Source organism: Bidens hawaiensis, unplaced genomic scaffold (genome assembly GCF_021521415.1).
Source record: "Bidens hawaiensis isolate Kalapana, Puna unplaced genomic scaffold, B.hawaiensis_p1.1 tig00060324_1, whole genome shotgun sequence".
In the NCBI taxonomy this organism is placed as follows: domain Eukaryota; kingdom Viridiplantae; phylum Streptophyta; class Magnoliopsida; order Asterales; family Asteraceae; genus Bidens; species Bidens hawaiensis.
Genome location: NW_027500886.1, coordinates 22,756 through 94,844, shown reverse-complemented (window position 1 = coordinate 94,844; position 72,089 = coordinate 22,756). Strand labels below are relative to the sequence as shown.

Here is a 72,089-nt window from a genome sequence, read left to right as displayed (position 1 = left end):
AATATTTACACAAAATTATCCGAGCCATCGGATTCTTGAGCTTCTTCGTCTTGCAAGCTCTAACCTTGGTTACCTGCAAAATGTTAATAAAATACGTCAGCAACGAATGCTGGTGAATATGTTGACGCTAAAAATATTTTCTTTACTTAATTACCCCTCGAGACCACGTAAGTCTCGACTCATCTTGGCTTAGGAATAATCAAGTTAAAACAATCATTATAAACTTGAGTCTCTGCACTAGGTCACCTCAGCGAAACACCGCAGCGTTTATGACATAACTTAGGTACCATAAATATACACATGGCCATTCCCCACTGTAACTTAGGTCCGACCCATCGTGGCTGGAGGTCATGACCAAGCGTGGTGCGATGTGCCCACCGCATTCCACATATGTAAGGATCCAGACAAACGTATATCATAGCCTGAGGGCTGGCTTATACTCTTATTTATAATGTTTTTAGAGACACGTAGCCTCATGTAAAGTTTTACACGTAACACATTTGTTTGTTTGAAAACAAGTTTGTAAAAGTGGGATCGCCTTCCAACACCGTCCGTTAGTCTTTCTTCGCTATCTCGCACCTATAGTACGAGTATAACATTCATTAGTTGGATACACGATCCGGCTTAAGACCTTTAGTCTTATCATCTAGATGAACCTTTAGTTCATTATTTCTTTTATTTTAAAACCTTTAGTTAAAAAGTAATGTTTATAAACCTTTAGTTTATATTTAAAAACCCGACGTTTCTTCTTCTTTAAGAAACGTATTTTCTTTATTATTTAAATATACTCATTACACTTAAATAATATATTTTATAACAAAGAATAATCATATACATATATATATTCACATATATATTTTCATCTTTCTTTTCTTTATTTTCTTTGTTATATATTTTCTCTCTTTTTATATTCATCGAGTATAATTCCGACTTAGGGCATTAAGCCGTTATAATATTTTATTATTATTTTGGGTTGGGCATTATGCCTACCTTGCTTGGCTTAATAATAATTTTTAAATAGGCATACTTGGTTATAATTTGGGTTGTGTAAAAAAGTTTTATATAAAAAAGACTTAAACATGTTCCAAATGAGACTAGAACCCATAATCTTTTGGTTGAGAATAATACATCTTTGCCACTAAGCCAAACTTGTTGTTATGTAATTGAGTTTAAACATTAAATATACATCTTGGCTTTCATAAAAATATATATAATTTTTTTTTAATAAATTTTTTTTTGGCCTAACGGGGTGTCGGGCCGGGGGCCGTCGACCACCCCGTCCTCTCTAAAGGCCGGCCCTGCTTGTAGCGTAGGTTCGCCAATGCATAAGTATAGTTGTTTTAACAGCGAACACAAATCCCCTAAATTCTACTTCTAAAATCCATCTATTGTCTACTTTGTAGGATCCAAACTCATCTCAATTTAATGAGGATAGACATCAGATGCCACTAAGTTAAGTGGCCATTGGCTTGTGTATAAGTATAAATGAGATTTCAATGTGGATGTTTTAGGTTGCTCGTGATGGGCGTGAGGCCAACATGGAGGAGAGATCAGGGCACACTACTTTAGTGGAACGATGACTAAAAGTGATTGTTATCAATGTTGAACTAATGGTCGCTTGTGTATCCGATTTATTGTTTTTAACACTGTTGTCGAAATGGATTTGGTGGATAGTTGACTCGACAATAAATTGGGGAATCAATTTTATGGTTAGGCGACGTGCGACTAGCAACAAATTAAGAAATTGGTTTTGTGTAAACAAGGGGATAAGATTAAGTAGATCAAACCAAGAGAGTAAATTAAGAGGCTAAATGGGTGATTGGGCTTCAAAAATAAGGGTATGATTATAAATAAAATAAGACGATTAAAAATTAATAAAAACCAATTAGAAAATGAAAACTATAATCAAATGGGTCTTTTCTGTTTACAAATATTGAATCCGTACCCCTCTCTTACTACAAGTTAAAAAAAGTTTATTCTATATCTTTTAAACGAACTCAAATTAAATGTTTAATGCGTTGTTTTGAATTAAAGGTTCAACACAATGCATATCATATCATATGTTTTTGAGAGGCTACCGTCTTTCGATGAGCTAGACAGATAATATAAGTGAAATCTCTCTTTAAAGTTATTTATAATATTTTTTTAATTCCTAAGTTACATATAGCAAAATATAATAACATACATATTTTGAACTTTATAAACATTCGTGTGCTATTGGGCTAAACTAGAACAACGTGATAATATATGAATAAAATTATATAACCAATTACATGAAAAGTGACAATGCTATTTAATTAGGCTCGCCTTTTTGTAACACCAAAAGATAGATCGATCTTCTGGCTAGGGTCTTAAGAATGTGCTATTGGTCTTATATAAAAATAATATACAAGATACCTTTGATACAACAAAAACAAAATGTAAACATCATTAACATTTTATATGTAATAATAAATATACTAAATAATAATATGTCGCAGGTCATCTTTCTAAACTGTTTTCGGTTGTTTCCTTTCTTTTTTCCAGTTAAATCACAAATATACTTTCATCTTTTCTTCAATTAAGTATTAAATAATCCAGACTGGTAAATTAAATTTAAAAAAAAAAAACATTGCTGTAAAGGTTTTTAATTCATAAATCTTTCATTGAACTAGATAATTATTACTACCTAAATATTGTTTTAATAACTCATAAATACTTGACATTTATTAGATTTGTGTAATATACATGTATTTAACACATAATAAATTAATTTAACACATACAACAATAACCTAGTAATTTACAGTACGTTTAATTCAAAAAACAGATTTTCAAATGCACCTAAAATATTATGCTATTACTAAACATTTAATAAAAATATCAACTATATGGTCAAGTTACCTACACAGTATTTTAAATCTAGAATGATACAAAAACACAATGAATTATAAAATATAACACACGGCTGAGTAGTACAAACGAAAAACACAATGAGAAATTAAAAAAAAACACAATAACCTAAACAAAAAATCTAAAATATGCAAGCTAGAAATCGAAACACGAAAACCTAAATATCGTAGAACTAGATAAGACAGTTCCAATGCCACTAGTTTGAGTTTAATCGGAGTTCATTCGATACCCATTCTACGACTTCATAATTTTAAAAAACTATGTATTTGAACCTAAACCCAACCAATCAACTAACGTAATGATGGTCAATTGACAAAGACAAAACCTTTAAACACCTTAAATAAAATAGTTTGAAAGATATTTGATTGAAGTCTCACAAACAACTAAAATTAATAAACAATCGGTTAAAAGAAAAATAAATCAATCAACCATGTTATAAATTCAAACAAAAAAATAATATATTTCAAAGTCATCTAATAATTGAGAAAAGCAAGCATAGTATAGGATAATAGGAGTCGATAAATGAAAATAAGATAAAAGAAATAAAAAAATAAAAGCATAATAAAGCCCCATCCTCATAAAAGCTCGTCTCAATCCTGTGGTTTTCAATTCTTGGTGCCGTACTCTTATTATTATTATTATTATTATTATTATTATTATTCACTTCCTTCAATCTCCACACACAAATCCATCCGTTTGCTTCATCATTCCGTTCAATCAATCAATGTAAGTTCGTTCACCTATTCCGTTCCGTCAAACAGTTTCAATTCGTTCTCACATATCATTCGCATTCATTTTATTATTTACTATAAATGGCAATATATGTATATGTCACTGAAAGCGTGTGTTTTATTATTGAATGCGGTGTGGGTATACGCTAGATCTAGTGCTAGTTTTGGTGAATGTGATGTGGATTAGTGGATTTGATGTGTACCTAGAGGTTTTAGGTTTATGAATTGAGGACCTAGGGTTTTAGTAGAGAATGTGTGTTGTTTTTGTATTAGTCTATTAGGTTTATGATAATTTGTTTTCTGGTGATGTGGTTTTAGAGCAAGTATGAGTGAAGAGGAGAAGAGGTGTCCGTTGTGTGCCGAAGAGATGGATTGGACTGATCAACAGTTGAAGCCTTGCAAATGTGGTTATGAGGTTTGCTTTTAACTAACTCTTTTTAAAAAAATAATAATAATTGGTGTCTTGTGTTGCTATGTGTGTGATGTTGAATAAGTTTGTTACATAGTTATCAAAGGCGCATAGCCTGGAGCCTAGGGGCAAAAAAAGTGAGGGTCTGAGGAAAAAAAGGTTAAATATATTATGTATTAGAAAAATAGTACTATTCTTTAAATAAAATAAACAAAAGCTATTATGTAACTATATAACATTTAATATCATCTTATTAGTACCAAAAGTTTAGTAAAATATTGGTGTATTAGCTTAGAAATTTGGTTTTCCTTAAATAAAAGTAGAAATCTGGCTGGAATTTAGAGAATTTGTCCCAAACTCTCCGGAATCTGTGAATCTTGCCGGAATTTAGAGAATTTGGTCCAAACTCTCCAGAAACTTTGCCGGAATTTAGAGAATTTGGTCCAAACTCCCCGGAATCCGTGAATCTTGCCGGAATTCAGAGAATTTGGTCCAAACTCTCCAGAAACTGTGAATTTTGCGGGAATTTAAAGAATTTGGTCCAAACTCCCCGGAATATGTGAATCTCACTGGAATCTGCGCGATCACACCTGAACCATCACCTGGAGAATTAAAACGCAATTGCCTTGCTTCGCCTGCAAATTGTGCTTAGGTGCAAGGGGTGATTGCTTTTAACAACTATGGGCTTAATTAATGTGAAGTATTGTATGCAAGAAAATTAGGTTTATAGTGGACTACTAGTGGTAAGGTTTGTTTTACTGTATGCAATCAAATTGAATTACCTTATCATTGCAGGTGTGTGTTTGGTGTTGGCATCATATTATGGACATGGCAGAGAAGGATGCAACGGAGGGACGGTGTCCTGCTTGTCGCACGGCTTATGATAAAGATAGAAGTGTCGGGTTGGAATCTAATTTTCAGAGGTTAATTTACTTTTCGAATCTTGTTAATTTTTTTATAGTATTGGTACATTTTACCTTAAGATTAATAAAGCTTGTCACTTATGTAGGGTTGCTGGCAATAATACTAATAGAAAACAAAAGCAGCCAAAAGCCAAGCAAAAACCAACTGAGGTGAAGAAAGACCTTAGCAATTTTAGAGTAATTCAGAGAAAATTGGCCTATATTATCGGGCTGCCTCTCAGTCTAGCTGATGAAGATGTATGTTTCTGTTTATGAAACCTTTAAAAATTTTATATAAAATTGTTATTGAATTATTTTTGTTGTGTGTAGTTGTTGCAGCGGAAAGATTATTTTGGGCAATATGGGAAGGTTACCAAGGTTTCTCTTTCTCGGACGGCTGGTGGGACTGTTCAGCAGTTTGTCAATGATACTTGTAGTGTGTATGTTTTACAGCCTATAAACTTAAATTAGTCTATTATTAATCATACTCATTAAATCTGTCATACGTTTTATATTCCCAGATATATTACATTTGCAAAGGAGGAAGATGCGGTGCGGTGCATTCAATCTGTGCATGGCTATGTGCTGGATGGTAGGTATTTAAGGTAAGTACATGACCTTATATACCTCTTAAACTTATATTTTCTGGGCTGTTTTTTGGCATTGTATATGTTTAACTACTAACGAAAATTCGACTTCTGCAGAGCATCATTTGGAACAGCAAAGTACTGTCATGCATGGTTAAGGAATATGGTATATATGAGATGCTACATGTTAACTGTATCAAATGACTATCAATCCATTTTTTACCCTAAATATTACGGAAGCTGATTTTTGTTTCTTTTGGTTGGTCAGCCCTGCAACAATGTTGCTTGTTTATATTTGCATAATATTGGTGCTGAAGAAGATAGTTTTGGCAAAGATGAAACAGCTGCAGTTCATACTAGGTATTACTTGCTAAAGTTTCATCAGTGTTATTTTTGCTTAGATAATCAGTAGTTATTCTTACTACTGTATTTGCTAAAGTCACTTTTGTCAAAACATTTATATTTCAGGAATAGAGTTCAGGAAATTGTTGGTGCCACCCAATATTTGCATAACCGTTCAGGAAGTATGTTGCCACCGCCTGTAGATGAACATTTGCACAATCGCAGTGCTCCTGCTCAAGAGCCTGTTTTTAGCAGTACACTTAGAGTAAGAAAATTTTTGGTAATTATTTCAAGACTGACTAAAATTTGCCCAAATTTTCAAAACTGTTACTTCTTTGCCTTTATTCAGGATGTAGCATATGCTGCAGTAGCTTCTGGTGATCACTTGCATTGCTCTAAGGACAAAGATGGAGTAATTAAATCATCCAAACACATGACAAGTTTTGTAGATATTGTTGGGAGGTCACATAATTCAGGTTTAGATAAAGATATTAGCTCGGTATCACAAGTGCAGATACCGAGCTTATGTTCTGATTTGTCTTCTGTATGCATCAATGATAAGACTGGAGATTCAGATATAGTGTCATCAAAATCATCAACTTATAGTGAGCCTTTTAGGGAAGCTTCTCAACCAGCCGATCCAACACTTAAGGACACTAACATTATAAAAGAACCATCTGGTTCGACACTAGATAAACAAAAATCTTTAGATTCTTCTTATCCTGTTGAGGTATTTAAGAGTTATAGTGATCAAGCTTGGTGGCAAACGGAGTCTAGTAGTCAAAACGGTTTTGGTGTAAATAGTTATGCAGATGAAGCCTTAAAACAGTCCACATGTACAAAACCTGTATTGAATGATGGATATGATGGGAATAGTTTTGGAAGTTTGACCAAGTCAGATAGGATATATAGAGGGTCTAGATCTTTTTCTAATGAAGAAATAGTAGAGCATTTGAGAAGGCTTGATGATGATAGCCGTGTGGATAATGATGAAAATTCTGCTGCTGTAGAAAGCAGTATAATCTCTAATATACTGTCTATGGATTTTGACGGGTGTGATGATTCGGTTTTGCCTCATAGTGTAGCCGGATTGTTTGAACGGAAAGATGTAGGACATAGTTCTTCTTGGAGTTTTCAAAACAGTGATCAATCAAGATTTTCTTTTGCAAACGAAAAAGGACATAGCAATCAAGAGTTAGGAAGATTTTCTGTTTTTCAAGATTCTTGGGAGATTCAAGACGGTGTCTATAAGCCACAGTATCAAGGTATGCCTATCAGTTCATGTACATGATGCATGCATACAAACATGTATATATAATGTGTTTATGTTTATTGTTTCTGAATTACTATTATTTTGTAATGAAAGGGTCTAGGGCTCAGAACGTAATACCACCAGGATTCTCCAAACCGCCTCCTGGGTTTCCCTCAAGCATGAGAACCGAGCAGGTTGTTTCTGCGAATTCTGGTATGTGATATTATCCATCGTCTCCATACATATGTATTTGTTATTCTTGTGATTATGATCTATTTGTGTCAAAAGTGTTTTGACTTGGTCAAATGTCTGTATTACTAAAACAGACAATTTTATGATGTCATGAGATTAATACTACTCTCTTAACTGTAATTCTTTCAGGTAGTTATGTGAAGAATTCTTTGCCAAATAGTCGTTATCATTTGCCATCAACAGGGGATCTAAGCAAAACGAGTGATGGTTTCACCGGTCCTTCCATGATGGTTGTTGGAAGAGGCCAATCATCATCTTTTGACACGAGGTCAAGCTCATTCGATTGGCTCTTGACACAACAACAATCTGCATCTGCCCCGCACCATCATCACGAGCCTCAGTTTTCCCAAACATCCTTCATGCAACAACACCACACACCGCAGTTTTCTCCACGAGATAACTATTATGGCGATATCACTTCCAGGCTTGTAGATCAGCACCACCAGAGCTACACGCAGCAACAGCAGTACTCACAGCCAAAGTTTACAAATGGTCATATCACAAATGGGTATCAGCAGCAGCTGCACTTGGACGAGTCTCAACAAGTAAACAGTAGAAATGAAGCAGGGGGCTTGCACGAACAGATTCAGAGGAATGAGAGAATACGGATGGAGAAATTGTTACCTGGGTATGGTGAATTTATGCACCAGATGCCCAGTTCTGGCGATGTATACACCCGGGTATTTGGAATGTAAATTATTCACCTTTCTAACTTCTCTGGTTTGATTAAATTAAATTCAATTAAATGAAATGAACACTTCATTCGCATATCCATTTGTTTGTGTTTTCAAAAGAGATGAATTTCTCTTATGTTTACATATTTAAACCTAATCTCCCACTCAGAAGCCCCGAGAAGAATGTTGCTCATTTTCAATCGTCTTCAATTCAGGTATATTTTATGTTTATGATCGTATGCTCTAGTGAAACTTGAAAATTATGCATATTATGTTGTCAAAAATAAGAATCAAACTTTAGGTCTCACGCTACAACACACTTATGTGAACCAGAAAGTTTTATAACGTCAAAACAAACGGTGACATCAGCGTTTGTACAGTTAGCAGATCGTCAATAAAAGCCAAGTCTAGTTGTACTGGTATTGAGAAGTCTTGTTCTGCATGTTTGTGTTTGATAAAAAATGGGGGTCTTTGAACCTGGTAACTGAAGAAACGAATCCTGATGATGCTGCAGCAGAGGTAATGGGCATACTGGAATACATGATAGGCCGTACAAGAGTGTGTTGACCTGTGGCTGTTGGATCGTAATGGGATTGCCCACCCACAGCAAGGCCCCCAATCTGAAAATCAAAAGAGGATGATTTTGCTTTGTGACGTTTCACAGAACCGACATCCAGGTTCTGAACATGATTTCGCTTTGTGGGAGAAACCCATAGGTTGAGATCAAGATTGCTGTAACAACCTGCATAGAAAGAACACATGAGTAAATACTAAATAGGTGTATACTCTCATCAATAAGTTGAGAAAGAGAACCAAACTACAAAGATCATAAGCAATCAATTCAATAATACCTTCATCTCTTCCTAAAGAATCTATGTCTGCCCCATATGTGCTTGGATCAAAGTTGGTGATAGCTTCTTTTCCGTTACATTTAATAGCAGCTTTGTCGTAAGCCCTGGATTTAGTTAAGAAATTAAAGATTAGGATACATATTTCAGATGTTAAATAAAAATCAGTAGTGTAATTCCATGAACCTTGCAGCTTCTACTTCACTGTCATATAATCCAAGGTAAACGTACCTGCAAACAAGCATGTTAATCTTATTGACTAAAACACCTCCCTGAACCATTTATCTAATAGTTAAAGCAATGAATTCTTACTTTTTCCCAAGAAGTTGACCCATGCGAGCCTCCCATCTACCACATCTGTGACGGGTCACACCTCGGTATTTCGAACTTCCTCGTGAGAATCCATTACTCTGTCGGCGCAGCACATGAATAAAATCTTCTTTTGATAAGCTCTCCATCTGTCATTTAAGGAAAATTAAACCTTGTAATGATCATGGAGTATTAATACTAACCAGTAACCACCACAAACCTGAGTCATGTCTTCCTCATAGTCACTTAAATCAAAATTTATATCAGCATCAGTTCCCCGAAACTTGATTGCCGCCCGATCATAGGCTCTAAAAGTTAATTTACGTAAAGTCAGAACCGAGATTGCAAATGTATAATGATTACCAGATTAAATTTGTCACTGGAAATTAACATTCACCTAGCAGCAGCATGGGCAGTGTCAAATCCACCTATAATCATACAAAGTTACAGTTAACATAATTCATAAACTAGTGCATAAACATCTTGCAAGTTTTAAACTATTAGGATATCAAGCATGCTTACCTAAATACAGTTGTTTCCCGCAATCCCTGAACAGATAAACGCGAAGAATTAGATTCTAATATCATCAAACAAGACAAGAAAAAGCACTCGGATAATTGCCAATCAAATTAGAAGTTTCGAACAAGGAGTTCTTATAATTGAGATCAGGCTAGATGTGCATTTACATATTGTACCGCTCTACTAGTGATGCACATGGAGAAAACAGTAGTCAACCGGTAAGATGTTGGCAGTAAACGAGTTGAACTGCTTGATAGCTACTTAGAATTGAATCAATAAAAAGCTCGAAACGAGCCGAGCTTTTTCAATCTCAAGCCTCAAATAAAACCCGTTTGATTATAAATCATAGGGTTGTTCAAAAAGCTCGGCTCGCTCAATAAATGCTCAAATAAAACTAGCTAAGAAAATTTGATTTGAAATAACCTGAGCTAAGTTAGCTCATTTTTGTAACCGAGCCAAAATCGACCAACTCGACTCTGGATATGGCTTGGCTCGATCTTAGGCTTGTTTATAACTTAAAAATCGAGTTCAAGTCCGGCAGAGCTGCCTTGTTTAATTTCAAGCTTGAGCCTGAAACCACTCTGGCTCGACTCGTGTATAATTTCGAGTTCAAGCTTGTTTAGGCTTGTCGAGCCTTAACGTACCTTGTCTATTTCAACTTATACCTCTTTTGGAGTTCTCTATATTAATTTCACACCGCACAGCCAAGCACTTGCTCGTTTAAGATTTTTCTCAAAATATATAAAACTAATTAAAAACATATTTAAGTTAACTAATAAATAATAAACGAATCAAACTTAAACTTGAGAAAACGATTCACGAGCCAATCTCAAGGTATAGAAAAAAGCTAATGAGTCAACTGGAGCTCGGCTCACACCCGTAGACGTTTGTACTTTTTTCAACTTTTAGAAAAAAAGCAAAACATTCCTAAATGAGAAAGAAAATAATATATAAAGATCAACCAATAATAGTAGCACACACCATATATGCGATTCCCAACGCCCGGTCCGACGATAAAACGTCACTCCACGGTACGGCGAGCTTTTAGACGGCGGTCCACGCCGGCTCTTCTTCACCTTCTGCTGCTGAACCTGAACCGGTTTCACGTTCCCAATCACCGGTCCGGATTCCACAACCTTCAAATTCAACCAGTCCGCCCTAAGCATAGAGTAATTAGCCGACGGCAACGGCGGCGTTGTTAATCGAGAATTTAACTCCTCCGGTTTCAAATAACCGGAAAGCGGAAAAAACTGCCGCGTAATTAAACCTAGAGATGATCGATCAGTTTCAATAAGGAATAAGTGCTTATTATTATTAGCATTACACGATGCAGCGTCTTCTTCGTCATCTACTACTGCTACGTTGAATACGTCAGAGGAAAGTGAAGTAGCAGAATGAATCTCCGATTGACGATCACAGATATCAGCATTAAGATCCAACATGATCTTCGAACGCGTTAGAAGCGATATTCAAACAAGCTAGCTATACGATTATATATTCAATCAGAATCAGAACAAATGACGTCATATATATATATATATATATTGTGTATCCGGTTTCAATCAAGTGAAACAGTACAGTGAAAGGTGTAAGTAAGTGTATAATTATATATATCGTAACTGAAATCTAACAAACTCTGTGTGTGTGTATGATTTGTTACACACACAACAACACACCTAACTTAACTGTGTGTGTAACGGACTTGAGAGAGAGAGAGAGAGATGAATAATAAAGATTAAAGAATATATATATATATATATATATATATATATATATATATAGAGAGAGAGAGAGAGAGAGAAACGAGGGTAGCAGGGGTGGGCTTTTGGATATCAGGAAGAGGTGGTGTGATGATATATTCATGGATGAAAAAACACGTGAGCTTTTTCCTTTTTTTTCATTAAATTGTCCGTTTTAATAAAAATATTATTTGTATATATACACATAAAATTAACATTTTTAGTGCGATAGCTAGGGTTGTATAGTTATATTACAAGAACACGCGTAGTGAATCTAGTGATAAGAGTTTTAAAAGGAAAACCACCTTAAAACGAGGGGAATAGTAACGCCACCACTCCTAGACTCTTAGTTATGAGTTTAGTTTTGGGTTGGAATGTTGTAGATACAACAGAAATTTTGCCTAATCACATGCTTAGATACCATAACGACACCACATAGTTTTGAGTTTAGTACGAATCATTTTACAACTACGTTACTTTTGCAAAACTACCTATTGTCATGTGTCAGAAAACGACTGGTTGTGCTTAGTTATCACTACGCGTGGTCTTAAGGTTAGACACATGGAGTGTGTCTTTGAGAGTCTCACTAAACACTTGCCAAGGGTTATACGCTTGTTGAACAAGTCTCATAGGATGAACACTTCTTAAGGTTACCAATTATTTTTATCATCTCAAATGGTCCAATGTAACTAGAACTTAACATCCATTTCTTCTAGAATTTCACTAAACCTTTCATAAGGGACACTTTCAATTGTACCTTGTCTTCTACTTGGAATTCCGGGTCTTGACAATCGACTTTCTCCAATATCTACTAAGTATACACTATGTACATTTGCGTCCGTACAATACTTCAAACGGTGTGCATTGAAACTGGAGTGTTAGTTGTTGTATGGTAATCCAACCAAAATCAATTACACGTGAACTTAGCATAATAACATGTCTTCCAACGTTTGTATGATGTTTTCACTACGCCCATTCATCTAGAGATGGTAAGTGGCGCTTAAAACTAGGCGAGTTCTTAACTCCCTTTGCAACAGTTATCAATTCTTGAAGTAAAACAATTGTCCCCATCGGAAAAAAATAGACAAAGACATTCCATTGCCGAGCGATTATCACATTAATATAAAGTCGGTTTAACTTTTCCATTTTATAACCTTCTCGAATTTGTAGGAAATGCGTTGACTTAGTCAGTCAGTCAGCAATAATTCATATATGGTCACACCCTCTTAACGTCTTGAGTAACCTAGTAACAAAATTATTCAATATGAGTGCTCATTTCAAAGCTGGGACTCATGGTTGTACTGTTGTAAGTATATGAACTATTTGTGATGTTCAAATTTAACCGTCAAGCACATCAAACCTTTCAGCACAAATTATGCGACTTACTTTTTCTTACGTTGTCACCAAGTTGATCTTTAAATCCTTATACATCCTGTCACTACCAGAGTGTGAATTGTATATTTAGACCTTTGCGCTTCCTCTAGCATTTGTTTCCTTGAACTTCCCAATGCAGGTACCCAAATCGAATCGATGATTGAACTGAACCAAAATAGTTTTGTTACTATGTGATTATGTGCATACATGTATATTAGCATTGATTAGTGAAGAAACGTGGATCTACTCACTGGTAGCAGATCTACTTTCCTCGGGTGTGATTATACTATTTCACCGATGGTTCTTCTGGATCTGTGTTCTTCCACCTACAAAATGAACAGCGCCGTTACTTACCCCTCAGAAAGGGACAGAGGGGTCCTCTTTGGGGTAACCCTCCGGCGTGAGAATAAGTATATGTAGGGGAAGATGATAATGTCAGAGTAAGGGACTTTGGAAAGTATTGCTTAAAATGCTGAATACTGTATGTTACTCTGTATGATTGTGTGATTGAATATGCTTCAATGTGAATCAATGTGTCTGTAACTGTGTACGTTATGATGTATTTATAGTGCTAGGGTTTCCACTGATTGAGCTGAGACCAGATTAGGGTTTTGTTGGCCTCCTCCAATCGATTTGCGTCACGTGTCCTCGGAGACACCTGGTGCTCTTTCATTGGTTATAATCACGTGGTAACCCATGAGTCATGCTGAGCTGTCCACCTTTCACTTAGCAGCTGTCAACATCAGCATATCCTTATTCCTTAAAAAGATGCCTTCTGGAAGGTTGTCTGACGTGCACAATCAAGGTTGCCCTAATCCTGATTTGGATAAGGACGAGGTTGATTATGCGCATGTGTGATATGCGCCCATCCTGAGGATGCGCGAGGTCTTCTCTTTATTCTCACGCGCAGATGTGATACGCACAAGCATGTAATATGCGTCACGCGCGGATGCCCCACACGTAGCTGCGCCATGCGCAACTGTGATATGGGTGGGCATGTATGATGCGCGAGCATGTGATATGCGCCGCGCGCGGATGCGCCACGCACGATGTGATATGCATAAGCATATATGATGCGTGAGCATGTGATACGCGCGAGCATATGTGATGCATGGGCACATGTGATGCGTGAGCATATGTGATGCTTGAGCATATGTGATATGTGCAAGCATGTGATGCTTGAGCATATGCGATATGCGCTGTGCGCATAAGTTTTGGCTTTGCGCCTTGATAATATCTTTGATTTCTAATGTCTTGTATATATCTTGTGGGTTGACCCGCCCCGCTCGATGTTGAGGCGGGTACATACCTCTTCAAGCCCCCCCCAGTCTAATGTGTGTCTTATCTCGCGTGAGCGCGGTAAGATAGATATTAGACTTACTGATTTGGTCTTTTAATGGGGTTTTGTCGTTTTCTCGGTTGTTTCCATAGTTGCGCGAAGTTCTATCCATTTGGTTGAAACGAAGGGTCCAAACACGTGGTTGGTTGGTGGTGACGTGCGCCGGAAACGTGTCAGACGTTTCGTGTGCTCGAGGTGCTACAGTTGCCTTTCATGTCCCCTCGCACAGCTGTCTGGAACACGTGTCGCGCTCGCATTGGTTTGCACCTGCGAGTGGGGGCGCGTCTCTGCTCCGTGGCAGTTCCGTTACGTTTTTGTGTCCCCTCAACAGTGTTAGGGACACGTGGCACGCCCGTGTTGGCTTACACCTGCGAGTGGGGGCGCGTGAAATCCGATCAGTTGCCAAATTTCTCTCTCATGGGCCTATAAAAGCAGGCCCTTAGGAAGTTTTTTTATCTTCATCTTTATTGTTGCTAATTTTCGAATTTCTGCCTTTCATATTCTGATTTGAGTGCATTCATCGTTTCGAATCTTCGATTATCTGTTGCTGCAGTTGTATGTCTGATAGTTCAGACTCCTCTAACCTCTCAATCACCTCTATTGCCTCTCGAAGACGCCGTGTGAAGTCTGTGGTGATGTCGACATTGAAGCAAAAGGGCAAGGGGAAGAGGGTTGTTGAGACCACATCGGAGGAAGTAGGGAGGACCAAGGCCACGAAAAGGTGGAATGAAATCCCCTGCAAATTGAGGCAGGCCGATCTCGACAGCCTCATCGCCTCTCAGGGCTTTCCCACCCTGTTTGGCTGCATGTTGCCTGGGGCCGGGCAAACGGCGGCGGACCGCCTCTTTGCTATATTTCACTGTACACCCATTTTTTCACCCACTGCAACCTTCGTCTTCCGATGACAAGGTTTGTAGGCGCGGTGTTACGGTTTTTCGGGATTCATATATCCCAAGTCCATCCGTTTGGACTTGTGCGCATGACTCATTTCGAGTTCATGTGCAAATCGCAGCGCGAGGAGCCCACCCCTCGGCGCTTTCAATTTTTTTACAAGCCCAAGATCCAAGATTCTTGGATCTCTTTTATTCCTCGCAGTCAGAAGGTTAAGTGCAGCACCGTATCATTCAAGAGCCTTCATGACTGGTCTGAGAGGTTCTTCTTCATCAGGGCTGGTGTAATCCCCATCCGCATGACTATGCGTGCGATCGATTCTGCGCCCGCGGATGCGGATGTTATTAAGAACCCAACCGGCGCCTGGGTTAAGAAACTGACCGCCGAACCATCCCCCGCCAAGAAAATTCGCGAGGAGGCGCTGGTGGGGGTCGGCATGAGTAAGCTGTGGGCCGATAGCGCGCTTGAGCCTGTTATCCAAGTCGACGGGTTGTGTAAGTTTATTTCATTGCTTTTTTTTCTTTTTCTGCGCGAACATAATTCTTTTTGCTGATATCACTTGACTTTTTTTTTCGCAGTCACCAAGGATTATATCCTCGCCGCTTATGATGATCAAGTGAAGGGTGGCTCCGTCGCGCTTGGCGCTGGGGAGGTTGGTTTCCCAGATCGCTTCGATGACATGTTCATCCCAGTGGATCTGGAATTTGACTTTGATAGCGACGCGCCTGGTAAGCCTTCGCACTTATGCTTATTCCTTTAGAATATCAAAGTTTATTAACAGTTCTGTTGCTTGTATTTGCAGATGCGCTCGAAAACTACGAGCTGGAGCTCGCGGAAGAGGAGGAGGAGGAAGAGGAGGCGCCCCTACTAAAGCGCAAAGCTAAGGGGAAATCTGGCGCAGGGGGCAGTAAGAAACAGAAGAAAGATGACACCCCTGTCGCTCATCCCCATGCTCAAACCAAGGGACCTGAGGAAACCCAGGTGTTTACCACCAAAGTTTCTTTAGCTTCCCTGCCTGTGAGAGTGGGCAGACCTCCTGTCCACTTGAGGTATGGTGGCGTCACCTCCTCCGTTCGCGCGGCTGAAGAGAGAAGCAGTGCCGCGCCTGCGACAGGTATACTTTGCTTATCGTCATCTGATTGAATTATTATTAAACCTTTGCTTCTTTGAATGTTTGCAGGACCGGCGACGGTCGCAGATCAGCCGCAGGCGCCACAAGGTGCTGAGGCTGCGCCGGGGGCTGCTTCGAAGTCCCCTGTTCTACCCTCTGAAAAGGGTAGAATGAACTTTATGGCGATGTTCGCCGCGCGAACAGAATTACGCCAAGGTATGTTTTGCACATTTGTCTTCTGAATTTTTTCTTTTGGATCCAGTCATAAACCATTTTTCCTTGTTGATTTGTTCATAGGAGTTGTAGCTGGCGTACAAGTTGCTGGTGACACTCCTGGCGCCGTTGCCGGCGCCGCTTGTTCTGCTCCTGCTCCTGCTAGTGCTGAGTCTCCCCTTATTGGGATTACCAAGGAGCAGGAAGCCGTATTGCGCGCCGAACTGGCGGCGTCGAGACCTCCCTCGCCTCCTCCTACACGCAGCCCTCCCCGCGAGACTGGTTTGGAGCCCTCCAGGTCGCAGGAGAAGAGGCCTATTGAAGAAGATGAGGAGGATGAGGGGGCTCAAGCTGAGGACTCCTTGGGAGACCGCGCCAGCCCTGCGATGCCACAAGACTTCGCAGCGCAGACTTCTAGTGGGGCTGGCGCTGACTTTTCTGCTTCATCCCCGCAGGTATGTTTTAATTTGTTTCTCCGCTGCGCGTACCTCCATATAAGTATGTTTTATGACTTAGAACATTTCTTGTGTTTTGCAGGGAGGTGACCACGTTTACCGCCCGAGATGGAATATTAATGAAGACAGTTCCTTCCAATCCATGGGCGTATGCGAGGACTTCTGGGCTCATGCCGTGCCTCCTACTGAAAGGAGGTATCAGGAGGAGCGCACCCGCGCGGACTTGCTGAATGACCATATTTTCGCTGGGTCGGCTTTCTTTGCTGCCTCCCAGGAGCTTCGTCGTGATTATATTAAAGTACGCGATGCTCTTGTGGAAGCCCAGCGAGAGGCTAAGGTGGCCGCCTGGAACCTTTCTGATGCTCGCGCGCGAGCTGAGAAACTCCAGGCAGAGCTCAGCGAAAACCGAGCAAGTGCCAACACCGCCTTTATTATGTGACATCTGCCCTGATCCGACCCGACCCAGGTACCCGTTTCTCTGACCCGATCTCTTTCTTTTATGATTTAATATTTATTTATACTTATATTTTACTTTTAATAATAATAATATATATTCCTTCCCGCCTTTTTCTCTCTCTTTCTTTCCGCCGTCCCCTCCCCCTTCCTTCTCTCTTTCCGCCTTCTTTTCCCTCTTGTCGCCGTCCCGCCCTTAAGCCTTGTTTCCCTCAACTCTTTGCTTGTCCTTTGGTTCTTCCCGCCTAAGGATGTCTGCAGCTCCACGCGCCAGACTCCTTACATGGAAGCCTGCGTGAAGACATCTTGTTCCGCGATGCGCTTAGAATTCTAGTTCACGCAGCGCGTTAAGGATGTGATTCTTCCCGCAGTGCGCTAAGGATTGTTGTGCCAGCCTTCGCGCTCGCGCACTCAGCCTTCTCGCGCTTGACCCTTTAGTCTAGTCCTGTTTTATCCAGCCTGTATGCTTTTGGGTTGCCTTTTCTTCTGAGCTGTTGACCTAACCTATCTAATGTCTGAATAGTTACTTTCGGCGCAGCATGCGCACCAACCCCATTGGTTGACAGATAAAGTGACTGACATAATCTTTTGAGATCTGCTTTTGCCATGCTTGACCAGTACCTTTATCTGACCTGCCCATGCCTTTTTACTGTTCCCTGTCAGCTTTATCTTGCCCCCTGCAGCTGCCATATCTTCTGATATCTTTTCAGAACTTTTTACCGTTGATATCTTTTCTTTTACTTTTTGAGATCTTTTCCCCTTTTTCTAGGGTTTATGTCTCCTAGGGTTTTCCTATATATAATAATAATATTTTCCTAACACATCACACACAAACACTTAATCTCTCCTGTTCTCTTGCTCCTTGCTCTCTCTGCCGTCTTCCTCTCTGCCTCCGTCTTCCTCCCTGTTCTGCCCTGCTTTTCCGGTAATATATATATATTATATATAATAATTTACTTATTTAATTATGCTAACTTATTATCTAGACCTAAAACCGATCGTTGAAACATAATCTTTAAATATAGGTTAACTTTGCTTGTTTTAAAGTTGGTTCTTGCTTTATCTTACACCGCATCGTTTATCAAGTGAGTTATCTCGTATCTAATCCCTTTTTATTTTAAATGCTTTGGGATGTTCATGTGTTCATACAAAACTTGAGTCTTAAACTGTTTATGAACTTTAGTCGCGCAGTATCCCATGTGTTGAGGACGTAGACTTGGCTGTTTATTTGTATGTGTGGATCATTAACCGTATGGACGGTCTATTCCGCAGTTTTCATGGTACCATTAGATGAACACGGGAGAACATTCGTTTATGATTTTCTCTTTTGTTTACACATGCACAGTTAGTCTTGTTTGTGAGCTCAATTGTGAGCACTGGCAGTCTTGTCTCTTAGAGTTGGTCCCGATCAGATTACACCCTTGTTGAAAACCAGACATACACATGTTGCGCGCAGATTTATTGTTATCTATGTATTGTATTAAACTTGATTTCTCACCAACACGCAAGTGTTTGACGTTTATTTTAACACATGTTCAGGTTTGCAGTAGCTGTTTTGGAGCTTGTGGACACGTAGGACGTTTTTACTTTTGGACCTAGAATTAAAATGTATCAAGACAAGTTAATGTTGTTTGAATGTTATAATTTATAATATATTGATTTATGTTTGATTTATGTTCTTTATTTTCCCCGCTGCGCGTGCGCGATAAAATGTGTATTAATAAATATTGACACCAATAGTGTCACGAGTAATGAAACAATATGTGGCGCCCCGATGTATAATCCGCCTTTGGTCGGGGTGTTACAGATTGGTATCAGAGCTCGTTGACTTTAGGATAGGTGGTTAGACGTAACGGCCTAGAATACCTAAGAGTCCCTTCTCGCGCATGAGAGAAATCTCATGTTTGCGCGCTTATTGTTAATTACTCGTTATTTATGAATATGCTCGCGCTTGCGCAGTATATGGTTTTATGTTTTATTCCGCGATATTTCGATTTTTGTGAATTTCGATTTTTATTGATTTTACTTACATATTCGTTTGTTGGGATTGAAAATCCGAAAAGTCATGGTGATACATGAATAGTTGATTTTCAATTTCCATTTACGATTATGTTCTGAGGTTGGAGACTTGAAAAGTCATGGTGATACATGAATTGTCAACCTCCAATACTCATTTTCTTGTATATTTTATATTGAAGATTGGAAAGTCATGGTGATACATGAATCGTCAATCTCCAATACTCGTTTACTCGTATATTTTAAATTGGGAATTCGGAAAGTCATGGTGATACATGAATTGTCGATTCTTGATTCGAAATTGTTACCTTTATTAAGTCTGCATTTAGGGTCATTTAATCTACTTTAACTTTTGATAGCATCTAACTCCGTGAAACCAAGCTTTATAAGATTAAAACCTTGCGATAAAAACCAAGATATTAACTAAAATTAAAATTTTTATAGAATGCCTCCGCTATCTCGCCGATTTCAGAGAAGAGAAGCCTCGCGCATGCGTAGACAGCAACGTTCCCAGGAAATGGCCGCCGCAATAGCCCAAGCTTTGAGCCAAAACAATACCAACACCTCGAGTTATAACATTAAGACATTTAATGCGGGTAACCCTCCAAAGTTCACAGGTCTCGAAGGAGCCACCGTGATGCTCCAGTGGCTCGAGAAGATAGAAAACACTTTCCTCCATACCCAATGCCCCTCAGAAAGACGAACCCTATATGCTTCCAGTGTCCTGGAATCCAGAGCGCTTACATGGTGGAATGGAGTAGCTCATGCGCGTGGCGCAGAGGCTGCTTCTAGCATGACATGGGAGGAATTCAAGGAAATTCTTACGCGAGAATTCTGCCCTCCCAACGAAGTAAAGCGCCTGGAGGAAGAATTTTGGAACCTGAAGCAATACAGTGGAGAAGCGCGCGAGTACGCGACGCGCTTCCATGAACTAAGCCTGCTGGTCCCTCACCTTGTTACCCCTTCACGCCGAGCAATCGAGAAATTCCTTGGGGGTCTCCCCATGGAAATTCAAGATTCTGTATGGGCCAGAAACCCAGTAACCCTCCCTGACGCTATTGAGTTGGCCGCTGTGCTCAGCGACAACCATGTCAGAGCAGGAACTCTGTTCCTGCGGGGAACTGAGAAGACCAAAACCACCAAAACTGTCCCTAAACCCGCAGAAACCAAACCAGAACCCTCAAACCGTAACAACCTCAAGCGCAGGCGCAAGGCCTATGCGCTTACCAACCCGCCCATTGTCCAGCAACCCGTTTACCAACCCCCAGTTTACGCGCCTAACCCACTGTCAACCTACCCAGCACCTCCTGTAGTCCATAACTATGCCTTAACCAATCCAGCACTCCCTGCCCCGCCAACTAAGAAACCTTACACAGGAAACCATCCCTTTTGCCCAACCTGTAGATTTCACCACCCAACCCAAACCCCGTGTCGACTTTGTAACCGATGTGGCCGTACTGGTCACACTGCTGAGAACTGTAGAGTCCTTCTCGCTAATCCAATTGCGCCAACACCACCAGTCTACCCGCAGAATCCACAACCAACCTACCAAAACCCACGACCCAGATCGTGCTTTAACTGCGGTGATCCCAGTCATTTCCGGAACGCGTGCCCGAGACTGCAAGTGCAAATCACACAAGCGAATCCGGTGAACCAGATTTCGAACCAAGTGACGCGTGGACGAGCTTTTAACATAACCGCGCACCAAGCGCAAGCGAATAATGACGTAGTTAATGGTACATTTTTACTTAACGGATTTTATGCTTCTGTACTTTTTGATACTGGCGCCGATCGAAGTTTTATCTCTCGCGCCTTCGAGCAGAAGCTTGCGCGACCGCGCAACGATTTAAAAGAAGATTTTTCAGTTGAATTGGCTAACGGTGAAACTGTTTTAATTAACTCGGTGATTAAAGATTGCACGCTTAACCTTAACGAAAACGATTTTCTGATTGACCTCATCCCCATGCCTCTTGGAAGCTTTGATGTTATTATTGGTATGGACTGGCTCTCGAAGAATCGCGCCGAAGTTATTTGCGCCAAGAAATTGATTCGCATACCTCGAGAAAATGGTGATCTTCACATTTACGGCGAAAAACCCTCCAGTGGTCTTAAACTTATGTCTTGCGCCGAAGCCCAAAGGCTCATGCGGAAGAAGTATATTGCATTCCTAGCCCATGTGGTTAAGCCTGCTGAAGAGAAGAAGCTTCGCGATATCCCTGTTGTGCGTGATTTCCCTGAAGTTTTTCCTGATGATCTTCCTGGTATCCCTCCCGCTCGTGAAGTCGAGTTCCGTATTGATCTTGTCCCTGGTGCTTCCCCCGTAGCTAAATCTCCTTATCGTCTTGCACCCGCTGAGATGCAAGAATTGGCCAGCCAACTTCAAGAGTTGACTGCTAAAGGATTCATTCGCCCTAGCTCTTCGCCCTGGGGTGCTCCGGTGTTGTTCGTTAAAAAGAAAGATGGATCGTTTCGCATGTGTATTGATTACCGCGAGTTGAACAAACTCACCATTAAAAACCGGTATCCCTTACCGCGTATTGACGACCTCCTTGATCAACTCCAAGGTGCCTCTTGTTTCTCGAAGATTGATCTCCGCTCTGGCTATCATCAGTTGCGCATCCGCGATGAAGATGTTCCGAAAACTGCTTTTCGAACTCGTTATGGCCATTTTGAATTCTTGGTCATGTCCTTCGGTCTAACCAACGCACCCGCCGTTTTCATGGATCTTATGAATCGGGTGTGTAGGCCTTTCTTGGATAAATTCGTGATCGTGTTTATCGATGATGTTCTGGTGTATTCTAAGACCAAGGCCGAGCATGAGCAACATCTTCGGTTGGTGTTGCAGAAGCTTCGAACCAAGCAGCTCTATGCTAAGCTTTCCAAGTGTGAATTCTGGTCTGATGAAGTACAGTTTCTTGGTCATGTTGTAAACAAGATGGGTATTCATGTCGACCCATCCAAGATTGAAGCAATCAAGAACTGGATTACGCCATCCTCTCCTTCTGAGATCCGTTCCTTTCTGGGCTTAGCTGGTTATTACCGGCGCTTCATTTCGAACTTCTCAAAGATCGCTTTGCCTTTAACAGCTCTTACGCACAAAGGTAAACCATATATTTGGGGCTCGAAGCAAGAAGAAGCCTTTCTGACGCTCAAGCGTTTGTTGTGTGAAGCTCCTGTTCTAGCGCTACCTGAGGGAAGTGATGATTTTGTTGTGTATTGTGATGCCTCCAACCAAGGTCTCGGTTGTGTTCTTATGCAACGAGGCAAGGTTATCGCTTACGCATCAAGGCAACTTAAGGTTCATGAAAAGAATTATACAACTCACGACCTCGAACTTGGTGCAGTTGTTTTTGCCTTGAAGATCTGGAGACACTACCTTTATGGTACTAAGTGTATCCTCTACACTGACCATAAAAGCCTTCAGCACATCTTTGATCAGAAGGAACTTAACATGAGGCAACGCCGATGGAACGAACTCATCAGCGATTACGATTGTGAGATCCGGTATCATCCTGGTAAGGCTAATGTGGTAGCCGATGCGCTCAGCCGAAAACCCTGCCAACTTAACTGTATCTTGCCGCGCACGCATCTTCACTTTGCGCCGATTCAAAGCAACCTTGAATCGCGTATTCGTGACGCGCAGCGCGCATCCATCAGTAACGGTAACCTTCGCGCCGAGTTAGCGTGTGGCGCGGAAGCGCACTTTGTCCCTAATCTGAGTGGAATTCTCTGCTATCTTAATCGCATCTGGATCCCCTTTGATGAGAATCTTCGCGCTGATATCCTGTGTGAAGCGCACAAATCTCGGTATTCTATTCATCCTGGCGCTGATAAGATGTACAAGGATTTGCGCATTACTTATTGGTGGCCCGGTATGAAGAAGGATATTGCTGTGTTCGTAGCTAAATGCCTGACTTGTTCTAAAGTAAAAGCTGAACACCAACGCCCATCTGGTTTGCTCGAACAACCAGAAATTCCTACGTGGAAATGGGAATGTGTAGCAATGGACTTTATTACCAAGTTACCTTTGACAGCAAGCAAACATGATAGCATTTGGGTAATAGTGGATCGTTTGACTAAATCTGCTCACTTTCTGCCCATTCGTGAAAACTACCGTGTTGAGCATCTCGCGCAGCTTTATGTCAAGGAAATTGTCTGCCGCCATGGTACTCCTTTGAGCATCATATCCGATCGCGATGGCCGTTTTATATCTCGCTTTTGGAAATCTCTCCAATCTGCGCTAGGAACTCGCTTGGACATGAGTACGGCATATCATCCTCAGACTGACGGTCAGTCTGAGCGAACTATTCAAACTCTTGAGGATATGCTCCGATCTTGTGTTCTTGATTTTGGAGGTAATTGGGATTCACACCTACCTTTGATCGAGTTCTCTTATAATAACAGCTATCATTCCAGTATCGGTATGGCCCCATTTGAAGCACTTTACGGTCGTAAGTGCCGCTCCCCGATTTGTTGGAGCGAAGTGGGTGAAGCTCAAATCACAGGACCCGAACTTGTTCAAGAGACAACCGATAAAATCGCCAAGATCCGTGATCATCTGCTGACTGCCAGAAGCCGACAGAAGAGTTACGCAGATCGTAGGCGAAAGCCTCTCGAATTTCAAGTTGGTGATCTTGTTCTCCTCAAAGTGTCGCCCTGGAAAGGTGTTGTCCGCTTTGGGAAGAAGGGTAAGCTTGCTCCTCGTTATGTTGGTCCATTCAAGATTCTCGCGCGTGTGGGAAAAGTTGCCTACAGACTTGACCTGCCGCCCGCGCTCAGTAATGTGCATCCAACGTTCCATGTATCCAATCTCAAGAAGTGTTTAGCTGACGAGAACCTTCACATTTCACTCGATGAAGTTCAAGTTGATGAATCTATGCATTTCGTTGAGAAGCCTGTTGAGATTATGGATCGCGAGGTTAAGCAAACCAAGCGCAGTCGTATCCCTATCGTGAAAGTTCGTTGGGAGTCCAAGCGCGGAGCCGAGTTTACATGGGAAAGGGAAGATCAAATGAAGATCAAGTACCCGCACCTGTTCTCTGCGCAACCTACTTCGAGATAAATTTCGGGACGAAATTTCTTAAAGTAGGGGAGACTGTGACATCTGCCCTGATCCGACCCGACCCAGGTACCCGTTTCTCTGACCCGATCTCTTTCTTTTATGATTTAATATTTATTTATACTTATATTTTACTTTTAATAATAATAATATATTTTCCTTCCCGCCTTTTTCTCTCTCTTTCTTTCCGCCGTCCCCTCCCCCTTCCTTCTCTCTTTCCGCCTTCTTTTCCCTCTTGTCGCCGTCCCGCCCTTAAGCCTTGTTTCCCTCAACTCTTTGCTTGTCCTTTGGTTCTTCCCGCCTAAGGATGTCTGCAGCTCCACGCGCCAGACTCCTTACATGGAAGCCTGCGTGAAGACATCTTGTTCCGCGATGCGCTTAGAATTCTAGTTCACGCAGCGCGTTAAGGATGTGATTCTTCCCGCAGTGCGCTAAGGATTGTTGTGCCAGCCTTCGCGCTCGCGCACTCAGCCTTCTCGCGCTTGACCCTTTAGTCTAGTCCTGTTTTATCCAGCCTGTATGCTTTTGGGTTGCCTTTTCTTCTGAGCTGTTGACCTAACCTATCTAATGTCTGAATAGTTACTTTCGGCGCAGCATGCGCACCAACCCCATTGGTTGACAGATAAAGTGACTGACATAATCTTTTGAGATCTGCTTTTGCCATGCTTGACCAGTACCTTTATCTGACCTGCCCATGCCTTTTTACTGTTCCCTGTCAGCTTTATCTTGCCCCCTGCAGCTGCCATATCTTCTGATATCTTTTCAGAACTTTTTACCGTTGATATCTTTTCTTTTACTTTTTGAGATCTTTTCCCCTTTTTCTAGGGTTTATGTCTCCTAGGGTTTTCCTATATATAATAATAATATTTTCCTAACACATCACACACAAACACTTAATCTCTCCTGTTCTCTTGCTCCTTGCTCTCTCTGCCGTCTTCCTCTCTGCCTCCGTCTTCCTCCCTGTTCTGCCCTGCTTTTCCGGTAATATATATATATTATATATAATAATTTACTTATTTAATTATGCTAACTTATTATCTAGACCTAAAACCGATCGTTGAAACATAATCTTTAAATATAGGTTAACTTTGCTTGTTTTAAAGTTGGTTCTTGCTTTATCTTACACCGCATCGTTTATCAAGTGAGTTATCTCGTATCTAATCCCTTTTTATTTTAAATGCTTTGGGATGTTCATGTGTTCATACAAAACTTGAGTCTTAAACTGTTTATGAACTTTAGTCGCGCAGTATCCCATGTGTTGAGGACGTAGACTTGGCTGTTTATTTGTATGTGTGGATCATTAACCGTATGGACGGTCTATTCCGCAGTTTTCATGGTACCATTAGATGAACACGGGAGAACATTCGTTTATGATTTTCTCTTTTGTTTACACATGCACAGTTAGTCTTGTTTGTGAGCTCAATTGTGAGCACTGGCAGTCTTGTCTCTTAGAGTTGGTCCCGATCAGATTACACCCTTGTTGAAAACCAGACATACACATGTTGCGCGCAGATTTATTGTTATCTATGTATTGTATTAAACTTGATTTCTCACCAACACGCAAGTGTTTGACGTTTATTTTAACACATGTTCAGGTTTGCAGTAGCTGTTTTGGAGCTTGTGGACACGTAGGACGTTTTTACTTTTGGACCTAGAATTAAAATGTATCAAGACAAGTTAATGTTGTTTGAATGTTATAATTTATAATATATTGATTTATGTTTGATTTATGTTCTTTATTTTCCCCGCTGCGCGTGCGCGATAAAATGTGTATTAATAAATATTGACACCAATAGTGTCACGAGTAATGAAACAATATGTGGCGCCCCGATGTATAATCCGCCTTTGGTCGGGGTGTTACATATTAAGCGCGGGCATGAGCTCCAAGCTGCGCGGGAGAAGCAGCAGGTGGCGGAGGCCGAAGTTGCCAAGTACGCGCGGAGAGTGCGTGTCTTGGAACAGCAGGCGGAGGCGCGTGACCAAGTTATCGTCCAGAGTATCACTGAGAAATCATCACTGGAGAGTGAGGTTGCGCGCCTGAAGAAGGAGTTGGCGGCCGCGCAGGCCGATAGAGATGAGGCCTTGGCGACGGCAGCGTCTAGCCAGGAAGCACTTGATGCTGCGCAGGCGGAGAAAGAAAAAATTTTGGCGGCAGCAGCGTCTGATAAAGAGGAGCTAAAAAAGACCAAGGAAACTGTTGAGTTATTAAACTCCCAGGTTCCTGCCCTCGAGACGTCTGTTGCTGGCCTCGCGCAGGATCGCCAATGGCTGGTGTCACAGGGCATGACTCGTTGCGCTTTGGCGATGAAATATTCCGCCGAGTTTCAGGCCCTTGTGATGGACTGCAATGCTGCCGCGCGCTTGGTGGGTCGAGCTGAAGGGTTTACGGATGGGTATGAATATGGCATGTTGAAGAAGAACCCATCCGAGTACCCTTACAAGAGCGACGCGGCCTGCGCGGACATGGCCGCGGTGGGGGAGAAGTATATGAATACTCCCATCCCCATCCTTATGCAGGTACCTTGACCTTAATGAGTTTTTCTTGATTAATTTTCCAAGTGTTTTGTACTCAATACTTTTCTAATGATTTGCAGATAGCTGCGCTTGCTGACCAGCCCGACCTCGGCGCGCTAAAGAAGTTGCTCGATGAATGCGAGAGGGCTGGTGGCGATGATGGTGGCGCGGGGGATGTTGCCCCTGCCAGCGGCTCTGGCGCGGCGAAAGAATCTGCTCCTGACACCGTCGTGATAGAAGACTCCATTGAGGAGGAAGAACTTGACTATGGTCAGTTCGGAGATGAGGAGCGGGCCGCGCCAGATGCTGAGGGAGATGATGAGGGTGATGAAGCGGCTGACGTCGACGTGGAGACTTGAGAAGCCCTTCATCAAATTTTATATATATATTTTTTTTTACTTGTAATTTGTAACTCATCATACTTGTAAATTTCAATGCTATGGAATGAAACTTGTTTTCTCTTTTTCACATCTTGCGCATTTCCATTCATCTCTTCATGTTTGCTTGTATAGATATAAGATATGCTTGCACGTTAAAATAAGAACAAGGTTGTAAGGAAATTATTCACTTAACCATAGTCCTATTTTGTAAGTGGTTTCGCAGTATCTTGTTTATGCTGACATGCGCGATAACTTTTCTCAATTCCTTTTTTGCGCGTCGTTGTCGCGCGGTTTTTATATGGAAGTATGAGTTTTAGCCATTACATGTCAGCATGTGTTACTCAGATATCCACTATGATTCCGCGCGCGACCTCGATCTGAGACCTTAACAACTATGATATGGCATGTACTTTGCCCTAGTTGTGTTTAAGGATTTTTATGATCAGGCTGCGCGGGATGTAAGATGGATGTTTGTGAGTGTTTTGAGCTAAGGCTCTTTGTTTTGGGCTAAGGCCCTGACGTTTTTAGAGTTAAGACTCATTAACGTGTTTGAGCTAAGGCTCGTAGGTTTGGGCTTAGGCCCTGACGTTTTAGAGTTAAGACTCGTTAACGCGTTTGAGCTAATGCTGGCGCATGTATGTTTTACTTTGGTTTATTTTGTTTTGAAGTCAATATAGTGTTGTCATATTGCTCCAAATTAATAAAGGAAGTGTGAAACATGTATGCAAAGGTAATAGAACAAATATTGAAAGATAGCGCGAATCATCATTCATGATGGCTTAAAAGCCTTGATTACATATTCGAATTTTTACATGAAGCATTTTCTAAGCTGTGCTGCGTTCCACGCGCGCGGTATCTTTTTTCCATTCAAATCTTTTAAAGTGTACGCGCCTTTCCCCAATTCTTCTGAAATTTGATAAGGTCCCTCCCAATTGGGGGACATTTTTCCTGGGGGTATCGCGCGGCTAGCTTCATTGTTTCGAAGGACAAAATCATTTTTCTTGAAGTGGCATTCTTTAACGCGCTGATTATAATATTTTTCCAGCTTTTTCTTGTATTTGGCTTCATTGATGATAGCCGCTTCTCTGCGCCCTTCAAGCAAGTTGAGGTCCAATCTTCTTTCGCGCTCGTTATCAGTCTTGCTCATCATGAGTACCCTATGGGATGGGCGTCCAATTTCTGCTGGGATCATAGCCTCTGTCCCATAGGTTAGGCTGAACGGGGATTCGCCATTGCTAGTTTTGCTTAATGTCCTGTGCGCCCACAGGACATTAGGTAACTCTTCGACCCAAGAATGGGATTCTCCCTCCAATCTTTTCTTCAGCCCATTTAACAAACTTTGATTCGCGCGCTCCACTTGGCCATTCCCTTGAGGGTGGTAGACCGAAGTGAAGATTTGGTTGATGTGCAATTCTTTGAGCCAGCTGGATATCTTCCTGTCAGTGAATTGTTTGCCATTGTCGCTCACAATTTCCATAGGAAGGCCAAAACGGCAAATGATGTGGCTCCAGATAAATTGCTTCATCGCCTCAGCTGTGATTTTTGCTAGTGGCTTGGCCTCAACCCATTTTGTGAAATAGTCTATCGCCACTACCAAAAATTTCACTCGCCCTTGCGCTTGCGGCAGGGGCCCCACAATATCAATGGCCCATTTGTGGAAAGGCCATGCGGAGGTCACCGGAATCAAGTTGTTCTTTGGCCGCATGGTGTTTGGCGCGTAGCTCTGACATGCCTTGCATTTTTGGATTTCTTTTAGCGCATCCAAGTACATGCCTGGCCAATAGTAGCCTGAGCTCATTGCCTTGGCAACCACCATGCGCGGGCCAGCGTGTATTCCGCAGATTCCTTCGTGAATCTCCCTAATCACATAGCTTGCTTCTTCAGCATCCAGGCATTTCATGAGCGGTCCAAGATAAGAGCGTCGATATAATGTACCATCAAGTAGTTCATAGTTCTGCGCCTTGTGTCTTATCTTTCTCGCCTGTGCGCGAGCGTCCGGTAACTTCCCCTCCTTCAAGAATTCCATTATTGGAGTTATCCAGGATGAAGGGGTTGTATGAATTACAAGGACATATTGCGTTTGCACTGACGGGTTGCTCATCACTTCCACCCTGACATCTTTGCCAAAGTGATCAAAATTAGTTGATGCCATCTTACTCAACGCGTCAGCGGACTTGTTTTCGCTGCGCGAGATGTGTATGATTTTGAAGAAGTCAAACTGCTCAACGAGCTTTTTTGCCTGCTCTAGATATAGAGGCATGGTGTTCTCCTTGGCATCATAAAGGCCATTGACCTGTGCAGCTACCAAGTAAGAATCAACATGGGCCTCTAGCCTTTTAACTCCAAACTTGCGCGCAATGCGCAGACCAGCCAGCAGGGCTTCATACTCAGCCTCATTGTTGGTACTCTTGAAGTTCAACCTAATAGCATAAGTATATTCATGATTATCAGGGTCCACCAGTTTGAGGCCTGCGCCGGACCCTTCGCTGTTGGAGGCTCCATCAGTGAATAGCCTCCAAACATCTTCTTCATCATTTGCTCGCGGAGGGTCTACCTCGCGCTGAGCTTCTTCAATCTTTCCTTCTGGGATTTCCGTGATGAAATCCGCTAAAACTTGACCCTTTATTGCTGGACGGGGCTTATAGGTGATCGTGTGTTCACCTAATTCCAGCGCCCACTTTGTCAGCCTTCCGGAGAGCGCGGGGCGTCGCAAGACTTGCTGGATGTTGTAACCAGTCAGAACTTCAATAGGATGACCATTGAAGTATCTATGAAGTTTGCGCGACGCGTGTGTTAGTGACAAAACTAACTTTTCCATGATGGAATATCGCGTCTCAGGGTCTGTCAGCACCCGACTCACATAGTATATTGGCGTTTGGATCCCCTTGCGATCCACCAATAATACTGCGCCGATGGCGCGGTCTCCAGCTGACAAGTACAATGTTAGGGTTTCGCCAGGAAGTGGAGCTGTGAGCGCGGGCAGCTTTATGAGACATTCTTTTATCTCACTGAAAGCTTGCTCAGCCTCAGGCGTCCACTTGAATTGGCTCTTCTTCAAGCAGTTCCTCAAAGTGTTAACGAATGGAGTAGATTTGCTGGCGTGGTTCGCTAGGAACCTGTTGATTGACACCAATCTACCATTCAGCTTCTGAACCTCTTTCATGGTGGATGGTGAAGGCATGTCAAGGATGGCTTCCACCTTTTCAGGGTTCACCTTGAAACCATCCTTAGTGACCATTACACCAAGAAATTTCCCCTCTTCCGCGCCGAAAGTACATTTGGTCGGGTTGAGCTTCATGTTAACTTCCGTTAGGCGCTGAAGAGTTTCCTCGATGTCTTTGAGCATTTGTCTCTCCTCCCTGCTCTTGATGACCAAATCATCAACGTAGACTTCTAGATTTCTTCCGATTTGTTCACTGAAAACCGAATCCATAAGTCTCTGATAGGTGGCGCCCGCATTCTTTAAACCAAAGGGCATTTTTGTGTAACAAAAAACACCCTTGTCGGTTCTGAAGGCAGTCTTGTCTTCGTCTTGTGGTGCCATTTGAATCTGGTGATAGCCTTTGTAGGCATCCAGGAAACATTTGAGCTTGAATGGCGCCACGGAGTCCACCTTTGCGTCGATGTTTGGAAGGGGGTAACAGTCTTTCGGACATGCTTTGTTGAGGTCCTTGAAGTCAATACACATCCTCCATGACCCGTTGCTTTTCTTTACCATCACAGGATTGGCTACCCACGTCTGGTATCGGATCGGGCGGATGATGTTTGCGCGCAACAGGTCCTCAACTTGCTCATTCATGGCCTTCGCCTTTTCATCCCCCATGATTCTCTTTTTCTGAGCAATTGGCTCCACCGACTTGAACGTGTTAAGAGAATGTTGCGCCAAGTCTCGCGGGACCCCAGTCATATCGGAGTGTTGCCACGCGAAGACCGACGTGTATTTTGTGAGCAACCTTTTCATTCTCAATCTCATTTCGTCTGAAATGGTAGCGCCAATTGTGACCGTTTGCTCTGGGAATTTTGGGTTTAAAATCCACTTCTCTGGCGCATTGTCCGCCATTGGAAGTTTCATTCTCCCTTCCCGCGGCGTACTTGTCACTGCGCACAAATGATCGCGGTAGACAAATGTTACACCTGTTGGTGTAGGGAACCCTAATGCGCCGTGCGCTGGCGACGGTACAACATTAAATTGAGCAATCGTTCCCCTACCCAGGATCATATTGTGGCATGACGTGGTGGGCAAGACCAAGAAGTTGACAACTTCGGCTCGCTTGTGCTCATCATCCCCCATAGTTAGTTCAAACTGAATCTGGCCTAGGGGATGGATGATTTCATTTGAAACACCACAGATTGGTGCGTTCACAATTTCGAGCCGCGCCTGGTCTGCCGGGTCTAACTTTCTGAAACATTGCTCATACATAATGTCAGATTCGCTTCCAGTGTCCACCAGGACTTTTGACACTTCGTAATGAGCAATGTGTGTGGTGATGACGAGAGGACTGCTGATTGAAGGGCCTCCCCTGATTCTCGGGAAGATGACTTGCTGCTCGCGCCAATCTCCGTGGAATTGCGCTCTTCTCTTTTTTGACGCCTGCCCTTGTCGTCCCCCCTCATCCACACAGATTCTTTTGTATTTCTTGCTGGCAGAGGCTCCTTCCGGTTGCTCATCTTCTATTCTTTGGTTTTTCACCAAGTGAGCCAGCCTGCCTGATTTTACATCCTTCTCGATCGCATCCTTTAAATGATGGCATGCGTCGGTGTTGTGGCCCGGGGACCTGTGAAATTCACAATATTTGCCACTGTTTTGCGGTCCCTTGTAGTGTAGTTGCTTGGGGGGCTTGAATTGGACATTCTCAGTACTTAACACCTGTGAAGGTGTTTTAGTGAGAGGAGTCCATATTCTTGGCAGAGGTCTGCTTGGATCTCTGCCGCCCTCCCTCTTGTCACCCTCCCCGCGATTACGAACATCTTTTTGGGGCTGGGGTGAGCTTGGTTGCGCTTGCTTTTCTGCGGAAGAAAAACTTGTTGGCTGCAACCTGGACCATACAGAGTTCTGTTTGGCCCTCTTCTCTTTGCTGCGCGGTGATTCAGCCTGATGCGCTCTTTCTCTTGCCCTATCTTGGGCAATCTGTTTTTCATTTCTCGCGAAAACTCGCGATGCCTCCATTAACTTGGCCCACGTGGTGGGCATGCCATCTTTGCTTACGAGAGCTCGTCGTAATTGATCACTGCGCGCGCCTTGTATAAAGGCCACGCGCAGGAGTTGCTCGGTTATACCTCCGATTGCCAGAGACTCCTGATTGAACCGAGTGATGTAATCTTCAATCGTTTCATCATTCCTGCGTACGCAGTGCATGATGTCATCGGGATCGCGCGTGTGCCTGCGCTGCTGTACGAAGTGGGCTTGGAACTTTTCTAATAGTTCCTCGAACCCATCAATTTGCCCAGTCGGCAAGCTCTCGAACCATACCCGCGCCGCGCCCGTTAGGCAGCGAGCAAACATATGACACCATGTTGGCATCGTCCAGCTCTCTAGGTTTCCCGTGTTGTAAAAACCTTGCAAGAAATCGTCTGGATCTGTCGTGCCGTCATATTTACCCAAACCACTTGGCATCTTGGTCTTGTGCTGGATGGGAGCCTGCGCGATGCGCGCAGTGAACTTTGAGTGTTTCACCAAGATGGCTGGTCTGTAGGGTGTGGTTACGTCCACTTGCCCTCTGACTGGTGGGCTGTACGGCATGTGCAGATCCAAATCGGCTCTGGCTCCAGGCGCCATGTTCACAGGCGCGCGGAGCTGTGAGCCTCCTGCATGAGTATCCCGCGTCTTCCTCATGCTATGCACTTCTTCATCACTGAACTCAGTGTGTGCAGTGTGAACAGAATGTCCTTCTTCCGGCGCGCGCGGCCTTTTTGTAGTCTGCTTATCAAACGCTTGCCTTTGTGTTTGGTCGGCTAGCTTCTTCTGTTTGACCATTTCATTGTACTTTTCCATCAGACGCCGCTGCTCGTTTATGAGCCATTCATTCGGATCATTTGTTTCTTCTTCTGGACCCATTGGTCCTTTCAGTTTCGCGCCGGCCATATTTTGTAACGTGAGATCGTCTGGAGGAGTTTCAGTCTGGCCGTGAGGGGTTGTGACGAAGGGACGGTTGCTGGTGGTACGCGTAGAATCACGCAGAACCCTCAGAACCTGCTGTCCGTCGTTAACACCCTCACGTTCAATATCCTCCAGAGCTTGATCAACGTTACGAACGCCAGAAACCATGGTGATTGATTTTTTTTTTATGTAGATCTGATGAGATCTGATTGCCGATGTAACAGTGGATGGCGCCAATGAAGAAACGTGGATCTACTCACTGGTAGCAGATCTACTTTCCTCGGGTGTGATTATACTATTTCACCGATGGTTCTTCTGGATCTGTGTTCTTCCACCTACAAAATGAACAGCGCCGTTACTTACCCCTCAGAAAGGGACAGAGGGGTCCTATTTGGGGTAACCCTCCGGCGTGAGAATAAGTATATGTAGGGGAAGATGATAATGTCAGAGTAAGGGACTTTGGAAAGTATTGCTTAAAATGCTGAATACTGTATGTTACTCTGTATGATTGTGTGATTGAATATGCTTCAATGTGAATCAATGTGTCTGTAACTGTGTACGTTATGATGTATTTATAGTGCTAGGGTTTCCACTGATTGAGCTGAGACCAGTTTAGGGTTTTGTTGGCCTCCTCCAATCGATTTGCGCCACGTGTCCTCGGAGACACCTGGTGCTCTTTCATTGGTTATAATCACGTGGTAACCCATGAGTCATGCTGAGCTGTCCACCTTTCACTTAGCAGCTGTCAACATCAGCATATCCTTATTCCTTAAAAAGATGCCTTCTGGAAGGTTGTCTGACGTGCACAATCAAGGTTGCCCTAATCCTGATTTGGATAAGGACGAGGTTGATTATGCGCATGTGTGATATGCGCCCATCCTGAGGATGCGCGAGGTCTTCTCTTTATTCTCACGCGCAGATGTGATACGCACAAGCATGTAATATGCGTCACGCGCGGATGCCCCACACGTAGCTGCGCCATGCGCAACTGTGATATGGGTGGGCATGTATGATGCGCGAGCATGTGATATGCGCCGCGCGCGGATGCGCCACGCACGATGTGATATGCATAAGCATATATGATGCGTGAGCATGTGATACGCGCGAGCATATGTGATGCATGGGCACATGTGATATGTGCAAGCATATGTGATGCTTGAGCATATGTGATATGTGCAAGCATGTGATGCTTGAGCATATGCGATATGCGCTGTGCGCATAAGTTTTGGCTTTGCGCCTTGATAATATCTTTGATTTCTAATGTCTTGTATATATCTTGTGGGTTGACCCGCCCCGCTCGATGTTGAGGCGGGTACATACCTCTTCAATTAGTCTTAAACCGACTTTATTTTCTATAGCCAGTTATGGTTGAACATGTGAACCAAAATACCAAATCGATGGTTGAACTGATTTTTTTTAAATACTTTCAAAATACTATTTACTGAGTTATCACTATTTCAAGTTTCATATTTGGTAATTATTTAGAACTTTATATATTTTGTTAAGTGTTAAGAAATAGATGACAATGAATATTATACGGTAATCCTAAGTTCCTAACCTAACAAGTGCCATAGCAAAAACTACATATTTGGCCACAACCCAATAGACTCGATAACTTCTAGGGATGGTCCCTCCTTTTATTTCCCATTTTAAAAATTAATATTTTAAGATTTGGAGCTTAAAATTGACAATACCTACTCAATATATCGTTTATAACAAGTTAGCCTACCTTGCCCATTCGAAAATAAATAATAGTATACGGCCAGCAGTTAATATTAATAAATAAACAATTTATTGCAATGCACATCCAGTCAAATAGGTAACACAATACACAAAGCAATAACGATAGCACGCGATCAAATACTTTTTAATTTCCAACTTTAGAATTCGCTAGAAAATTTTCTTTTAGCGTTTAGGTTTTCGATTTGCCTTTTGGTGGTTTTTTTAGGAGTTTTTGGTGTTTTTTTCGTCTGTCTTTTGGTTTTGTAAGTTGTTTTTTTTGGAGTTTTTGTTAGTTTCCGCTAACTTTTTTTATGAAATTTAAGTTATTGTTAAATGAAATAATAACCCGTAACTTGATATTAATAATTAAACAATTTATGTAATATGTAATTGTAACCGTGCGTTAAAGTCAGTACAATAGTTATATTAAATTTTGTACTTATGCCACAACCAAACGACGGAAACGACAGACCATATCAAACCAAATATAAATATTTGGCAGAAACGGTAAAACCAAAGAGTCGGCTTTGAGTTTTACGTTGACGAATACGTTAAAAACTATTAACACTTGTTAATGTTTTTCTTGTCTTGTGCTATTTTTAAGGATATTGATACTTTGATACCTTGGATTCTAGAGACTTCAGTTCCTACGTTGTTAGCGTCAAACAAATCTTAGGTTTCTTTAATTATTATTATTTTAGTAATTCCATTTGGAACACTGGTGTCGTGGCTGTCAGTTTATGATAAAATATTAAAATAAATTATTCGATAAGAGTAAATAATAATATTGCGAGATACATTACGTGGGTGACAAATCAACCATCAATATATATAGTATAAAATGCGGCAATTTTTATGCAACTTAAATTAAAGAAAGCTGATTTGATAATTGATAGGACAGCTTAAGAATATTTGTACAATACATGTATTTGTAAAGATGAAAAATAAGTCATTTATAAATGCCTGTCTTGATGATATTATAACGATACATAGAAGATAAACTAATTGTACAACCTAACTAAATTCATATCGGTCATAGATCAGAGATATTCTTGGTTTATAAGTAAATGTCTTGCCTATTAAGTCGTCAACATGCTTTGGGCTTAATGCTAGTGGATGAGAGGAGTGCTCGTGCTCATGTGGGACTAGTAAGAGGATGGGTGACCTTATGGGAAATCTCCACCTGGACAATTAAAAACAAATTCGTGAGTTGTACTGTGAGCTCTGCAAAACAGACAATATTTGTGATGCGATGGGTCGGATGTTGCAGATGTAATGGCTCACCCGACACTTTAAAAAATTAAACTCCTAGTGAGCAATTGTAATATTTTATATTTATTACGTATTCTTATAAACGTATTTTTGTTATATGTTCTCTAATATAGCTAATTTTATATTAATTATGTGATCCAACCAAATTTCCGAACTAAATCGATAAATTTATAATCAAATATTCATATGATAAACTTCTGGCGCTAAATATAAGACCGTGTGTAGTGGCTAGATCCCCTATGAGGGCGTTTTGCATCATGTGACGTCACGTCATCGTATGGACTTTTTGATAAAATAAGAAAAAGGTATCGTGGATCCAGCCCCTACCAATCATTATCCTATTAGTTATTAAAAATAATACAACTAAACCAATCCACAAATTAAAAATAAACTCTTCCCTTCATCCGGCACTTTGTGGGAAGTGCTCCAGACCTTCAAAGAGCCCAAAACACCCCATGGGGTGGTGTTTCCGTACGCTTTGGGGCAACCTTTAAAGTAAATTATTAATTATGAATCCACCACCTTACAGAATTGTGATGAGATAGGCCGTGATCGAACACGCGACTTTGTTCACCTAATGTGTTCAAAGTGATTTGCATTAGTCTATGAAAATATGTAAGCTTCAGAGTTGACTTTGTTTGGACAATTTATGGTCTTGAATTTGGTGTTGAAGAGGTTATAGACAGTTTATGGTGTTGAATTAGGTAGACTCTAGAGAGGCCCCAATAATATTAATAATAATACTGTTAAAAGAGAACCTGATGAATTATTTTCGAATTATTGATGAGGTATAACTATATTACTATTTTAATCAAAAGATATGAAATATCCAAATGAGGATGAATTCAATACTAGTTTTTATCATCATGTACATTTAAAGTTTTTCTAGGGTCTTCTAATGGTGGACACACTAGCAGACGTGTCCTCTTATTCATCTTTCATTATACTTTGTACAAATAGTCAAATACATATAAAATCAACTGTTTAATCCAGATGGCATTTGATTATGTGAACATGAAAACAAAAGCTCATTTTGAATGCATACATCCTAAATCATTTGTCAAAGATTTATTTTGGTAACACCATTGTTTTTTTTAACCATAATTAATTAACATGTTGAAACATATGTTCACTCGAATCAAAGCAAAATATGATCATAGGCATCCCCAATACTTTCTTCTTTTGCCAATTGCCATAGGGTATACACCTGAAAACTTGGATAATAAAACCGATTCAGTCCATAAGCGCAGACCTTTCGGCTACAGCCTCAAAACTCGTTGGGCACCATATAGATTCGACGCACACTCACATCCCGACTATCACACACCAATAGACGTTCCCTTTATAATTAGCTAAAAATACTCATTTTCTTCGGCTATAATAATATCCACCGCCTGTATGATGTGGGTACCTATGGCGGGACCCGGACCTGCCGCCATGACCATCCCACGAGTGGCCTCTGTAAACCACCCTACCACCACCAGTTTGACTCCAGCCAGCTGGCAAATTCCCCAATGCATTGAGTTCCTCTTCTTCTCTATCGTTATATTCCAACACCAGTCTCTTAATATCCTGTTTCTCTTCCAACTCCGCCGCTTCTTTCTGCTTTGTGCTCTGCACAAGCGAGCAGTCGCTCGGTATCAACATCTGTTTCGTTTGCTGCTTGCTGCCTCGCTTGACCAAGACTTTGACCGGCACTTCCTTACGTTCTCCAGACTCGTAATCTACTGCCTCGTCGCCACTTTCTCCCTCACTCACCCTTCCGACCGTGGGACCCTCGAAAATGTTCATTGGTATCATCATGTTTAGTGTCGGACGGGCCCGCAACTCGAGTTTCCTTGAATCCAAACTTTCCTGCATCAGAGCCCTAAATTCTCGGTCAAAGTCAGCCTCTTCCTCAGGGTCAACTACCATCACTTTCTGCCTAACATGAAATTCATTATCCTCATCAGAAGCTTGACCACCATAATCGTCCTCGCTGTCACACGCCTCATCATCAAGCTCGTCCTCGTCATCATTCCCGTCTGGATCCATTGTGCTACCTTGCGATGCACTGTCATGTCCCCCGTTACCTTCTTCGTGGGCCCTGCCATTTTCTTCAATACCATTTGCAGCAACTTGACCATTGACCGACGAGCTTCCAGATGCAGTGGTTAAAACAGTTGGTTTATCCTTCTCACTGCTAACCTTTTCAGTTAAAACTGTGCGTTCATTCTCCTCAAGCTGAACAAGAGCAGCATCGACTTCTTCAATGGTTAGATAACGAGTCATGTTGGGGCGCAAATCAGCGAATAAGTCCTGTAAACGATTGAATTATTAAGTTATGATATAACGGGTGTGTTAAATTAGTTAATGAGAGAGAGGTTGAATAACTAACCTGCAAATCAAATTCTACATCGAGAGGAAGTGCACCTTTACTGAGTATGTATCGTTGAAAATGAATCAAAAACCGATCCAGTTTCCTCTTGGATGAACCTCGACCAAAGTAGTGCCCGCAAGTCTCGAGAAGTGTGATTATCAATCTGATTCTGAAGCAGTCTTCAGGCGGATCAAGCACATCTTGCTATTTAAAGAGATAAAAAAACAGATTAAAATATAACAAATTACAACATATAAAAGATTCACTTGTACCTCTTCGGTCCCGTGACCAAAAACGAGAATCAAATATAACGTATCGAAAATAACTGAAGAATCCACATGTTCATAGTTGTATAGCTCGCCTAAAAACCGCATATGAGCAATTCGTCTTTGTTGCATCCCGTATTCGTTTACCTCCAATCCTAACCGAATTTCCTCCAAAACCTGTAAAATAAAATCTGATATTATAATGCGATGCGAATATAATTTACAACTACTGCTAAAACTTAATGATAATAAGATATAAAGAATAACTAACCTCGTCAACTACAGCAACTGCAAACTCATCATGATAGCGGCTCAATCCAGCAGTTAGTGAAGCAATCAAGTGAATTTGACCATATTTTCCTTTGTGAACCTTCAGAAAGCATTTTAACAAATACGGTTCACATTCACTCCATGGTAGCTTACGGAGTTGTCTCAGTACTTGCTCAATTGTTGTCTTATCCAGGTCTGTGAAAAGTAACTTTCTAATATACTGCGAAAGATTATTCAACATCAATGTCAATAATATATCATGAACTCGCATATTCTTGTAACAAAATAATAATAATAATAATAATAATAATAATAAAATTAATAATAATAATAATAGTACCTGATGCATAGGAGGACGAACTTTAGAGACTCGTGCAGATCGTTCAGGTGGTTTGCATAGATAATACGCGTTTTCAACAAGGGTACTGTGTCGAGGATCCAAATTCTTAACGTTTTTTAGGCGCATGAGAATTTCCAGCATGTTTGCCATACGCACGTTGGTATCCGGGTACCGGTAAAGATACCTGCCACATGTCTCAAGGAGATTGCATGCCACATCAATGTTGTGATGGGTAAAGTCGTCTAAACAAGCCTGTCAAAAGAAACAGTGAATCAGCATGCACTCAAATGTGTTTAATGAAATTTCTCAAGTTACCTTTAGACAACTGAAGATGAGCCCAGATGGTGCAATCTTAAACTTGCAAAGCTCTCCGATAAAACGAATGTTTTTTATCTTAGTCTCGATGTTCATTTGATCCTGAAATATTAATGATTAGTAATAAATAATATGAAATTATATACAAGAAAGAAAAATTAATAATAAAACCTTTTTATTGATGAGGAAGTTGAACTCTTCCTCTAGTAACTGCAAAAGCATAGAAGGCACATCCTTCATACAAGTTGACAATGTGGCAACCATACGCGAGTAATACGGTAGCAGTTCCAAAGATGTCCTAGGTACATTAAACAGGGCTCTAACAAGCTTTTTGCGGGATGATTTTGAGTTTAAATAACAAAACTCCACCTGAAATTACATAAATATAAAATAAACAAACTTACATGGAAAGTGGATAGATTTTAAAAGGGGAAATTGTATTACAGTCAACTGGTCAATCAAGTCACGGCTCACACAACCAGGAAGCCTCTGCAACAAACCATCCAAGTTGGTTCCTTCGGGACCTCTAAGCTTCTCCTTCTCGGCTTCAACATCTTTTTCCTTTTCCTTTCCTTTATTATCTTTGTCTGATTCCTTTGTACTTTCTTTATCTTTTTCATCTTCATCTTTCTTTTTTTCACTTTTACCGTCCGTTAAAACTGCGACATCCACAGTGTCATGACCTTGGTCAGGTTCATGTGTTGAATCCTGCATAATTTTAAACGTGTAACGGTTGCAAGGAGATATTTAAAATGTCAGATCTGCTAAAAGTACTTACACTTGGTTGATCTTGTGTTTTTGATGATTGATCGGTCACTTTCTGCTCCGCTTCTCCCAGTAACACAGCAGGAACAAACGCTCTAAGAACACGAGCATAAAAATTTAAATTTTCCATCATCTCTACTTTTGAAAATGAATGTAAAAAAAAACAAACCTAAGATCAGGTAAACATTCATAAAAGCTTTTAGTATCTTCATCATCCCATAACGCTTCCGCAACAGAAGTTTCTTTTCCAGTACCAGAAGATGCCACATCATCACCTACTGTGAGCCTTGTGTGACCATCTTCAGGCATAACAGGTGGTAGCATATCAAGGGCTTCTGCTAAACTACACACCAGAAATTAAAAAAAAAATTAAAAAGAATAACAATTTAAAAAGGCAACGTACAAAAAGCGTTTAAATAGAACTTACGCGGACACACCCCGATACAGTTGGTCATAAGACTTCCTTAGTTTTTCATATGAAGAAGCATTTTCCTCACTGAGCTCACCTTTTGCATTTAAAATCTTTGCATTCTCATGCTCTAATTGGCGCAGTGACTTCACAAATTTACAACAGAAAAAAGACATTTGATCAAACAAAAAGATTTCTCCACTGTTACAAGGTAATATGAACACTTACAGCATGGTCAGACCGAAGCAGTTCAGCTGCTGCATCATAATATGTCTGAAACGCCTTTTTGAATACCTTCTTATGATCCGCAGTGATATTAAGCCCCTTGAAAAACTGCATACTAACTCCAGTTAACAATACACTATAAAAGAATATAATATACACCATACAATAAGTTAACCTAAAAGATAACGCACCTCTTCAACAAGATCTTCTCCAGCATGCGGGAGTCCTATGAAATACCTGGCTTGTCTTGCAAAACTAGCAAGAAGAGACAAATTTGTATGAGCTAGATCTCTATCTTTTAAATGTTCTAAACTGGCAAGATCCTTAATAATAGTCACAAAAACAGAAGCATCTTCTATAACTCCATCAAAGAAAAGTTCTAGAAGAAGTTTTAAAGCACTGCGTTTCTTCATGGCCTTCAAATTCCTGTCTGCATCTGCGTCTTCTGCAGACTTCCCGGGAAAGAAGGTTTTCATGAGCCCTTGGACCAAAGTTGGAGAAAAGTCTTTGTATCTTTGATGAAGCAATGAACAGACCTAATTTACATAATAATATAAGTAAATAAAAACGAAACCTTGTATAGTTGTGTCTAAAACATTATATAAGTATTAATTACCTGAACTGCAGCCTGTATGTCTGAACTTTTCAACTTAGCATCGCATATTGCAGCCACCGCTTCACTAACAAACTTACTTAAATTAACATTTTTTAACTCATCCATCAAACTTTCACGCTGCTCTTCATTGATCTGTTTGAGTTTCTTAATAACAGCTGTATTACGCTTGATGCTGGAGTCCAATGTTCTAAGTGCTCCGGAGTCTAGTGCAAAACAATTAAAATAATTTCAATAATCAATTAAAGAAAAAAATTAAAAATTGTTTTCCACACAATGAGTACTAACTAACCAGGTCTTTCGGGATTTAGATTAGTTTGTCGAAGAGCTAATTTTGCTATTAATGACTCCTTTAATTCTTCACGACGAGATACCTGTAATATATAATAAGCATTAATGATAGTAAAAAAAAGATCCATGTTTTCTACACTGATAAACTTTATACCTCATCGTCTTGCTTGTTCTGACTATCACCAACACCATGTGAATCGTCATCAGGATGTTCCATCTTCTTACTTGCAAAAAGTAAAAACAAACTTCAACCTGCTGAGAATAACCTTAGGAAAATAGTTAGTGATAATATTCATGTATACTCATGTATATATATTTTATTTTGAACAGCAAACTTACAATACTCTTAAAACTTCCAAAATTCGTATAAATATACAATACTTGCCTGGGTTAGAACTAGGGGTGTGCAAAGCCAGTTCAGTTATAGGGGAATAACTATCACCGAGGTTTGGTTACAGGTTATGGAAGACTGCTTAGCCATAACAATAACGAAATGGTCGGTTTATGGATCAATTACGGTTAAGTTCTGTGATTTTTCCAATGTATTTTTATGTTTTTTCCTTTGTTCAGTTGTTCTAGTTAAAATTTGTTCGGTTATGGTGTTCCAAGCTCAATTTTGAAGTTTCAATTTTCAAAGCTAAAATATGTCAGTTCCAGGTTCCAAGCTTAATTATGATGTTCCAAGCTACGTTATAAACAGTTGCAGCATAGAAGTAAATGTTTGAAGCTGGAAACATATGTACAAAAGTTGGAAATAGAGATATAGAATTTGGAAAACCATAAGCATACAATGTTCGGTCCAGTTTCGGTTAACGTTTATTAACAGAGACACATTAACCATAACTGTCGGTTTTAGGGGTGAGCAGAAAACCGAATTAACCAAACCGAAATCGACTATAACCGAACCGAAACCAAAAATAACCGAAAACCAAACGATTTGTATATTCAAAAAACCGATGACTTTGGTTTCGGTTTCACCTAATAACCGAACCAAACCATGCTCAGCCCTAGTACTCAGTTTTATTCAGTTATGGTAATTTTGGTTAATATTTAAGGGTGATCAGAAAACCGAATTAACCAAACCGAAACCGAAAATAATCGAAAACCAAACGGTTTGTATATTCAAAAAACCGATGACTTTGGTTTCGGTTTCGCCTAATAACCGCGCCGAACCATGCTCAGCCCTAGTCAGTTTTATTCAGTTATGGTAAGTTTGGTTAATATTTCGGTTAAAGGTTCGGTTTTTGCTCTGCACATTATTATTTGATAAACTAACAGCAACAACTAAATAACCTGATTCCACAAAAACCTAAGGTACAGTGTGGCTAGGGTTTCACTTAATACTAATAGAACATGACGTTGCATAATTGATTATAAACTACTTCAATTGGTACGGGTGAAAACAACGCTTGATATAACCTAAAACACATAGCCCTAATTTATAACAGTTAAAATTACAGAGATGTAGAACACATACATACCTCGAAATTGTGTGTTGACGAGATGAATTGGATGCTTGTTAGAGCGTTGTAGCAGTTATGTGAGAGATGAATTGGATGATCATTGGAGATTGGTGATGATTTTATGCGATCAATTGAGATATATGGGGAAATTAGGGTTCGTATTCTGTTTATTTGGGGCTTCTGATGATTTTGATTTTACGTGTGCAACTTATGCATCGATATAACTGGAAATATTACTTTCCAAATTATTAATGTTTTAGAAAATAATAATGACCGTCTTATTGTTTAGTCAAAATATGACACATAAGTTAACTGTGCAATATAAACGTGTTCAGTGTAACACTTTAACCAAATTAACTAAACGAGTTGTGTTACGTGACTAATGAATTGATGGGTGATGATCAGGTTTGGATGTTTTGATAGGGTTGTTGGGTCGTAGAAAAATTAGTAAAACGGGATAGTGGGTCGACCTGTTTGATTGATCATGTTGACGTGTCCTAAATATGGCCCGCTTAGCTAAACAGTTCAACCCAAACAAAGTCTTTTTTTAAACGGGTTAGATATGTCAACCTAAAACTTGATTATTCTTGTGTCGTATTTAAAATATGATTAGAATGACCAAAAATAGAAACGAATAGAAAAGCGTACATGTATGATCTCACTTATAGCAGAGCTATTGCTGAAATGAGATAGAGAGACAGTTCTGAATTCAAACAACATATGAAATAACTATGTATAATAATGTACATGTTTTATATGAATTATACAGCTTTAAAAAAAAAGACTTGCAGGTTAGTTATATCAAGATGTGTTGTAAATGTGTTATTTTGAAGTGGTTGATTGTCACGTTGTATGCATTGATGTAGATTTAAAGGGTGTATGGATTAACCTTTTGATAGGAACAACTTCAATAGTCACATAATCACATTACACCATTGAATATTTAATAATTTAGAAGTTTACAGTGCACATTTTATTAGAATCTTCTGATCTTGATTCGATATTCCAAAAAAAAACGAAAACCATCCGTGATAAATCTTGCTCTGGAGTATATCCATATTATATCTATATTTTTTTATTTATATATAATACATAACAAGGTAATAAAAACCAAAAAAATGTAATAACAACAATAAAACTACATTTTAACACAGTCCTACAATTTTACATGTAACATGTCTGCAACAAAAATGTAAAACCAAACATCATGTAACAAGATCGAGTTCATCACGACATGGAGGAACAACATCTAATCTCATCATACTCCTATATTCACCCGGAACAGGCGCACCCGCTTGCACACACAACTCCACAACCGCGGGAGCCTTACCATAAAACCTCTTCAGATCATTAGACAACGGAGGCCCTGACACATCAGCAACATGCCATACATAATTGGGTCCCACCAAATCAAAAACCGTCGCTTCTTGCCACGCGTGCATACCATTTCTAGATTGATGTTTCGACGCCCGACAATTTCTAACTTTATGCCCCTTGGGACCCACCTGAACCTCGGGACAATATCCACATGTATGCACTCCGTATCTTTCCATTATCTTTTGCACCCCTGATATCATCTCAAACCATGAATCAAGTGTCAAGATGCTTAATTCCTTCGAAGTCAACCCTTTGGTCAACGAAAGATCTAACCTTGAGTCATTCGTGGTATCTTCAATGGCTACTAAGTTTGTTTCTGACTCAAAATCAACAATTCTACCTTCTATGCTGTAAACGGGTAGGGTTCTTCTCTTTGTAGGGTGGTTTTCAAGATTCAGCCCGGCTTGTATGCAGAGCTCTACAATGGCGGGAAGTTGTTTAACTTTACGACTCTCATTGTGTAAAACTCTGGGCTTTCCAACACGGTCAAAGAGATGGTAGCATTTAGGAAAATAAATTACATCATGAATTCTTCCTTTTCGCCAGACGTGTGTAGCATTTCTTAGACCACTTTTTGGACCGGTGCAAGTCCTGATCTCATGCCCTACTTGACCAATGTGAACCTCAAAACAATGGCTGAAAAGCAGTACATAATTTGGGTTATGGTTTATCTTAACGGGCCAAATAGACTATGAAATTTGAATGATTTATACCAAATGCATAATGGATTCTTATCAATGGATCAAACTACATGAAACGAAGCTGGTTGAAAATGTAAGGTATATTGGTTTATACGGTTATACCTGCATCGAAGAACTGGAACAACATTCACAAGCTTTGATAAACCCAATAATATCAACTCTCTAGCTCGATAAACTTGATGGGCTACACCAACAAGTTCAGGAAGAAGCAGACCGTTATCAGGTGGCTCTTCTAGAAGTTTGCATGGTTGTAATTTTCTTGCTTCTCTCTCTTGCTTGGCTCTCTGAACCAAAACTTTCATAGGTGTTGGGTAGGGTTTTCTCTCAGACTTGCTCTTAGCGGGTTTCGGTATGTCTGCATACAGATGATCATAGTCGCCATCTGGTGCGTCGGTTGTCTCTACTGTTAGGGTTCTTGAAAAAACTAGAAGGTGGGTAGGACTTAATTGGAGCTTCTTCAAAGAATCAAAATGATGAAAGATTGATGAGGATAAATATGTTCGGTGCATCGAATGATCCGCTATAGAGCTGTCATGGTAAATAAAAAGGGAAACCATCAGGTAAGAGTGTAAGACGATTAAAGTTTCAAGCTTTATTAAATTACCAGGAAACAGTCTTTAAGGCAATATGAATGATACTAATTAGGAGTGAGCAACTTAACCGCCATAACCGTTAAACCGAACCATAACCGAACCGATTTTAACCGATAACCGACATAACTGGTGGGTCGGTTTAATGAATTTTTAAAAACCGCCAAATACGGGTCGGTTTTGGTTAAAGATAAATCCATAACCGCTATAACTTAACCGACCCATTTATTTAACCAACAATATGTTTAGTATGTTTGGGATTAACTTCTACCAAACATGTTGTTGGATTATATCATTTTGATGTTTTTGGTTCAACGTTTGTTATCAAATTAATTCGGATTTCATTGTTGGATTATATAAAGTCATTCTTTTTTTGAATATTTGGTATTAATATTATGGATTATATACTTTGTTAGATTATGTCATGTCATCTTTTGTAATAACTGGTACCAAACTTCTAGGTCCAGTTACATTGTTTTGGTTACAGTTAACCGACCCATAACCGACTCACTATAACCTACAAAATCGATTAACCGAAACCGCCATAACGGATCGGTTATGGTTATGGTTATCCATTCCATTAACCGACATATCAGTTATGGCTATGAGTTTGGCTCAAAACCGCCCCAAACCGATCCATGCACACCCCTAGATACTATGATGATAACTGATAACTTGTATATTAGTATATTACAAATATGTAGAGGGCCTGCCTCTTTAGAAATTCTCAAAACATTTACATAAAGGCAAAGGACGATCATAACTGTGAAGAGGACTTTATCAAAGTCATGAGCATTGACTCAGCTGATTGAACTCAATGAAAAAATACAGGATTGCATGGCTGTGTAATATGATAAATTGGTATGCATTTATTAAGCAGGTAATTTTTCGTCTTCAATACTCATTATGTGCTTAGCACAAAAAATACAATGACCCAATTCTTAAAATGAGTCACTTCTGATAAACTCGGTCTGGATTGCCAGACTTGCTACAAACTATGGATGCTACTTGCAACTTTAAAATCCAAGTGAACAAAATGTATCAGAGTCTACTCAACCTAAGACATTAGATGTACCAAATTAACCATGCAATATACTTTTAACAAATTGTTAAAATAAAAATGAGTAAACTTTATAATTGATGTCAAATGTATTTTGTATTATTTATTAAATTTTAATTGGTAATTTAAATTTAACAAAATGCAGCCGCATAACCAAGCAAGTCTCACACAGGCATTTCATCAAACAGTTGGTATGCATTTCTTAAAAACAATGTAGCCATGCCAAATTGGATTCGTTGCTATATTGAAGCAATCATGGGTAAATTTTAACACTTGCAATTGTAAATCGAAAAGAGTTTACTACCTGCAAGTGGATGGCCAGCATGAACAGTGGGTGATTCAATTGATAAGAAATTGTGTATTCGGTGGGTTTTAGCGATATTATACCTTCGGTTTAGGTCCTCAATTGCTACCCAAATACCCAATTCCGGTGTTAAATCGTTCTTTTTGTGAAATTTTGGAGTTTCACTCGGGTCGGGTATATCCGGGTACGAGTAAGTCCGACCCAAATAGCTCATAATACAAATCAATTCATTTGTTTTATCCCTAACTCAACCTCCCTTTAGGGTGTTTGGGATTCTTATATTCTTATTTTTACCTTGTTATGACTTGTAACTTAGAAAAAGTATGTGTTTGAGATTACTTTTTAACTTTTTTTTTTGGGTTATATGTGTTAAATCTTTTATATTTCATAGAAACATCCAAACGATTTACAATGAAGTGACAGGTAAGCGGACAACAAGCTGCGCCGCAACCCCCTTTTGGATAGCAAACCCAATCCGACTAACTTAGAGGAAAAGGTAATACAAATTTGTGACTTATGACTTTTCTTTATAAAGATGTAAAAATAAGGAATCTCAAACATCCCCTTATTCTTATTAAGAGAACGGTGGTTGTCGTTCTTGGTTTTGATCAAATATGTGTCTTTAGTCCAATAGTTTTAAATCTGCAATTAGTTGGAACGGGTTTAATTGCAGGTGGAAACAAAGCTATAAGACGAAAATCGTAAATTTGGTCAAAGCACAAGGACAACAACCACAATTCTCTTAATAAGAATAAGGGGGTGTTTGGGAAACCAACAGACGAATAGACAAGTGTAATAGGAAACCAACATACAAAAATAGCCACATTTTTTTCAACTAATCACACTTATCTATTTATATTAAACCCTTACACATGTTTATTGTTTTAGTTAGTGAATACCCCTTCACCTACCTAACAATGGTGTGACAATAACTTTTGTTAGTTAAAACCCAACCATTAAACATGGTTTAAATATGAAAATTAGATTGGTGGGTAATGAGAGACACTACGTGTGACTATGATATTAAATAAAACTAGGTAACAACCAGTCGCGTTGTGGCGGTGCAACAACAAGAACTCGGTCGGTATTAGTTAAGTTTGTTACAACACCGGAACTAGAAACGTCCAAAACGATTTCGGCACACGTATAACTACTGATTAAAATGACATGAACTAGAAACGTCCAAAACGATTTCGGCACACGTATAACTACTGATTAAAATGACATGAATTTGATCGGTATCGGTTTGGTTCGTTATGGTACCTCAGTAGACGACGATAATAGTAACAACACTCGTATAACTTATGATACAAAAAATTAGCATATTTAAAACGATGTTTATTCGATGGGTAAAACTTTTGCCCGATGGCAGCAGGAACCGACATGAATTTGGTTGATTTTGGAATAAACCCAAATAACAATTTCATCAAATTAAATTATTTAAAACACATAAAATAAAACAAAAAAGAAGCAAATGCAATACTAACTACTGATTAAAATGGCATGAATTTGATCGTAAAATTTATACACCAAAGAAAGAAGCCATTAACGCATGTCCACATACAAGCCTCAAACATGTATTCAACGTATGCTTGTTTTAAAGTACTACAAACTACTAACACACAAAACAATCGTATTTGATTCATCATCATCATCATCATCGTACTCAGTATATCCCACCAATAGCAATGCTATGGTAGGGTTTGAGGAGGGTAAGATGTAGACAGCCTTACCTCTATCCCATAGGGATAGAGAGGCTGCTTCCGGTGAGACCCCCGGCTCGATAGTAGTTTTGAATCAAGCCTTGGACATAAGACACATAACACTCAATCATCGGGACACCGGCTGATTTGTGCATGTGCCCTTGTCTTTCGGCTATCAACGCCACCACATGATGCCTGATTAACCTTCCGCCACTTTTAACGTTATTTTCACGTGATTAGTAAAATAACGTCAAAATTAGTGCAATTTTACTTTTGCCCACCCAAGGGTTCACACATATATACATTATATGTGCGCACCGCAAGCAGGGCGTCGTATTTGATTAGACATCACAATATTATAACTAAACCCATTAATAAACCTAATACAAAATTCAAAAATAACTTCATGACATCAACCACTGATATTTATCTATGTATATATAATGATTTAGTTATTATGTACCAAAAATATCTAAAATAGATCATTAATTTATTTATAAACTAAATCAAGCAATGTTCACAAATATTAACGCAGAAAGAAATGATATTATTAACTATTTTATGGTTGATGACTCTATACGACAAGTCCATAACATCAACTATGACAAAGCCTACTTATTTATTGGCTTAAAAGTTAAAAATTGGAACCATGTGGAGATAACGGTCAAGGTTAACATCAAAAAGTCAAAATGGCCCAGGCAATAAAGACATAGAATTGACTTTGAGTCTCAAGTCAAGTTCACAACTCATTATGTGTACTTATTTGACTATAAATTTATATACAAATTAGTTTCCCAAAAAATTAAAATAAAATTGAATTGATTGTATAAAATCTGAAAATAAGTAGGTTATGATTGTTTATAAATTGTTAAAATGTATGTTAATGAACTTTCATAACATGTTTACTTATATTTATTTATATATTTATTTATATATATATATACAATTCAACTGAGTATTTTTTGTTACCAATTGAATTTGAACTCTCACATATACGAAGGCAAAGCCTTGTATATACAATTATACTCATATAGTTATGAACCTTTGAATATAGTCTAAAACCCTTTTATTGCATTTTCAATTTTTAATAGTTTTGCCTTATTTGTTTTAGCTCAAACTTTTTGTATATTTTATTTCCATACTTGCTGATTTTATGAAAATATTGTTTTAGTTTATATATTGGATGTGTACTCTTAATAGGATCTTTAATAAACAAAAGTACATGTTTATGATTTAAACCCACCTGTGCCACCATGTGAGAATGATGTATTTTCATTTGAAAAACATACACTTAACTTCATACACACTCATGGTTGAATAAGAGCACAAAATATTCGTGAAGCTCAGAATTGAGCTTTGTATAAAATTAAACTCAGATTAAGATGCGAGTTCGTTTAAGTTTGGGTTGTGATTTAAATAGTTCATGAGTCACTCAACTAAATTACAATATGAACCAAACAACATTATGTACTTTTCAAAAGATCTTAAATACTAATGCATCATGCTTATTATCCACAAAAATGCATTCGATTTTGTTCACACGTCGAGTCAGGCTTATCTATGGACTCGAGATTGAAAACAAACTAGTCAGTTTGGTTTGTCTGATTTTTTTAAAGCAAGTTTTGAGTCACGAGTTGAACACCCATATTACGTAGAGGGGCCATTGCTCCATTTGTTGAATATTCTTGAGACGAGGTGGACATAAATCAATTTATTTTATACGTTATGATTGTATAGAAACCAAGTCAATTAACAACCAGTCTAACAGCTATTTATTTATTGGCTTGAATGTTAAAATCATATATGTGAATACATTTAACATTATAAAAGTCAAAATGGCCCAAGGCTAGTCATGTCCACACATTCACTGTGCGGACTCCTTTGACCAAAAAGTATATAAAAACAAAATAATAACAAAAACTTGGTTATCATTAATGAATAATGATAACTTATCATTGACTATATCATTCTCAGTTGTCATTTGTCACTCTGTGTGAACACTTTTGACTATAAATAACCCATAACCATTCACACTCAACACACTCCTTTCTCCACACTTGCCCCCTCTTCTCTCATTTTTAAAAAAAGTGCTTTGTTTGACCAATGGAAAGTCAAAGTAAAATGGTTGAAGTTAAAGGCCCTAAAAGAACAAGGGTTGCAAGGCTTCCACCAAGAAGAGGTGAAATCAAAGCTAAAATTTTTAAGCTTTTGGTCAAGAATGTCAAAAGTGTTATATCCATTAAGACCCCTTCTTCATGTTGTCAAAATTCTTTGAAGGAGTGATTGTTTCAATCATCTTAGTCTACCTTTAATTAGTGTTTTTTTGTTTTTTTCATAAGCAAACCGCTTTCATACCAAAATCATCCATCCATTTTGAAGTTATTGTATTATGTTATATGTGTGATAATGTAATCATGTTGAGTTGCGATGATAATTGTGTACGCTCTTTTATAAAATGTATGAAAGCATTTCACTAAGGAATGTATATGGATGGGTTTAATTCAAAAATAATATTCAGTACAAAGCCGTGTAAACACATATATGTAACGTTGACCAATTTAGTAGAAGGAGAGGGAATCTTTATGTAGTTGCGTAACAATAAACCATTAGATGTATGTATTTATGAATTTCAACGCGTTTTCACTTTAACTGAAAATTGACTCGCGTAATAAATATATATAGTTATTCATGTCTAATTTAATCAAGTTATATAATTTTATTTGCGAAATACATTACAGACGAGCATAAGATGTATTTGTATAAAAATACTGAAGAAGTTATATTGAAATGATGAGAAAATCATATTCTCTGTCATTTGAACTTCTGATATCGCCGGCTTGAGCACAAACTACAAGACGGTCACTTTAAGTATTCAAAGCGACATTCGAAAGCTTCATATTTTCATATTAAGTCTGCTTAAGCCGCTACCAAATCCTTACTTCACTCGTTAATTATTACTTTGATATTAGTCAGGAAATTGAAGAATTCATGCAAACACTTCAAAATTCTCTCATTCCAAGTTTGACTTTTTCATTGTTGTTACTATCCGTATGCCTTTCAAACCATCTACATTCACAACCCAACTCAATATTTGATTTAAAAGTGTAATCAATATCAATGATTTGTCTAAACTTGATCGTTTATTAATTGTTATGATAAATAATGTTTACAAATAACCTTATTTATAAACTTAATAACTTTTAATCAATAATAATCCTTATTAGACTAACCTAAAAATAACTAAAAAACACTAGGGGTATGTTTGGTTGGAGCATGGAGGTAATGGAATGGAAAGGACAATAGAATGAAATGAACAGTATTACCATTTATTTGTCTTGTTTGGTTGACATATTAGAATGAAACAAATTATTATTATTTATTTGCTAACAAAAGAGGTGGGGGGGGGGGGGGGGGAATAAAATAGAAATAATAAAAATTCTCATATCTCAATATAAATAAAAGTATTCAATTTTTTTTTCGCAACAGTAGCGATGGTGGTGCCAGTGAAGCCAATGATGGTGGCGGTCAGGCAGTAACCATGGTGGTGGTGGTAGTGGCAATAATGGTGGTGGGGATGGCGGTGGTGGGTACGACGACGGTGGTGGTAGCACTAGTGGTCAGTTGGTTGTGGCGATTTAGTGGCGGTGGCAACGTGGTGGCGGTGGCGGTGGCGATGGTGGTGGTCAAGTAGTGGTCGCGACGATGGCGGTGGAGGTCAGGTGGTGACGGTGGCTGCGACGGTGGTGACGTTCAGGTAGTGGCGGTGATTCTCACGTACTGTTGTTGAGAAAGTATTGTGAAAAAGGAATAAAATGAAAAACAAAATATTAAAAGAAATTATTTTGATAGAAAACAAACTAACAAACTCTAGTAGGAAGTTGTATTTGAACAAAACATAATACAAAGTCATCTAAAAGGTTTAAAGACATCAAATAAGAAAATAACTCATTTAAGAAAATTATAATGGTTTTAACGAAATAAGATTCCTTTTATAATAACCCATCTTTTTTTATTTCTCACAATAATTCATTTCATTTCCTATTATTACTACATACCAAACACTACCTAAGTTTTCTAAATAATACAAATTACCTTGTACTTACGAAGTTACATATGGTTACTCTAACGTCATTAAATAAAACTATCTTGATCTCCAATCATGCTTACGAAGTTACATATGGTTACTCTAACATCATTAAATAAAACTATCTTGATCTCCAATCATGCTTATTGCTTATGTATTTTCTAATATCGATTGCTCATCAGTTTCATTGCTATTCATTTTCAATTTTTTAATTGATTCGATAGAATTAAGTTGCCTTTTCGATAAAAACGTTTTCACAGTTGAAGACCTGCTTTGATTGTATTGAATCAATCTGTACAGATCTTTTTGTATTGCTCTCATTAACTATTCCTTTCACAAACATTTCTAATTATTTTTTGTTTATCGATGTCGCTTTTGTTTGTTAGTGGTTGGTTTGATTGGATAAAATAATTATAGTTACTTTTGATACATTATAACACAGACAAAACTTGTTAGCTCAACTGAAATGTATGTCAATTGATGGTAAGTAGGGGTGTTTTTCGGGTAATTTAATTGGATTTTAGATAGTTCGGATCAGGTTATTCGGGTTTGAGCATAAAGGCAATTGACCCAAGAACTGACCCAAATAAGTTCGGGTTGAACGGGTCGGGTAATTCGGGTCGAGTTTAACAAGTAAAAAAATCAACTTTAGCAACATCATAAATATATAAAACCAATATATTATAATTTAGAGGACATCTAGTACTCAAATATAAAACATGATTGAATATCTCATTAGTATAGAATGTGATTATAGGACATCCAACATAAACATTCAGCTACAAACTGATTATAGATTGAATAGTACTGAACATAATTAGTATGAAACATAATATAAAACATATTTATATACATTATTACCTTGAATCAATTAGAACGAAAACAAAGATTCTGTCAAGTTGTTAATGTTATTGTGCTGCTTCCAATGGAATTGAAAATAAAGAATGTCCGATCAGTTATCAATACATATAAATATATATATATATATATATATATATATATATACCATTTAGTATTTAGGGTTCATTAAATTAATTTTGAGGCTGATTAACACATGTCGAGTAATAGCACCTTAAATGGCGCTATAGTGATATACGCATGTTGAAGTTATAACATTGTCGCATCCCTTGGTTAACCTACTTCGGGTTATTCGGGTCAATCTGAATGTCAGGATACCAACCCAAATAGTTAATCTCGGGTTCGGGTAAGATGTTTAAACGAGTTGGATAGATTTGGTCGGGTTATTCGGGTCTTGGGTCGCCTTGGGTCGGGTTTCTTATTCGGATACGGTAAAAAACACACCCCTAATTGTAACTACTTCTACTTCTTTTGTTCATAACTTATTTAATTATTGTCTGGATATCCACTGCTAGAACATAGTAAAAAACTGAAAAAACACTTCGGTTTTGAAATACAGAATCTAAGAATAGTATTGAACAAGTTGGTGTAACTGTAACTATTGAGCAGGGCCGGCTTCGAAAAGCAGAAAAAAAAATTTGGGCCAAAGACGAAATAGTTTTTGGGCCTTAAGTAAAAGGAACGTTTGTTGGGTTTAAACAATTTAATTTTAAATGAGTTTACTAAATTATGATTTGAGTTGTGTAAAAAAATTTTGTATAAATAAGCTTAAAAAATGTCTCATATGAGACTAGAACCCACAACCTTTTGGTTAAATGTCATACCCATTTACCACTAGACCAAGCTAATTGTTATGTAATTGTGTTAAAATATTGATTATACATATTTTTTCATACAAATATATAAGAAAAAAATTTGAAAAAAAAAATTTTCGGGCCTAGCGGGGTGTCGGGCCTATGATCGTCGACTACCCCGCCATGCCTTAAGGCCGCCCCTGCTATTGAGTTGGGTTAAAAATGGGTAAATACGAGGTTTAATTAAACTTTTGATAAAAATAAAAGCTAAACATGTTTGATTTGCTTATATCGAAATATGTTACAATGAAAATTTCTAACATTTTGATAATTTTAATTAAATGATATAGCTAATTACGGTTTTAGTCATTATAATTTGACCTAAATAACTTGTTTAGTCTAATAGTTTTACTTTTTACTTTTTTATTTCATCAGTTTTATGTTTGTTTTTTATTTGAACGGCCAACAAATATAGAATGCCTAGATATTCCGTACAAGCGACCAAATGACAAAAGATTACCGCCAGCTAGCCCAACACAGCTGTACGGAGCCCCTAAGCGCCTCCAAGTTATCCTTAGTTCCGGGTAGAGGTGCACAAAAAACCCGTACCCGAAAAAATACCAGGAACCGGGTTTTTTATACCCGGGTATACTATACCCGAAACCGGAACCGACCATACCCGTAAGGTATGGATAGGGTATGCATTTGGAGCTCAATACCCGTACCCGGAAATCCGGAACCGTACCCGATTTCTACCCGTAAGTACCTGGAACCGGTCATACCCTATACCCATACCTGGTTATACCCGATACCAATTTTCTAATACTCGAAATAATACATGAGTTTCACAATATATATTATGTTTACTTCACAACTTTTATGTTTAAGTTTTTTTAAAATACATATTATTAAGTAACTAATTTGTACTTAAGTGGATTTACGGTTTTTGTAATATAGTTTAATTATTTTTATAAACGGTTTTTGTAATATAGTTTAATTATTTTTATAAATTAGAAAGCAAATTTAAATTTCAAACAAATTTAAAAATGTATAAAAAACTAGAAATTCAAAACCTGGTATTAATACCCGGACACATACCCGGTTCCAATACACGGTTATACCCGAACTCGATCATACCCTACCCGGGTACATATGTAGAGTTTTTCTCCTCAATACCCTACCCGATTTCTCTTAATAGCCGATTTTCCAATACCCGATCATGCCCGAACCCGGGTATTAGAAAAAACTCGATTTGTGCACCTCTATTTTCGGGGATAACCCACCGGCCCGGAGGCCCACTGGTGGTAACCCGGATGCTCTCATGATCGAATTAGAGATCACAAAGATTCTAGTCTTCCTTTGTAAGAATAAATATATGGATATGTATATTTATGTATGGCCTACATGATCATTTATATTATAATAGATCAAAGTTAATTAAATTATACCTTATTAATATAATAATAAGGTATAATTTAATTAACTTTGATCTATTATAATATAAATGATCAAGTAGGCCATACATAAATATACATATCCATATTTTTATTCTTACATTCTCCCACTTGGCCAAATAATTATTTATTATGAGCATTAGATTAGTCTGCAGATTTTAACACTCATTTTAGCTTTAAACTTAAACTGGAGCAGAGAAATACAATCATTGAATTGAACATCAGCTCAAGACCTCCATTAATCATACTGCAGTCCTTGTTTAAAACCTAAGTAGTTATGATCAAAATTATATAAGTAAGCCCTTCAAATATTTGATTTGTATAATAATTTGTCTATATGTCATTACGCATGCAGAACATATTAAGAGACATACAAAATCAAAACCGAGGAAATGTTATTAAATAAAATGTAAATAAGTACAATATGCAATTAAATAAGGTCTTCAGTAAATCCCATATTAGCAACATGTTCTTCAAAAACTTTAGGTGGGAGACCTTTAGTCATCGGATCCGCTAGCATATTATGTGTACTAATATACTCAATACAAAGCTTATTTTTCTCAACTCGTTCACGCACGAACAAATACTTTGTATCAAGATATAAACCAGATCCAGTCGAACTGTTACTGTTCGATAAATAAACGGCAGCTGAATTATCACAATAAAGCTTCAATGATCTAGAAATAGAATTGACTAATTTGAGCCCAGAAATCAGATTTTTAAGCAACATTCCACAGCAGGTAGCATTATAAACAACTATATATTCTGCCATCATGGTGGAAGTAGTCGTTAACTGTTGCTTATGACTCCTCCATGAGATGGGCCCGCCCGCTAACATAAAGATATACCCCGAAGTGGACTTCTTGTCATCTTTGCATTTAGCAAAGTCAGAATCAGAATAGCCTACCACTTCTAAATTATCACTTCTTTTATAAGTCAGTTTGTAGTCTTTCGTCCTTTGAAGATATCGAATTACCTTCTTAGCTGCTTTCCAGTGTTCAAGGCCAGGATTAGTCTGATAACGGCCTAACATTCCAGAAATATAAGCAATACCTGGACGAGTACAAACTTGTGCATACATAAGGCTCCCGACTACTGATGCATAAGGTATCAATCTCATTTTCTCCTTTTCAACCTCTGTTTTCGGACATTGGAATGCCCCGAAAACGTCTCCTTTAACTACAGGAGCTGCAGTTGGGTTACAATGTTGCATGTTGTAACGAGTAAGGACACGGTCAATGTAGGCCCTTTGAGATAATCCTAAGATTCCTCTGTGTCTGTTTCGGTGAATTTCGATGCCAATAACATAAGAAGCATCTCCAAGATCCTTCATGTCGAAGTTATGTGAGAGTAATCGCTTCGACTCATGCAACATGTCTAAACTATTACTTGCCAATAGAATATCATCTACGTAAAGGACAAGTATAGTAAACTTACTCCCACTCATTTTGAGGTAGGTGCATTGATCCACTTGATTCTCTGCAAAACCTTGTTTCTTCATGACTTCATAAAACTTTAGGTACCATTGACGTGATGCTTATTTCAACCTATATATTGACTTCTTGAGCTTACAGACTAGATGTTCTTGACCTTCAGGTTTAAAACCTTCAGGTTGCTTCATGTACACCTCTTCGTCTAAAGTGCCGTTAAGGAAAGTGGTTTTCACGTCCATCTGATGCAGCTCTAAATCAAAGTGAGCTACCGGGGCCATAACGATCCTTAATGAATCTTTTCGAGAGACAGGTGAAAAAGTCTCTTTATAGTCAATTCCCTCTTTCTGAGTGTAGCCCTTTTGCAACCAATCTTGCTTTATAGCGTTCAACGTGCCCATTTGGATCAAGTTTTGTTTTGAACACCCATTTACATCCTACGGGTTTGACACCGTTGGGCAATTCTACCAAATCCCAAATGTCATTTTTCCTCATGGAATCAAGCTCATCAATCATCGCTTTATTCCATTCAGAAGACTGATCACTGCTCATGGCTTCATTATAAGAGGTAAGATCATTAAGCTTTCTGGGAAAGGCGTCAGCTTCAGTTAGGTAGGTGACATAATCATCAAAGTTAGTAGGTCTTCTAGACCTAGATGACCTCCTGAGCCGGCCTTTGTTGATGGACCAAATTACCCTTTCTTGCTAATCAAGGGTTTCCCCTTGGATGTATATAAATATGGAGAGACTAATTAACATCACATAACTTAACCCTAAACCCTCACATAATTCGTGAGCCTCTCTCCCTCTATATTATTCGGTTTCTCAAGAACCCTAATCCCCATCACTAATATACATCCTAAAGGGGAACTCGACAAAGCTGACTGTCATGTCGTCTGGATCATTCTCATCAGCCGTGGCCTCTCTCTCTGCTGTAACATGTATGTTTTAGTTATAGGTTTATCATAACATCCATGTTTTCTATTACATACATGAAGAACTGATCAACATCCTTCACTTGTCTATTACGTTCTGAGGATTCTCGGAGCCGGCCTTGAACGATAATTAATTTTTATTAAATATGTATTTTTCATTTAAAGTCGCCTCTAAAATGTTGGTATCGTTTTCCGTTTTCGTTAGTTTTTTAATTATACCTTATAGGCAATTTGGTTTATTGATTTGAAGCAAAAGATAGTAGCACCTGTGATTATTATATGTGATACACCATTGAATCTTTATTTATTGCTTTCAAATATACTATAAAACGATTACAATAAAGTGGCAGGTAAACGGGCAACAAACTGCGCCGCAACCCCCTTTTGAATATCAAAGCCAATCCTGCTAAAAACAAAACTTTGGGACCTAGAAGCTGAAGAGGTTCCGTGTACGACGCGCTGAACCCTACTAAAAATTTTCACAGCCTCTGGGGCAAGAAAACCAAATGTATCAAAGGCAAATGGTAGAAAGACATGTTGATTATCTAAAAAAGCTTTCTCGTGTTTAACAACTTTGCCCGATTCAGCCTTCAACGCAGCCTGACCCACAACAAACCCACGGTCCATGAGCCCAACAAGAGGGGACACTCCTGTAAGATCCACACAGGCGTGTTTCCCTCTGCCCACCCGAACACAAGAATATCAGCTGGTCGTAAAGTAGACCTCCCTTCAAGAGGACCCGTGAGAAAGTTAACAGGGGCCTCCTTTTAGCAGAAATCCCTGCCCGTTTAAGAACATCACACAGAACATCCCTAACCCAATCATGTCTGTATTTAAAGCCAGAAAATTCTTTACAATGCACCGCATGGTCACCAAAAGAATCCAAACAGACCTTGCGACAAATTGGGAAAGGCTCATCAGTCGGGAACATAGGGATCATTAACCGGTACTTAAGGATAGACCGATACTCCAAACCCGACATACGTTGGCCTAATCCTTCAATGGGATGGCCGTTAGAAAATCCTGAGCCCGAGGAGCCCGAAGGCATTCAAACACCGCCTTTTGGTGAGGGGATAGATCAAATTTCACTTATAAACTCTTGACGATTCAACTAAATAAGGCACTCGCCACAACATGTTGGGCTTTAGGGGGGGCGGTGTCCTTATTAGAGAACCCGCTAAGATCAAAATTTGGAAATGAAGTACGTATACGATCCATCGCACACCCATAATCAGAGTCCAAGCCATAAATATCACAACCCCGCAGAATATGGTCTTGAAAACACCAAGATTGTGCTCTCGAAGCCACAAAAGCATATGTAGATACATCCTCGGCTGAACAGAGACCCAACCCCCCATAACGGGTCGGAAGTGATGCCAACCTCCATTGGAGATCCCCAAAGAACGGACCTCCACAAACCACAATGTCCTCAATCGCCCTTCGAAGACCATTGTCAAATATAGAAACAGCTTCCCCCACATACATAGGTTGGCACGTTCTCAAACCGAACAAAAGCTTGGCGACTCCCATACATGAGCGAAGCAAAAGAAGCTCACATTGAGGATCCCGAAGTCTTGGGAGACAGCTCATCAGTTCCACAGCGCTAGATGCCCTTTTCATAGCCAAACTGCTGATAAACCCCGCATCCCGGCTTACAGCACCACCAAGGAGTTTCACGCCAAGCACCGGCCTTCCAATCCCGTAAAGGAACAACCCCTCCTGCACCTTCACCCCATTGCATGTTGGCCAAAATAACTCTGTTTTCTTAACGTTTAATTCAAGACCCAAACGAGGCCCCTCAGACCTGATAATATCTAATGCTTTGGCCACCTCTCTAGTATCCCCGATAATCGTGTCATCATCCAAGTACCAAACATGAAAAAGAAGCTTGCACCGATCTCTGATTTGGTGAACAAGTGGGTGCAAAACTAAGGCAAAAAGGAGAGGCCCAAGAGGGTCCCCCTGTTGAACCCCAGTGGTGGATTTAATGTAAGTATCACCCACATATAACCTAGCCGACTGCCCATATAAAAAATCCACCCAAAGAGAAATGGAAGGACATCGACTCCGGATCTCATGTAGAAGGGTCGTCCTATCTACTAAGTTGAAGGCATTGGAGAAATCAACAGTAAACATTGCCAATGACCAATTCGAATGAAACTGATTTAGAAACATGTTCACGCATATATATTCTAGATTCCTTTTCTATATATTAATTCATCTCTTTTAATATTAATACTTTTAACATAATAATTTACCTCTTATTGTAAAACATAGTTATTTTAATAACAAGTGTTTTCTCAAAAGCACTTGCAATCTTGCATGGACAGAATCAATTCAACATGAAAAATTCCCCAAAATTGCCACCCCCTTATTGTTCACACAACCACTTGCAAATTTGATGAATACATGTATATATATATATTCTATGAAGAGTACCACACCCAGGGGCGGACCCACATAGTGTGGATCGGGGTCCCGGGACACCAATGTTTTTTAAAAAATTATTAGAAGCGGTATATTAAATTTTTTGAGGACCCCATAAGATTTAATACTTGGAACCCATACTATTAATGTTGATGTGGTCTGGTGGAAAGTCCCTTGTTTTATCTTTGAAAGGTCATGGGTTCAAGTCTTACAAGGCTCAGTTTTTGGTTTTTTGTGTTAATTTTTAGTGTTAATCAATCATTTGATTGCTAATGTTGCAATGATAACTTTGGAAACATTCAAACACCTCTAAAATACATATCATTGTTTTCAACTTTATGCATGGTTTTCTTTAGAAACATTTAAACACTTTAAAATATCAGTTTTATTTTTCACTAGTTTAAGTTAATGGTTTTCAACACATGCTTATGAAAGGGTGGATCTAGGTTCTATCTCAAAAATGTTTAAGAAAGGGAAAACAAAGTGTTTATGTGTCAACCCGACCCATTTTGACCCGTTCAGGTAGTGATGATTGAAAAGAAAGTTTTATTATGATATTGTTTTTTATTATGTTCTTCGCCTCGACCCGACCTGAACAACGACCGACCCGAAAAATTTGAACACCGAAAATATGGGACCCCATTGGCAAAAAATCCTGGGTCCGCCACTGACCACACCCTCCTCAAATTTCTCTTCTACAACACTTCACTTTCTTCCTACGTTAGACGTATATTCAATAATTCGAACAATGGAATACCAAAACGGAAAGATGGAAAAGGCGGGAAAGACACCACGCCTCATTCCGAAAAGAGGAGAGGTGAAAGCTAATATTTGCAAGGAGTTAAAGAAGGAAGCTACGTGCGATGCTGGGGCAACAACTATCATAAAGAAGCCGAAGTCGTCATGTTGTTGTTGGTTTTTCTAGGTCATTCAGATGTTCTTCTGAAGCCGAAGTCATCATGTCGTTGTTGGTTTTTTTAGGTTTTTGAGTTGTTCTTCCAGTTATGTACCGCATCGTTATCTTTGGTTTTTCTTTACTTGTGTACTGTGTGGTTTGATTATATGAATAATCTTTCTTGTATGGTGTAAAAGACTATGGTCGTTTTTTACTATACAAGATGATAATAAACAAATGCCTACGTGGTTTTGGTGTGTTTAAAAAGAGCTCATAATAAATTTATTTGTAGATAAAATATTTAATACGGGAATTATAATACTTGTAATGTTTTATTCGACAATAAAATAAGGCAATTATAACAAATCTATGTGATATTTTTTTTAAAAGGGGGTTATAAATTAAAATAAAAGTAAATTAAAGGACTACATATAAAGATGAGATTTTTTTCCTCGAATATATGTATCCATATCCGTTTATTCGGTACGGTACCTAGATTTACTGATTTTAGGTACAAGTATTTTGGGTGCAGGTACGAGTATTACGAGTACTCGGTACTCGCTTAGAATATGTAGGGGTTTTTTATTGGTTTCCCACACTCATGATTTAACGTATCAATATTCTTTATCATCAGGCGGTTCAATTCCAAGGTTTCAAGCGGGCTTTTTAAAACCTAATTGCCTTATATCTTCCAACCTGCCCATCGATCGATAGAAAAATCCTATAAATCATCAGTTCTAATCAAATCCTAGTTACAGTCGTTTTGGTTGTGGTACTATAGATAACTGATTGTCGATATCGTAACGATACCGATACCAAGTATAATGGAGATTTTTTTTAAAAAAAGAACAAAGTGGTACCAAAACGAGTATCGTACCGAAAGTACCCATACCATGAAATTCGGTACGCGTACCCAGATTTATTGAGTTTCGATATAGGTACTTTTAGGTATAGGTAAATGTATGGTACTGATTTCATCCTTATATCTATAGTTAAGTATAAATGAAAAAGGAATGAATTTTTTAACTTCATATCATACGTGAACCAAACACAATAAAATTAATTATTAAATTTAAATGTTTTCTTTTATATCTAGAAAAGATGGATAATATTCATCAACTTTGTTAGATTCTTAAGTGTTTACTCGTTTAGGTGGTTTAGTGGTTTACACACTTTTTTTTTTCTGGAAGAAAATGTGTTACTCGGGCTGCCGCTTCTCATTGGGGAAAAATATTCCTAGACCAAAATGATGCTTTGATAACAAATGAGTGTAAAATATGTTTGAGAATTATAAAAACCAATTTATTTGTACTTATTACTTTGAATGTTATATACAAATTAGTTATTTAACCGCTTATGTTCTTTCTATCCAAAAGATTATTTTATTGTTTAACTTATTTTCATGATGTTAGTTAGGTTAAGTGTTATGGGCTAATTTGTAATTAGGGGACGATATAGATGCCACATAGGTATGTTAACCCCTCAAACACCACGTCTCTCTAATCAAAGGGGCGTTAAAGAGGGGGGGCATCATTAATGGTGTGTACGAAACCGAAAAAACTGAACCGAAACCGATAAAAATAAACGAACCGAAAAACAAAAAACAAACCGAATTAAAAGTTGACGGTTCGATTTTGAACTTTAACAAAACTGAAACATTGGTTTTGGTTCTTTTTGTGCTTTGTTAAGAACCGAATTAACCAAACAACCATAATAACCAAATTGTAACCATTAAAATTGAAACTACTGATGACTACTTGTTTGGTTTTAACATATATAGTTAATAACTAATATATTTAGTTTCTACATATAGTTAATAACTAATATTGGTACTTTTAGTTTTGATTTTAAATTTACCTTTAATAGCTTTTAATATCTTAAATTTAAATATTCAATAATCTATTAATAATTAGTTTAAAGGAAAAATATTAAATTTAAATATTCAATAATCTATTAATAATTAGTTTAAAGGAAATATATATTACGCCTAATTCAATATCTTGGGTCAATTTTTTTTTCCAAAAAAATTATGGCCCCACTTGCAAAACTGAAAAAACCACATCTAAAACCGAACCTAACCCAAAACCAAAACAAAACAAAATCAAACGGTTTAAAAAAAATCAAAAAGCCAAAAGCTTGGTTTTCACCGAATTACACCGTGCACACCCCTAAACACCATACCTTTTTTCTTTTCTCCGTTAACGAGTTAGCCCATTTCGTGCAAGCCAAATGGGGTACACCTCCAAATAACATATCACACCTTTTTCTTTTTTTCTTTTTCTTTATTTAATATCTAGTTAGCCCATAACATTAGTTAAATGTTGGTTAGCCAAAGATTTCTTGACGTTAGCGTAACACATTAAGTAGGATTTTCTATAAATGAATCGAACGCTAGGTGAACTGTTCGTGAACCGTTCGAAGGAAAACTCATTTACTTAATAAACAAACGAACTGACATGAACAAAAAATTTGTGTTCGTTTAATTAAACGAGCGAACATGAACACATGTTCCATTCGTTCATTTATGTTCATGAACGTTCGCTTATGTTAGCTTATTTATGTATTAATATAAAATAATTAAATATTATATGGAAGAGTCATCTACTTAAAGATTTATATTTGTTAATATATGTTCATTTAAGTGTTTTCACTTATGTTCGTTTATATGTGTTTGTGTTCATTTACATTTGTTTAGTTATGCTCGTTTAGATTTTAATCAAACGAATATAAGCAAATACAAATGTTCATTTTTTAAATAAACAAATTAAAATATAGTGTTTCTTAAACGACAAATATAATGTTACGTAATCTTTATTTTTATCTACGTTGAAAAGTGTCGTTCAAAACCAATCTAGGTCAAATATAATATACTTTTAACTTCTTTTTTTCACCAACGTTAATATTTCTATGTATACCTAGATATAACAAGCTCTTGCAATGTGTGACCAAAACGTATGGATAAACGTCATTTTTTTAAGTTTTTTTTATGACAACTTAAATTTTTATAAAGGCTAACTTTATTAACTTTATCTTTTATTAACGTTTCCAAAACAACACACGGGCTTACGTGTATCAACATTTCCGCCGTAACGCGTGGAGACGCTTACAAGCTTTTCATTAAAAGTCGCCTCTAAAATATTGGTATCGATTTCGTTAGTTTTTAATAGCCTTTTAGGCAATTTGGTTAATTGGTTTGAAACAAAAGATATTAGCATTTGTCATTTTTATATGTGATTAAATTAAACCATTAAACTTTCTATATTATGATTCCTTTTCTATATATTACTAATCAATCTCTTTTAATATTAATACTTTTATCATAATAATTTCCATCTTATTATAAACTAGTTTTCCTATCCGACACGTTGTGTCGGGGCAGCTGGCAAAACCCTTGCGTTGAAACCCGGCCGTTGGTAAAACCCGAGCATTACGACGATGAGTTGACACGAATTCGGTCAGTACCGGCTGTGTTCGTTACGATATAGACACTATTGGTATAGTTAGGGTTAAAACTCTAAAATTAATTCGTCAAATTAACATACAAAAACTTTAACGTAATAAAAAAACAAAATATTTAAAACGATATTTATTTGGTTGGCAAACCCGGGCGGTGGAAAAAACTCAAGCGTTGTCGGTCCTGGGCATTGAGGCGATAACTTGGCACGAATTCGGTCAGTTATGATTATGTAATTTACTTTAAATAAGGCCGCGAGTTTACACGAACTTGGTTGGTTTTTTAAGATTTGTTATGGTACCGGAACTAAAACAAAAACAAAAATACAAAAATGACCTTTAATTGGTTTCCATTACGTTTATTATGGTAAGTAAATTAAAAAGAAAAAAAAAACAAAATTTACCGGCCAATACAGTGCTGCAAAATGGTCCAATAAGCCACTTGCGACACTAAACTTGTTAGTTATATATATAGTAGTAATTAGTATAGAACATAATTATTTTAATAATATGTTTTTCTCACAAGCACTTGCAATCTTACATTGCCAGAATCAAAATCCAACATGAAAAAGTCCCCAAAACTGCCACCCCTATTGTTCACACAACCACTTGCAAATTTTATGTACATATATTCTACGAAGAAGACCACACCCTCCTCAAAATTCTCTTCTACAACACTTCACTTTCTTCCTACGTATTACTATCAAGTATACAAGCAAGAAACTAGTGTTGTCGTTAGACGTATATTCAAGAATTCAAACAATGGAATACCAATACGGAAAGATGGAAAAGGCGGGAAAGACACCACGTCTCATTCCCAAAAGAGGAGAAGTGAAAGTTAACATTTGCAAGGAGTTAAAGAAGGAAGCTACGTGCGATGCTGGGCATTCAACTATCATAAAGAAGCCGAAGTCGTCATGTTGTTGGTTTTTTTAGGTCATTGAGAAGTTCTTATGAAGCCAAAGTCATTATGTCGTTGTCGTTTTTTTAGGTTATTGAGACGTTCCTCTGGTTATGTTCCCCATCGTTATCTTTGGTTTTTCTTTACTTGTGTAATGTGTGGTTTGACTATATGAATAATCTTTTTTGTATGGTGTAAAAGACTATGACCATTTTCACTATATAAGATGATAATAAACAAATGCCTACATGGTTTTTGTGTATTTAAAAAGAGCTCATAATAAATTTATTTGTGGATAGAAATTTAATACGAGAATTAAGATACTTGTAATGTTTTATTCGCCAATAATATAAGACATTTACAGCAAATCTATGTGATCATTTTTTTTAAAAGGATGTTATAAATTAAAATAAAAGTAATTTGAAAGGGTACATCTAGAGAGAGAGATTTTTTCCCGAATGCCTGTATTCGTACTCGTCTATTTGGCACGCATACCCTGATTTACTAATTTTTAGTACGAGTACTTGGTACTCGCTTAGAATATGTAGAGGCTTTTATTGGGTTTTCAACACTCATTATTTAACGTATCAGTGCTCTTTATCATCAGGTTGTTCAATTACAAGGTTTCAAGCGAGCTTTTCAAAACCTAGTTGCCTTATATTTTCCAATCTGCCCATCGATCAATAGAAAAAACCTATAAACCATCAGTTCCAATCAAACCCTAGTTACAGTCGTTTTGGTTGTGGTATTATAGATAATTGATTGTCGGTACCGTACTGGTACACTACCGATACCAAGTATAGTGGAGATTATTTAAAAAAAAACAAAAACAAAGTGGAACCAATGCGGGTACCGTACCGAAAGTACCCGTGCCATGAAATTCGGTACATGTACCCAGATTTACTGATTTTTGATACATGTACCTTTAGGTATATGTAAAGATACAGTGCCAATTTTATCCCTATATCTATAGTTAAATATAAATGAAACTAAAGGAATGAATCTATAATTTCATATCATACGTGAACCAAACACAAAAAAATAAATAATAATAATTAAATTAAATATTTTCTTGTATATCTAGAAAGATGGATAATATTTTTCAACTTTGTTAGATTCTTAAGCGTTTACTCGTTACTCGGTTATGTTTACACACTTTTTTTTTCTGGAAGAAAGTGTGTTAAAAGACTCGGGCTGCCGTTTCTCATTGGGGAAAAATATTCCCAGACCAATATGATTCTTTGATACCAAATGAGTATAATATATGTTTTGAGAATTATAAAAGGGGATTATTAGAGAAACTACGGGGTTTTACTAAAAAAAACCCTTAATATGCCCCGTATAGCATAATATGAAACATATTGAGGGGTTTTTTAGAAAACCCCACCATTTTCTGTCTTAATATGTTTTTTATTTTATTTATTTTATTTTTTTCATTTTGTTTTAGTTTTGTGTTTTATTTTTGTTATTTTGTTTTCTTTTTTTTATATATAATAATTTTGTTTAAAAATTTGTGTTTTTATAACAATTTTTTTAACAAAACAATAAACACGTATATACATCAAACCAAAAAATTATCATATACAAAAGATCGAGTTTGTAGAAAATAAAACAAAATATATACAAACTATAAAAACGGTGTGTCGTCGATGACAGAGGCCGTAAACGCCGCATCGTGAACATCAACGTGGTCGTCCACGTCGCCGCCCCGTCCGTGTCGAACGCCCGACGTGCTCGCCTCGTGGTCGAAAGTAGGTGGAGGTGGTACCTCGTACCTCTCACCACGCTGAGTAGCGCCGATGTAATTGAGGACCCGCCAGTAGGTAACGAGTACATTGACTCACCGTAAAATTGTTCAGGTTGACTCTCGTAAGCGAAATACTCCTGAAAAACGTAATGGTAACATGTATTAGTTAAAAATCAAATGACGACTTTATATTAAACATATATTACCTGGTTTAAATTTGGTAACCCGGGCGTGCTAGGCTGATCATAAGACTGTTCAGGCCGACTATCGTAATGGTGATACTCCTGACAAACGTAATGGTAACATATCTTAGTTATAAACAAACTAACAAATTTATATTATATTAATATACAATGAAACCTGGTTCAAATAAGGTAATCTCGACGCGCTAGGCTGATCGTTAGGCGCGCATCCCGGCTCCTCCTCGTTGTCAGGAAACAAATTGTCGAACCACCACATTTTATTTTTTTGGTTTTGATTCTCGAAAGGGGATAGTGAATTGTGTGTGCATGTATTTGTGTATTGTAACACATACACACACACACATATATATATATATATATAATAAAGAGAAGAAAGGGGGAGCCATATGGTTTGTTCTCGGGTTAAACGGGTCGGGTTAATTCGGGTTTAACAAATTAAAAAAATTTATCCACCTTTAACAATATCAAAAAAAAAACATATTCTAAGCCGTTATAAAAGCGTAATATACAATCATATTCAATAATGATTTATAATATTTAGCAAAACCTGAAATTTATCATACAAGCATGCATTAGACGGGATGGAGTGTTGTAGCATGTGGATCAATACTTCTGTAGACTGAAAAAACATGTCCAATACATATTGGTTTAAATACTATATTATTTAAGTTTTTGAATTGAATTATAGAATATACATTTTCAACATGATTTATGGTAATTAATACATTGGGATCCAATGTGATAGATCCAAATATTAATTGGAGTATTGAGAACAACCGAACAAGAATATATATGGTCATTATTTTACTTCACCGCTAAACTGCCCTATAAAAATTAGGATACATACATCGATGTATCATACTTTGGGTTATTCGGGTCAACCCGAATAAGGGTATTTCAACCCAAATACCGACCCGAATATTTTATCTCGGGTTCGGGTTAGGAGGTTAATCGGTTCGGGTGAATTCAGATCGGGTTATTCGGGTCTCTGCCGCTTCGGTCGGGTTTCTTATTCGGGTACGAATAAAAAACACACCCCTAATGCAACATAGGTATGCTAACACCTCAAACACCACGTTTCTCCAATTAAAGGGGCATTAAATAAGGGGCATCATTAAGGGTGTGCATGAAACCGAAAAGACCGAACCGAAACCGATAAAAAAACGAACTGAAAAACCAAACCGAATTAGAAATTGACGGTTTGGTTTTGAATTTTAACAAAACTGAAAGATGGGTATTGGTTCGTTTGTGTTTTGTTAAAAACCGAAAAAACCGAACCGAAATAACCAAACAACCATAATAACCGAACTGTAAGCATTAAAACTGAAACTAACGATGACTACTTGTTTAGTTTTAAAATATATAGTTAATAACTGATATATTTACTTTTTACATATAGTTAATAACTAATATTGATACTTTTAGTTTTAATTTTAAATATACTTTTTATTAGCTTTTAATATTTTAAATTTAAATATACAATATTCTATTAATAATTAGTTTATAGAAAAAATATATTACGTCTAATTTTAATATATTTGGTAAAAAAAATTCCAACAAATTCTGGCCCTATTTGCAAAACTAGAAAAAACCGCATCTAAAACCGAACCGAACCGAACCTAAAGACCAAAAACATAAAACTAAAACCAACAAAACCAAGATCGAATGATTTTAAAAAAATAAAAAACCGAAAGCTTGGTTTTCACTGAATTGCCCCACGCAAACACCTAGACAACATACCTTTTCTTTTCTTTTCTCCATTAATGAGTTAATGCCCACTTCATACAAGTCAAATGGCGTCTACCTCCAAATAACAGATCACACCTTTTTTTTTATTTAATGTCTAGTTAGCCCATAACATATTAGTTAAATGTTGGTTTGCCGATTTCTTGACATTAACGTGACACATTAAGTACAATTTTCTAGTTAGCTCACGAAATAAATAAACCACATAGGCCTGTAATATAAACCCAACGCTCGGTGAACTGTTCGTGAGTCTTTTCGGGAGAAAGTTTGTTTATTTAATAAACGAACGAACATTAACAAAACTTGTGTTCGTTTAATTAAACGAGAAAACATGAACATGCCATTGCTCGTGTTCGTTCGATTCGTTTACTTACTTTTACTATTCACATTGATAAATGCATCGGTGTCAATCTCTATGCTCTGCCGATTTTATTTGTGTTCGTGAACACATTCATTTTCATAATGAATGAACACAAACACAAAATCTATCTATCTTGTTCGGTGAGTTTTCACGAACCGTTCGTTAACACATTATTTTCCTTATTAAACGAACATGAACAAGACATTGATGATGTTCGTTTGTTCGATTTGTTTAAAACCACATCCTGAAATGACGACCCGTTTTCACAGTCCGGATTCACCTTACCCGAATCACAAAAAACAGTCGAAAAGTATTTCAAAACAACCCCAAAACCAGTTATTCTTCGGAACACAACTGAAGACGAGATGGATGATTACACTAGAGAAATGATGGACCTGAAGACACTTGTCACTCGAACCCTAGAAAAGAAAGGTGTTCTCGCTAAGATCCGAGTAAGTAAACCACACATACCATACCCTTATTATTAATATTGTTTCTAATTTTTAATCTTTCATATACTCGCAATTACGTGGATATCTGTTTAATTTTGTTAAAATGCTTTTGTTCGTGTAATGGGATGCATAGAATTGCCGGATCGGGTGGGTATTATAATGTTGATGTTTTGATGTGTGTGTTTGGGTGAGAATCAAAATTATCAACTTAATTTGGTTTTTGCTAGCAATGAGATCTTGTCGGTTTAAGCTACGCGTTTAATGCCGGTTATGTTTAATGTCGGTTACACCCGTTTGGAAAATAACACCAACCCATTTTGACGCGTTTCGTTAGAAAGGGTTATGACCCCAAGGTTTATGAATTTGATGTCTAAACGACTTAATTTTGTTATTCAAAGCGGCACATAGTTTAGGTTCGTTAAGATTATCGTAATAAAAGGATGTAAGTTTAAGTTTGAAATGCATTTATTTGAAGGCCGAACTCAGAGCAAGTGTATTTGAGGCAATAGAGGAAGAAGATAAAGCAATTGAGAAAGATGAAGGTCTACCTCCCGCACTGCTCAGTAGCTGCAATGATCGTGCGAAGCAGCTTCATGCTTCCCCTTCGGGTATTTTCAACAAAACTAGTTAAATTATTCGTTTCTTATTATAACAAGTCTATTAAATCACCAGCCTTATGCATTTTGGTGTCTGCGCTTTCAGGCAGGCTTATAACTGCACTAATATGTGACTACTTGGATTGGGCACAGCTGGGTCATACACTAAAAGTTTATCTGCCAGAGTGTAATTTGGTAATAATCTTATTTTGATACACTTTATAGTTTTGTAATTACGGTTTATTTAAGCGGTGTAAACGTGCAATTGCAGCAAAAAGATGCATGGAAAGCCGAGTTAAGGGACTTCAGTAATAAGAATGGATATGATATAAACCGGAACGGAGATAGTGG

The 72,089-nt window shown here is 38.4% G+C and overlaps 5 protein-coding genes across 6 annotated transcripts in view; 2 read left to right on the top strand and 3 right to left on the bottom strand.

Annotated features, from left to right (window-relative positions):
* Nucleotides 1-3,349: 3,349 nt before the first annotated feature.
* Nucleotides 3,350-8,166, top strand: LOC143603016 (uncharacterized). Of its 2 annotated transcripts, none has more exons than XM_077079953.1 (12): nt 3,350-3,617; nt 3,941-4,037; nt 4,827-4,954; nt 5,041-5,191; nt 5,264-5,373; nt 5,455-5,538; nt 5,638-5,686; nt 5,789-5,880; nt 5,989-6,127; nt 6,212-7,127; nt 7,229-7,327; nt 7,496-8,166. In XM_077079953.1, exons 2-12 carry the CDS (start codon nt 3,948-3,950, stop codon nt 8,059-8,061), a joined length of 2,424 nt encoding a protein of 807 aa, XP_076936068.1. In that variant the 5' UTR covers nt 3,350-3,617; nt 3,941-3,947; the 3' UTR covers nt 8,062-8,166. The 2 variants fall into 2 exon arrangements, with proteins under 2 accessions (XP_076936068.1, XP_076936067.1); XM_077079952.1 differs by having other exon boundaries at nt 3,350-3,621.
* Nucleotides 8,167-8,257: 91 nt separating this feature from the next.
* Nucleotides 8,258-11,158, bottom strand: LOC143603012 (AP2-like ethylene-responsive transcription factor TOE3). Its single transcript, XM_077079946.1, has 8 exons — nt 10,698-11,158; nt 9,720-9,745; nt 9,595-9,625; nt 9,418-9,505; nt 9,201-9,346; nt 9,075-9,119; nt 8,892-8,995; nt 8,258-8,782 (listed from the first exon to the last, which is right to left on the bottom strand). Exons 1-8 carry the CDS (start codon nt 11,156-11,158, stop codon nt 8,448-8,450), a joined length of 1,236 nt encoding a protein of 411 aa, XP_076936061.1. The 3' UTR covers nt 8,258-8,447.
* Nucleotides 11,159-37,026: 25,868 nt separating this feature from the next.
* On the bottom strand, nt 37,027-43,823 carry LOC143603015 (regulator of nonsense transcripts UPF2-like). Its single transcript, XM_077079951.1, has 17 exons — nt 43,686-43,823; nt 42,359-42,456; nt 42,206-42,287; nt 41,917-42,119; nt 41,492-41,836; nt 41,304-41,408; nt 41,094-41,221; nt 40,836-41,009; nt 40,680-40,761; nt 40,346-40,609; nt 40,073-40,270; nt 39,902-40,003; nt 39,587-39,838; nt 39,248-39,466; nt 38,983-39,153; nt 38,729-38,914; nt 37,027-38,649 (listed from the first exon to the last, which is right to left on the bottom strand). Exons 2-17 carry the CDS (start codon nt 42,419-42,421, stop codon nt 37,714-37,716), a joined length of 3,510 nt encoding a protein of 1,169 aa, XP_076936066.1. The 5' UTR covers nt 42,422-42,456; nt 43,686-43,823; the 3' UTR covers nt 37,027-37,713.
* A 965-nt stretch (nt 43,824-44,788) lies between these two features.
* Nucleotides 44,789-46,254, bottom strand: LOC143603017 (APO protein 3, mitochondrial-like). Its single transcript, XM_077079954.1, has 2 exons — nt 45,848-46,254; nt 44,789-45,680 (listed from the first exon to the last, which is right to left on the bottom strand). Exons 1-2 carry the CDS (start codon nt 46,252-46,254, stop codon nt 44,873-44,875), a joined length of 1,215 nt encoding a protein of 404 aa, XP_076936069.1. The 3' UTR covers nt 44,789-44,872.
* Nucleotides 46,255-70,990: 24,736 nt separating this feature from the next.
* LOC143603014 (protein TONNEAU 1a-like) overlaps nt 70,991-72,089 on the top strand; it is a 2,069-nt gene continuing 970 nt past the window's right edge. Inside the window, exons 1-4 of the mRNA XM_077079950.1 lie at nt 70,991-71,142; nt 71,618-71,750; nt 71,845-71,933; nt 72,010-72,089. The exon at nt 72,010-72,089 is cut by the window's right edge and continues 43 nt beyond it. Of these exons, the coding sequence (XP_076936065.1) occupies nt 71,056-71,142; nt 71,618-71,750; nt 71,845-71,933; nt 72,010-72,089 (389 nt within the window). The 5' untranslated portion in view covers nt 70,991-71,055. The remainder of the gene's footprint in view (nt 71,143-71,617; nt 71,751-71,844; nt 71,934-72,009) is intronic.

Bases quoted from the DNA above. Each gene is read 5' to 3' on its own strand.
- LOC143603012 (XM_077079946.1), bottom strand. From the start codon at position 11,158: ATGTTGGATCTTAATGCTGATATCTGTGATCGTCAATCGGAGATTCAT. The intron at 9,120-9,200 runs GTAAGAATTCAT...GCTTGTTTGCAG, and splicing joins GGTCAACTTCTTGGGAAAAA to GTACGTTTACCTTGGATTAT. The intron at 8,996-9,074 runs GTTCATGGAATT...AACTAAATCCAG, and splicing joins AGTGAAGTAGAAGCTGCAAG to GGCTTACGACAAAGCTGCTA.
- LOC143603017 (XM_077079954.1), bottom strand. From the start codon at position 46,254: ATGCACCGAACATATTTATCCTCATCAATCTTTCATCATTTTGATTCT. The intron at 45,681-45,847 runs GTATAACCGTAT...ACTGCTTTTCAG, and splicing joins GTTCCAGTTCTTCGATGCAG to CCATTGTTTTGAGGTTCACA.
- LOC143603015 (XM_077079951.1), bottom strand. From the start codon at position 42,421: ATGGAACATCCTGATGACGATTCACATGGTGTTGGTGATAGTCAGAAC. The intron at 41,222-41,303 runs GTAAGTGTTCAT...AAATTTGTGAAG, and splicing joins TGCTTCGGTCTGACCATGCT to TCACTGCGCCAATTAGAGCA. The intron at 38,915-38,982 runs GTACAAGTGAAT...CTCTTTAAATAG, and splicing joins TTGGTCACGGGACCGAAGAG to CAAGATGTGCTTGATCCGCC.
- LOC143603016 (XM_077079953.1), top strand. From the start codon at position 3,948: ATGAGTGAAGAGGAGAAGAGGTGTCCGTTGTGTGCCGAAGAGATGGAT. The intron at 4,955-5,040 runs GTTAATTTACTT...TCACTTATGTAG, and splicing joins TTGGAATCTAATTTTCAGAG to GGTTGCTGGCAATAATACTA. The intron at 5,687-5,788 runs GTATATATGAGA...TTGGTTGGTCAG, and splicing joins ATGCATGGTTAAGGAATATG to CCCTGCAACAATGTTGCTTG.